At 29.5% G+C, this 58621-nt stretch overlaps 2 protein-coding genes across 3 annotated transcripts; both read right to left on the bottom strand.

Moving 5' to 3' along the window:
• Positions 1–9063: 9063 nt before the first annotated feature.
• On the bottom strand, positions 9064–10927 carry LOC113514236 (dynein intermediate chain 3, ciliary-like). Its single transcript, XM_026898265.2, has one exon. The coding sequence runs from the start codon at positions 10864–10866 to the stop codon at positions 9130–9132; it is 1737 nt and encodes a 578-aa protein (XP_026754066.1). The 5' UTR covers positions 10867–10927; the 3' UTR covers positions 9064–9129.
• A 15171-nt stretch (positions 10928–26098) lies between these two features.
• Positions 26099–43692, bottom strand: LOC113513602 (uncharacterized). Of its 2 annotated transcripts, none has more exons than XM_052903520.1 (4): positions 43332–43692; positions 32077–32143; positions 30397–30477; positions 26099–28548 (listed from the first exon to the last, which is right to left on the bottom strand). In XM_052903520.1, the coding sequence occupies exons 2-4, from the start codon at positions 32129–32131 to the stop codon at positions 28025–28027; spliced, it is 660 nt and encodes a 219-aa protein (XP_052759480.1). In that variant the 5' UTR covers positions 32132–32143; positions 43332–43692; the 3' UTR covers positions 26099–28024. The 2 variants fall into 2 exon arrangements, with proteins under 2 accessions (XP_052759480.1, XP_026753398.1); XM_026897597.3 differs by lacking the exon at positions 43332–43692 and adding an exon at positions 37806–38458 and having other exon boundaries at positions 26100–28548.
• Between the last annotated feature and the right edge of the window lie 14929 nt (positions 43693–58621).

The following is a 58621-nucleotide window of genomic DNA, read 5'->3' as shown; positions in this document are numbered from 1 at the left end:
TCCAATATAGAGTAGTTTGTTCATAAGATATGTATCGAACTTAAGTTTGACACTTCTCAATGTACCTATCACTAAATACGTATACATTGTTTAGCAAGGATACTTGCTAAAGTACCCAACTATTGAGGCTTCGACATGAGACGAACTTAGCAGCCTCTAATTAAATAGAAACCATATTAAAGCATATTCAGGTCACATCAGGAATAAGATTATTCATATTATTTTGTTTAATTTAATGTTGGTCACGCATTTAAGTATTTTAGTTTAATGTTATTATTACGTTAAGCAAATTAGAACACGAAATACGACTTGCAGTGAATAACAAATGAATGATGATAAATAATTATAGAATGATCGTGATTCATCTTTATATACGTTATTAAATCAATCTGACCTATTTTAAGCGTGATGGAATATCAAATATTCAAATATTTTTATAAACTCTCACCTTAGTACAGTTATGTTCAAGTAGTACCATAATTTATTAGATAACGTTATCTCTAAAAATATTATGTAATATACTTCTCAAAGAAACATTCTTAATACAAATGAGAATAAAGATGTCTAACTCCAGTCGTTGTCGCCTAAAGCGTGCTAAGTCAAAAAATAAACGGCAGACGGGAAAAAATACGTCATAACTTTCTTACCTACCTCAAAACGGAAATTGCAATCTTTTAATTAAACTTAAGAGGAGAAACAGTTGGTCCTTCTGAAAGTTTTCTTATTACAAAGAAAGAATGAAGTAGTTAAATCCCCTGGGCAGTACCTACGGAAAGGGTAGCTTTGAGATGACGAGCTTTGATTAGAAGTAGTCTACTATCACTATATGATAGAAACGGGATAATGAGGCCTCAGATCCGTAATGAAACACGCTAAGAGCGAACTACGTTCCTATTGATATTTTCCTTTTGTTGGACTTGTAAGACTAATGGGAATTCATTCATTCACATCAGTTCCATAGGCCTGGAAATTCAAATGAATTTATTACTTATGTTATTAATTTGCTTTTTTGCAGAGCAAAATATTAAATTAATAGAAGTTTTAATGGATGTTATGGAATATTGAAGCTGTGTTTAACAAAGACAGAAATAATCTTAAAATTCTCCCTAAGCCGGAAGTTGTGGAAGTGACACAGTTTAATCTTGCTGGTAGTACGATTTTTATTAATTTTTTACACAAAGTCATTTGACAGTGAGAACAAAGACTTCCTTGTTCTTAGCTAATTCTTAGTTTGCGTTGAAAATATTTTCATTTTTGTCATCCTGTCACCATATTATCTGTAGTATACAACAAAGCTAATTTTTCTATGGTAATGACTACAGTTTATAAAAATATATATATATAGTGTAAAAAATCAAAATAAATGTTAGCATCATTTTATTGGAGTATTTTACCGGTAAAACTGGATATTGTTTTAAAAAAAAATATGAATTGAGCCTTTCACGTTATTACGGAATTAATTTCACATTATTTTTTGTCGTTTTTTAATTAATATTTTTTGATTATAATGTAAACCTTGTATAGTCCTTGTCTACAATAAAAATACCTAATCTTATACATTAACTAATCAGTAATAATATCTATTGTAATCTAAATATATACATATATTTTATTTCACTAATCCGTTCCAATTAGTTATCGGCCATATTAGCATGACAGGACAAAAACATTTATTAGGAAATTCCTTTATTGGATATTACGATAAACGTGGTTTTGGTGTACCGCAACTGTAACACGTAATCCAATTTAAGGCATTTTTGTTTGTTATATGTGACCGTATTGTAAATATTAAGCTTTGGTAGAATTCTATAATGAATAAATATTATGTATGTGAAGTATTGATATTATTATCCCTATAAGTTCATACTAAATATTATTATAAATAGGAAAGTGAGATGCTTTTCTACCTATTACTATTCTATTCTAAATTAATATACATTTTAGTACTTCTGACATTTCAACAAAATAATACTAGATATAATATAGAGTCGTTATTGTAACTTTAATTAAAGAATCGACAAAATTATGTTTATTATTTGTAACTACTATATTGTGAAAACAGAATATTCGCGCTGCGCTATATAGCTATTAAAAAGTGTAAAAAAATATTTTCCTACCTATATTTACGTTATGAATACAGTTAAGAATAACTAGCTATGAAATCCATAAAAACCTACGGCAGATTACGCTGTTTGGGCTTTATTTTCTTTGTCTATCCCGCAAAAGGATGAAAATAAAAAAGAATATATTAGAACGAAAATCGAATATATAAATATGATAGAAAAAAATCGCCTGTATACAATTAGTAAACTAACTGCAGATCAATGTACTTTATTATATTAGTTAGAATAAATTTGAATGTAAATCATTTATTACCCATAAAATAATTTCACATTAAAAGTACAAAAATCATAGAATAAAGATTTTGTTTTATTCTACGATTTTTATAATTTTCTATTTATTTTTGTACTGTATTATATATAGTTCAAAATACAGGGAAACATTAAGTCAGCAATTACTATTAATTGTATCCTTCTGTAAAACGAAGTCTCAAACCCACTTCTGGGACGTTAATGCCTCATTTCGGTATGATGCAAAATTTAAAGTTAAAATTTACATCATAAATTCTTATACCCAGTTTATGATGTAAATTTAGTTAGTAGCGTTTCGGAAAACACCTGGGTACTGGAACAATGTGGTTATCGTACTGACAAATTGCTGTTTCCTTTGTATAATAATATCTGTGTTGGGTTGTTTTGCTTTTATTAACTCTCACCAACTGATATTGTTTTAACTTTAGTCAGTATAGGAGACGATATAAATAATATCTCATGGACAAAATTTTACTTTTAATCTAAATTTAATAAACAGTTATTTATTTAATTCTTTATTTAAAGTTATTGTAACGAAAAATATTAACTTTTAAAATACTGTCTTCCTCTACATTATTTAATATAAGAAATAGAGGTAACATTATTTTACATCGATTTTAAATTAAAATCTCGAAATGTGGGTTGTATTGAGCGACGGCAGAAAAATTAAAAAAAAATAGCACTAATCCAGTATCCACTCTAATAATCTATTTAGTATTTCATACTGTCTTCAATATTATTTAATATGAGAAATAAATAGAGGTAAAATTAATGTTACCTTGACTTTAAATCATTAAATGTAGAAGTTGTTTATACACTTAATGGTGGCAGAATTAACAGAAACAACACTAATTCAGTATGCAGTATAATAACTTTGAAAGGTTATCTTACTCTAACATTATTTAATATGAAAAATAAATAGAAGTAACGTATATTTTACAACGACTTTAAATTTAAACCCCAAAGTGCAGAAGCTGCATGCTCCTAGTATACAAACGATAAGTGGTTACAGTACTTTTTGTGAAGTATGAGCGCCTAGCCTGTGGTACAAGAATACAATATCTGCATTTCACATTAAATGTATGCGATTTTATGAAAGTATTTAAGGAGATGCTATTTGTATAACAAGGTTAGTATTATCGATCTACAGAAGAATAATATAAAATAGTATATGATTATTAGTCGAAACAATGCGTTACATATATGAAAAAAAATATTAAAGGATATTTTTTATAACACAGAAGGCAAATGAGCATGCGGCTTACCTGATGTTAAGTAACTACTGCCGCCTATGATCACCTGCAACACCAGAGATATTGCAAGTGTGTAAAACAAACGGTTAAGGGCAATCGTAATTCTAACATGATGCGTAGACTACTCTTTGGTACAACCAAGGAATCACATGATTTATTTCACGGATTTTGAGAATACAAACTGAAGGAGGCCAACCGTGATTATAGTAACAGGTCGACCTCTACATGGTTCTCTCTGAAGACCATCATGATTAATTCTTGTTAGATTCATTATGATAGATTAACTGAACTGCATTCATCCTTAATTAACATTTCTCATTGGTGTCCCGCCAGCATATACCGATAACGCCGGTGGGGTTACTGTTGCATTATCAGCTATTAAAAAATGTGAACCTCGCTTATACGTAAAACATTTCGATTTTCCGGCTTCATCATTAGACTGTAGTTTCATTGCTCTGAATACTATTTTAAATTATTTCGTTATATCATACATTATCACAGATATATACAGGACAAACATTTGCTCATTTGCGATTTTTCATTTTAGATTGAAAAATTAATAAAAATGACATTGATTTTTAATACTAGCCTATTTGTCTTAAAAGATTAATATTGTAAGATTCTAGATGAAAATAAAAATAAAATCATTTATTTTTATTAAAATTAGAGGGAATTTGCGTTATTTTAACTAGTTAATGATGATACGATGTTAAACTTTCATATTGTGTATGATAACAGTGATCTTTGTAGGTTTTAAATTATAGATAATAATATAAAAACAGCCCAAATAAAAAAGGGCTAATATGTCAAGAATTCAACACTGGAGAGCGTTTCCGACCCAAGCTCCGTTGACTTATTGCAAATATGAAAATAAGTATTCCCAGGACCCCGAGCATCGTTTATTTTTATACTTATTAAGGTAAAACACGCAAAGTATTTCAGGAAATGAAAAATATGATGACTTCATAAAAATCGTTGCCCAAAAATGTCAAATCCATACGTAAACGATTTACGTTGCCACTAGTGAAATGGAACCTCAAAGAAAATTTCCTATCTCAATATCAAACCAATAATACATTATAAAAACCGGAAGTACTACAAGAACGTTTTTGACGCTAAAATAAGGAAAGAAAATACAATTTTTAAAAATTAAAACTGTCAACTCCCTACCTACTAACCGGATATGGGAGAAACAAACTATATGTCCACCGACATAAGGTAATGAATTCTCCAAATTACAACTGTAATAATGAAATGAAACTCCTTAAACAATATTTCACCTCATTACAAAGTGCTCTAGATTTGCCTTCAAAAGACTTAATTACGAATTTCTTATTCACATCCTCATCACAAAGGAAAGTCGGCAATACTTTAATCACGACAAAGGTAGATTGAAAATAATAGTCGAACGAGTCTGGAATAATAATAAATGGTTATATGACTATGTTCTGCATAATGAGTTCTTAATTAGAAAAAAATAAAAAACATGGATAATTAATATATAGGTTGGTACAAAATAACAAATGACACTGCAAATCGTAACAACCATAACAAAAAAATTACTATAATAATATCATTGCTGGTTATTATTTTTAGATTAGGTCAGTGCTTATGCAAATATAGTGAAGTTCAGTTTAAGTAGCGAGTTAAGCGAGTAGCCATTGAAGTACGTAATTTTAAGATATATCACATAATACAGATTTAGTGACATTATTAAAAGTCTGGTATTACTAACGACTGCTAGAGTTTATATCTATATTATGCTTATTTGCAGTTTTTTCCACACATGTTAATATATTTATATGAAATAGTAAAATATTAATTTTATAATCTAACAAACCTGATAAATTATGTAAATAAAAGTAAGACTAAAATACAAAGCCGCGTTTAAAAGCCAATGGACAGCATTAATTGCGCAAATTAACCGAAATACGATAGTTTGTAATTCAGTTAATTAAAATTAATCAAAGAAAATAATAGACTGTAACAAGAGAGCCTCTTATATTGATTTGATCCTAGCGATTTAACTAATTCTCGAACTCATAAACTGAAAGTTCACTTTATAAACTTGTTGCTTTATGTCCTCTCAGTGTAAGGTTCAAAATAGTCTACCTTAAAACCCTATTGAATATGCCTAACTGAAGTCACTGCAGAAGCTTGAAAGGGTTGGTGAAATAGTAGCATTTGTCTGGTATCGCGCCAAAAGGGTGGGTCTACAAAGGAGATTAACAGTGGCGCCCTTCAAAATAATGATGAAGTAGTCCGTATAAAGTTATTAATTCTCTACAAACATCCCAATTGTTTACTCACGTATAAAAGTGTTCTCAATTTTGTTTTATTTTAGTTGTTTGGATATTTTTTTTTTTTAATTTTTAATACATTCTTTTTAGAGTTTATTGAAAGAGATTTCATCTGTATTTATTTTACAAGATTAAATTATTTTTTTCTTAATTATCATTTATTATAAATTTGAACATTGTGCTAAAATGTATAAGGTCTAACGAAAAAAATTGATGACAATGAAAAACTTTGTAGCATATATTTTTTAACAATAATGTATTATAATTAATGAAAATACTTACTACTTACTACTTACTAATCTCCAATAATACAGCGATTAGTTTCTATCACAAAAAAGTATGTAATTATTTTAACAAAATAATGTAACTATTAGTGTTAACAATTACTAATTATATACTCGTACATGAATATAAATGTGCGTATGCATATTATTAAATTAATTGTGGATAGTATTTAATAAGGTTTTAGAACTGTAAACTATATAAAACTCTAAATTAATTGTTATTCTATCTTTTAGACTTTAAATAGAAATAAAAATTTATTATATTGATAATTTTCTATTTTCATGATACGTAGCTAAGATATAATTGAATAAATTAACGCTAGCCCGTGATCGAAGAGGCCAAATGGAAGTACGGAATATTACTTGTCCTATGACAGTCAAAGCAATAGCTACTGAGTAATAATTGCATTGATACCAAGACATTAACCTAAATAAAACGACTGTAACACAAAACCGTAGCTTCCGCTTTTCCTAAGCGGTTTTTTCATTGTCTTCTCGACATTAATGATGACTGTTTTCAGGCCCAAAGCTGCGAGTTTAAATTGATGAATTGAGATTTATCACCACACATTTTTTTATTATATTTTAAAAGAAATGGAGCGATTGCATTGTTTTTTTTTGATAAAGAAACAAAACCATTTATAAGACAATAAAACAAGTAATCTGTTAAATTTCGTAATCCTTTATATTTTATAATTGCAATATGATTATTTTTTTTAATACTATGATTAATGTTTATTTGTTATATCTACTCGCCTTAACAGTTTATATTCTACTGTCTATTTTTATCCTATTTAAACAATATACATCTGTCACGAGGATAAAGTCGCGAAAAAAAAAGCTAATTACAATGGTAAAATAGTTTTATATAATATTTAAGTATGCAGTAACGTTGCATATGGATTATTTTATTCATGTAGAATCAGAATTAAGGTCAGATCCTAATTAAATTATAACCATTTTCATGGACCATCTTTTGCAACTCATGGAATTGCAATTTATTTTTTCGCTGACATGGACCCCTTGGAGATCATAGTTGACCCCTAACAGTCTATATAAATCCCTTTGTGTATTATCTTTTTAGTTACTGAGCAGTTTTCTTGAACAATTTTATATGTTGTCTCCAATATTTTTATAGTTTTAACCAACTAGTTGTGTTCTAGCACTTTTGCTGTATTCTAGCTTACTAGTTTTGTGATATTTTTTTATAATAGGCCAAAATTAAACGAAGAAAATAAATTATTTGTGTTGTTGTTATTTGTATTATAAGTTTATTATTGTAATCTTTTGGAAAAAATAATAAAGAGTAGCTATCTATCTACCTACTTAACCTATAATACTATAAAGAACAATAGATACTACATAATAATGTTAATGGCAGGTACACCACATTTATATCGATGCCTGTAATATTCTAAAGCCAGAACCCTCGTAACATTAACTTTTTTTTACAAAAGCATAAAATTTTACTGGCTTAATTTAAATCGTGTAATTTTTGGCTAGCTCTTAATAATAATGGGTACATTAATCAACCACAAATAAAGGATGTAAAAGCATGCGTCCCAAAAAAGGTACAACCGCAAGGGTTACGAAAGGAGTAATAATCTAAACGTGCTGGAAGACTGATAACAAACATGGAATGTTTTTTGAATTACAGAACCGTGAAATGAAGTATCTACCTGGGACAAGGAGGCACAATGTGAAAAATTCCTACAATTTTGCTCGAGATAAATCTGGATTTACGTGAGAATTGAATCCTTAAATCATGTAGTAAACTTATAAGGTACATTTTCACTTTACTAACATTAATATTGCTGCTAATTGAGTAAGAGCGGGAACTCTCTTTCTCTAGTATCAAGATATATATTCGTAACACCTATACTTAACTAGGTACATATATTATTATCATCATATTCAACAACTCACCTAGTGCCTTATGTCTTATTCAGATTGGTTTTATTGATATAGTATTTATTTATTCTTTACTAACCACATTATAAAAAATGTTTGGTACAACAAGCGAACTTAATGCCATATATATATATTATATATATATATATATATATATATATATATATATATATATATTATCAATCTTACCCAATTTTTATTTTTAATTAATATTATTAATAATCAATATTTAGAAAAAGAGAAATATAATTATACGGTTAAAAATATTGAAAACTGTTGTAGGTAAATAGTTATAGATTATTAGTATTTGACTATTTCCAAGTTTTTGATACTTTATGACCACCGTAATAGTATATTTTAAGCAATTTTAAACAAAAAAAGGTTCTCAATTCGCCTGCTGTTATATTTGTTACACATATGTTTTCTCTAAAAGCTAAACAAATTTCCATAATTTTTTACAATTATTCACTTCCAGGTTAGTCTCTTTTTTATTGTGTTATTATCGACTTCGCTGTTTTTTACAAATTGTAAACTTTAATATAATATATTATAATATGCCAAAGAAATTATAGTGTATGGCAACATATTGATCATGAAAATGCCTACGAATGACATCATGGGTACCTTAGACGGCACAGTGTATTCTGTGATATCCATAGTGCTCCTATCAATCAGCAACGATTTTTATTTTCTGTTAGGTGAATCATCAATTTATTTGCTATTCTACGTAATATACGGTCAATGTTCTATTATATACATAATACGGCTAAAACCTTTAAATGGGATAATTGTTTATACTGGATTGGTTTTTTATTTTTGATAATTATATATATCAGCATTACACACATGATCCTTATAATAATTTAAATAATAAAAAAATTGTAAAATAGTTTTTAGTTTTATGTAATAACAAAATAATGTAACTTAAAAACCAACCAGACACACATACAAAACAATACAAAGACACAAAGGATAGTTATTATTAAAAACTTTCACGAAGGTGACTCATTTAACGTTTCCTCATTTTGGAATCTTTAGTACCTGATAAAAAAACAATACCCGTTCGTCGCATTTCTTCCTGTACAATTCTTCTATATTCATCTTCAGTCGTCTTAATAAAAGCATCTTCATCGACAACTCCTAAAGGTGCAGAACCTGCTTCATCTTCCGTTTTTAATTTCAAACGGATTTCTTTCACTCGTGTCTCCAATATATGTTCACGTCGAGTCTCTCTGTCAAACATCTGCAACATTAACTGCTTATCCCTATCACCAGATAAAATCAAATTATCCGAAAATGATAGTAGTGATGTGGATCCCTTTGTATCTCCTATTGCAACTAATCGTCCATCTTCTTGTGGTTTTATTTTCAACAAAGGATATTTTGATATTGGCAATGTAATAATAGGATCATGGTGTCTGCGTAAAAGATCCCAATATCGAAATTTCCCGTCTGCGCTTACAGACATATAACTTGAAACTCTTTGCGGAGCCCATACTACATCTAATATTTGATAGCGATGACTTTTCCCAAATATTATAGGGGAAATATGAATATCATCACTCCAAATATGAGCAGTCCAATCACCGCAAGTTATAAATATTTTTGAAGTACAAGGACTTCGATGTATGGCTTTTACAGGTCCATTATGCGCGTGGTATATAGCACTCATTTTTTCTTGATGAGATTTTCCCTTGCGGTTAACGTTTATAACCATTCCAGTATCAGTTCCACATAGAAATTTCGTTGGGAAACTTCTTTCGTATTGTAAGCAACTTACACCTTCAGCATTCGCTAAGCTTATTTTTTCTCCTGGAGGGATACAAACAGACATTATTAATGAATCTATTGGCGTTGATATATTTCTAATATCCCACCACATACACTTTCCGTCAGACGAACCACTAAAGAATTCGGTATTCAGTCGTGATTGAATATATAAAACTGAAGATACTGGGTCTCGATGTGCTAAATGTGTAGGGCTTATTATATTTGGTACACATTTAACACGAATATCAAAAACACATACCGTACCATCTTCTAAACCTCCAACTATAATAGAAGGATGAATAGGAGAACATACTGCTTGCCAACATGCAACTGGGGGTAAGAATTCAGCCATTGGATAAAGAGGATTCTCTATATTCCATATGTAACATTGCAGATTGTTATTCAAAGGTACCTTCACAGGATACTTTTTGTTGCAGTAAGCTATAACTAATTTTGAATCTTCTTCGTGTGTCCAACTGATAGAAGCAATTCGACGGCTACTGGGGTCTTTATATATGTTATTAGTACGAATATATGATCTTTCCACTGGTAGTTCTGGTACCATTTCTTTAAAGAATAGATCATACATTTCTATTGCGTTGTTTTGATTTATATAATGCTCAAATGTAGGGTATAGATTCATTACAGCATCTACGTAAGTATCATCACGTTCTATACGTCGACGATATCGAGAAGTAAGTTCTTCGTCTGCAAAATTAATATCTTTAGGCCAACCTCCTTCAGCATGATTAACGCCTTCATTGTGAAGAATAATTCTTTTTGTATTAATATACACCTCAGACTGACAAACAGAAGCCTGAGTCTCGTGATTAACCGGATTTCTTAAAATATATTGTTTTTGTTCCCTTTTATTTGGATTAATAGAATCTATCATATGACTGGGAACTTCACTAAACATGGGTTGTTTCCCAAAATTTTTACGTATTTTGATATATGAGTATACGATGTTATCCATGTTCAATTTATGACTATTTCAAATTTGAAGTTAAAGGAATGTTTTAATACGAATTCTTATAGTTCAGAACAATTAGCTTAGGGAGCAATTATATAACTGACATTCTACGTCATGACTTTTTTATAATGAAAAATCAGATAAAAAGGTAAAAAGAGTCTAAAGAAAGAGTATACCATAAAACTACTATGAGCAAATTAACTAATAATAAATATACCTTCTTATTTACGAGGAATATCAATAACATATCTGTTTAATTTGAACGGTTAACGTAAACTTAGTACTAAGTGCCTCAAAACACAAATTTTATTAACTACTGTTTAAAATTTATAGAGATATCATTATTTAAAAAAATATATCGATGGCTAACATAGTAATTGTAATGTTAAATCTTACTTATTTGTGAAAAGTCAAGTTCTCTTGTAGATCAGGTCAATCGCGGTAAACAAAATTATAATAATGTAATTTGTTTTAATTTATATATATATATATATATATATATATATATATATATATATATATATATATATATATATATATATATATATTAATATATATATATATATATATATATATATATATATATATATATATATATATATATATATATATATATATATATATATATGTATGAATTAGTTTTAATCAAATATTACTAAACTGATAAACAAGACGCAAGAAATATTTCCAATCTTGCTCACACTTCCATGTTTTTCTTATAATGATGTCTCGTTTTAACTTTTAACGTCATTGGATGTCATATCTATTAAGACCGCAGGTACTATGCTTGATCTATGGATGAAAATAGTAAATTATATCTTTGTGAAAAACTGTATGTAGATTTCATAAAATACCTAATTATGACGTACGACTTACTGATTAACGACGTGATAGGTTTTTTGTGTCATCCTATATTGCCGGTATGCAGAAAAGTATTTTTGAATAATCTTAGGGTAAAGAAATAGAATGGGTCGTGCAAAAATCTGTTTATTATGATATGACAAAGTTATCTTGTGTGATAAAAATATTATTTACTACATATAAAATACCTTTGTCATATATAAAAATGTTGTCTTAGAAGCTTAGTATAAAATTAGATAATATTGTATAATAAGCAAGAATATAATATGAAACCTTACCGATAAAGTTTTGAGAAGTATGATTAGATACTTCTTATATATAAAAAGGTAACAAGAATTTTATGACTTTATACTAATATTGATAGAAAAACGAATTGTATACTTCTAAAAATAGTTATAATAAATACATGAACGTACTGGTTCCGTTTCAAATACTTTTATTTCAAACCCTTCACGGCTCTGGATGGCGCTCCTTGATACCATTAAGAGACTCCAGACTAAAACATCTTTAAAAAAAATGTTTATGCTCACTTTTATGCTTTATCTAAACAGTAAGTATTATCTATTATTCTGATATTTGTGTATAATATAGTACATTTTATATATGTGTAACTGTATTTTTTATTTATGTTTATTTATTTGTTTATATATGTAAATTCTATTATTTATGTATATCAATTATTAACAGAAACTCATTTGAGAATATTAACAATTCCCTAAGGTTGACTGGGAGAGAATGCTTTTAGCATTAAGTCCACCTTGTACACATACATGTACTAATGAATAAATAAATAAATGATCAGTTTCGTCGTTCGAAGCATTTTCAAAAGTTTTTTTTTTACATTACAAATGTAAATGATCATATCATTCATTAATATTTATCAAAAACGAAATGGAATCTGAGATACATCAATTTTTATCTTAATGTATAATATGACAATGTTCATTCATACTAATCATAAAAATCCATCAACGTATTTTAAGGAAATTTTGTAAATATGTATTGTTTGCTTCAACTTGTAAGATAGAATAGTATTTATCTCGATAAGAAAATAAGGATCCGGTAGGTGGCAGCAAAGGGGCGAAACGACGTCTGCTAAATCTGCTACTATACATATTAAACGAAAACCGAACAACAGTATAACACTGCTTATTGAAAGTTCCATTTTATAAACACGTTTCATTATAAATAGACGTGACACAATATCTGCGAGTAAGATACGTTTAATTTATAGGTTTCCTAACCCTCTACAAATATTATTGTCAGTGTTGTGGAGACAAACAATATTGAGTCAGCAATTTAGCAATAATATGAGTTCAGTGGGGCGTCATGTTGTCTGCCAAATAAATTTCGGTACAGTATATAGTTTGTTGCGTAAACTTATGTCGACTTATACAGGCGCTGGTGCCCATCTACCGAAATTGAGTCACACTGTCACACTGCGCGTACAATGTATGTAAACGTTCTAAGTAAATTGAATTACCAATGTAAAGTGAACTCCAAGCCTTCAAGGGGTAAAACATTGTTTGAGACTATATAATTTGGTTTAATGGTCCTTCGGATCGTAAAGGGAACATGGGTGTTTTTTCAAAGAAATTTTCCTGACAGTGTAGTTTTATCTGAATTAATTCTAGATTTTGTTGCAGCAGGTAATATAATTGAGGAAGGTAATATTAATGATGTAATGTAATATTGATACAGAAAGAGTACGAGTATAATATGTCACCATTACGTTTTATACATAGGATATCCTAAATAAAAACAATATATATTATTATAACAATATATCAATACAATAGGAGAAAAGAATACTCTATACTAAATTATATAGTCATCGTTTTAGGCTATATCCTATTCTCATCTTACAAGCAGAGATTTGTGATTGAAATAGACATTTGGTATTCTTTTCCTTTCTAAAGATTATAGCACTAAACTTCATAAAACTATTCGTATAAAAAATATCTTTTCTTTTTTTTATACAACTTAGAATGGCAAACAAGCTAATGCAAGGCTCACCTGATGGAAAGTGGTAACCGTCGCCTATAGACATGAGCAGTACCATGGACATAATAGAGTATACTGTTTCGCCCATAATACCCCCCATGCGTTGCTATTCCTGAGGACTCAGGTGTTATTCCTCTGTACCCTGTAAATTCACGCCATATCCCATCCTTCAAACTGAAACACAGCTATGTAAACACGACTGCTTCACGGTTGAAACACGAATGGGACAGAGGTACCCAAGCGATCGACTTTTGTACAAACTCTCCCTCTGGTAAATCTCTTAATAAGTCGTTGGAATTATTACAAATCCAGGCAATTACCTTATTTTTATAGATGAATTATAAATCAATCAAAGTATTTATATATTATTAATTATTAAAAACTATGTGGAGAAATTTTTTAAGAGTTCTTTAATAATATAAAATACTTTAGTTTATTTTTTTTCTCTTCCTGTTTTATATCTGCCGTGCTATTGAGCTAATAAGCTGTCTACATACTCTCCATATTTGCACACTTGGCGCCGTTTGCACAGGTCTAATGAAAATATTTCATTATCTCACACACGGTATTTGTCGAGCTGTTTCCTTGACAGTGTAATTCTCTTTGTTGCCCAGCTTCCCTTACATATGCATTGTCCTCATTGAATTTTCAACATATGACGTATTATTATTTAATATTAGTGGTCGGTAGTGATAAAGTCAAAATACAATATGTCGCCATTTGTTATCTCCTCCAGAATATTATAAGAAGAAGAATTAAAGTAACAAAATACAAAAAAGGAAAATCATAATAATATAAAAAAGTTTTAACTAGAATGATATCTGTATAAGATACATATTTAAAAAAATCATATTCCATAAAAAAATTTACTACGATGTTGGCAAAACCAGTTGTTTTGATTTAAAAACTAAATCACTGAACCAATTTTTATAAAATTTCTATGGAATCTGTAACCATATTCTTTCAGATAAAAAAGAATATTCCAAATCGGTTTATAACTGACACAGCCATGAGGTAAAAAACGTAAAAAAAATATGACCGAATTGAGAATCTCCTTCTTATTGCATTAATATATTAGATATCTTAATAAAACCAATCGATGCTAAATCAACATCTTTTAGAAATTTTGTTTGTCTGTCTGTATATTTGTTTCATATTCCATGACTGTTATCACTTTCTATCAGATGGGTCGTTAGTTTGTTTGCCATTCTAAGTTCTAATATTGATAGTCTTTAGGGAAAACCACCACAGGGAGCTCATTCCATAGCCTTGGCGTTCGCGGCAGAAAATTCCTTTGAAACCACACCGTGCCTCACTATTTAGATTCCAGCGTGTGAGGATTAATTTTCTGTCGATAGTGAGTGGTGCGATGATGAAAAGAGGCTGTCGGCATTATTTTAAACAATTCCTCAGAATCCGTTAAATAAGCGGTAGAACATACAAAGAGAGGCAAATTCTCGTCTAAGATTTAAGGGCTCGATAACGCCTGTGTGTTTAGGATCATCGACTATTCTCATAGCACGTCTTTGAACCGAGACAAGAGAACCAAGCTGATAATAGGGAACTCTAGCCACACAGATGAGAATAGTACTCCATAAGGAGCTGACTTACGATTTGTACAATAATCGTTTTTTTCTCAGGATGAACTACCGTTTTACTCTATTGAGCACCCCGAGCGTTTTGGACGCCAGTTTGACCCTATCTATAAGATGACGCCGGAACTCTACAGTGCTAGAAATATTGTCACTGAGTATCCCTATACTTTTGGAGATAGTGACTTATGTGTTTTGAATGTTTATAAATGTATATATAATAAAATATATAATACACATAAATGTTTATATAACATCAAGGCTTCCTGCATGCAATATTATGTGAGAATATTAATGGTGAATGTTCGAGAAAAGGTATTGGCTCCATAAATGTTTAACGAAACCGATAGATACAAAGTAAGAATCCCGTAGAGGGTTATCTTCTGACTGCTAAGAGTGTTGTAGGTTTCCGTTTTCTTATAATGCTTTAGCGCTCGATTTTATTTTCACATAAAATTTTGTTTCAACTAGAAAAATAAAAATGAGTAACCCTGCAGCCCGTGGGTCTACCATGAAATCTACGAATTATATCAAAATTTCGACCCTAAACTTCGTGCATACAATGGAATGTATTTATATATAAATCGCATCTGTGGATAAAGAGTAGTGTTTTTTTCTAATAATCAAAATTATAGCATTTTAACAGTATTATTTTCAGGTATCTTCTCCAAAATTTTGAAATAATTTTCTTGGTTAGGTAAGGCAATTAATGAAACGAAACTACTAGGTCATCCAAAAAAAAAAATTGGAACGATGCCGATTTTAAAATTGCTTAATTGATATATAGTCTAAACGATATTTAAAGGTGCATATTAAATTCAAGTACTTTTACTAGATTTCCTAGTATGGTATTAGGAATATCTACTAAAATAATATTAATAATTTAAAATAGAAAATTTTAGATTTCACAATAATACATATCAACAGAGAACAAAACTTTTTAAAAAATACAACTTAGGAACAATTCTCAATTCACAAGATAGTTAAGAAGTAATACGTGAACACAAAATTGAGCAATCAGCTTCAATGATTTATGAGGTGACAAACAAGTATTCAAACAAAGCTAACTTCACATTTATAATATTAATATAGTAATAATATGAATAAAGTGCTATTTTTAAATTATTTATTTAATATACTTATTCTATTTACAAAGTAATTATGTGTCATACTTAAAAACCTCGCATGGTTTATCTAGATATCAGCGAATCGTTGATATTGATATATAATAGTTAATGCATTGATAAATATAATTTATGTCGGTTAGATTAGATTTAAATAGAAAGTTATTAAATGAATTACATATTTAATTTATACCCTCGAGTAAAAATGTATATGAGGGATGTAGTTAAAATTATATTCGACGCACGTACTGGTTTTGTTACTAGAACGAAGGTCTTCATATTCCTTTTGTTATTCTTTTTTGTATGTAATCTTTATTTTTTTACACTCGTAACATATGGGCTTGATAAATTGCTGGAACTCTGGTAGAAAAAACGTGTTTATGAAAAATTTATTTGTGTATTCTGTCTTGAATTTCTCAACGTTTTACCTACTGATTTGTTTACTTGTAGATTGATGTTGTCTTCGAACTATGGATCTTAAACATATACCCATATACCAATCGTTTTAACCAATTTCACTCAAGCTTAATTATTCCCTTCAATTTTATAACAATTTTTGAGAAACTTTAAGGCATCTAGCTTACTTTTTAATATTTTTATATTCAAAATTCAATGTTTGGTTTGTCTTAATAGATCAGTCAGTTAGGACAAATAGACTTTTTAAATGACTTGAAAAATTAAGAGATTCTCAATTTCTGTGTCAATATATATTAGTAAAGGTATATTGTTTTAGAATGATGACTGAGCTTTATAACCTTATTAAATATTATAAATCTATGTACAGCTTACATTAAGCCTTCCTTCTTTTGTTACAGTAACGTGACTTTGTGATCTATTATTTCTGAGTTTACTCAAGGAAATTGGATAAGGATTTTAAAAATACATATCATGTAATAATAAGTTGAATGTTGACTGAGGAGGACAAGGTAATAGCCTATTAGTAGTCTGTGTATATCTTAAACTATTTTTTGTTGTTTAATCTAAATAATATTGTCATGTTATTTAACGAAAATACCTACGTTAGTAACATTATAATATTATTTCCATAATAAATTAGTTTCCAATAGTCTTAAGTACTTATTATAAAAACGTGAGAATTATTGTAAAATCTATTTTTTACTACGACATTTTCGATAAGAATACAGGATTTTTTTTTGTCTGTTTATATTTTCTAAAATTCTTTCATTAATAATACAAGATACTTAATAAACAGTTAATTAATCTTCTGTCGTATTAAATTTATAAATAATTAACCTCATTAGAACACTGTTTTCTCTAAAAATAAACCTTCGAATTAATTAAAGCAATCAAATATTTAAGATGTTGCCCCATCTGACCTGCTTTCTACTTCACTCGTGACTTACGTACATTGCCAAGTTGGTTACCTACCTAACTAACAGTCATGTCTTACAAGTATCCCATCTCAAAGCGATGAGGATATTGCTGTTGACACAGGTCTCAGTGGACGAGGAAACGTAAATAACGCTGTTTGTCGAAGGCTTAGAGGGGTTTGTAGAAGATCAGAGCTGCTAACATTGAGTGTCAGAAGGCTTCTCTTAGAAAAATACGTGATATTTATTCAAGGTAATCACACTTTTACTAACACTATTTATCTTACAACTCAGACGTACGAATGAGTAAGCCTAAGGCTCAGCTTTTCTTTGACTTTTTCATACACGTGCCACATATTGTTCATATAGAGTAACATTATTGTTATCGTTAGTCAGTAAACGTTTTTACTTTATAAAGTAAAAGGCCTTTGGAATTATTAACTAAGTGAGGTAGAGGCTATACCCACAACCGCTCAAATGCGGGCCTGAGTTTTAAATATTATATTGAGTTATAGATACATATATATAACATCCATTTTGCTGAAAGCATTCGAGATTTTCATACTCGCACATTAAAACCATCAACGTAATTATGACACTCTGTCGTGTTATTAATATTTCAAGCTATGTGAATATTATGAAGGTGATTTTTTTTGCGCAAGCAAACTTTAAAAAATTATTATTTTCATGTTAAAATATTTCTTAAAATATATAAATTAATATTTTACATATTCCAATAATTATTAAGTGACTGAAAAATTTTGAAGCGAACTTGCAATTATACTTTCATATCGCACTATGATATATTTATGTTCAGTTTTATAAGTAATAATACGTTTGATTAATTTTTCGACTACATATATAGTACATTACTGCAGCGGCCAGCAGCTGAGGTATTGATGGACGAACGTGCAAATGTGGGCCGAGGCGCAGCCGAGGCACACATACGTGAGTCCATCAATGCCTAGTTGTGGCCAAGGCTTTCCGCGCATTGTTTGAGAAAAGTACTATACGTACTTTTCTCAAACAATGCGCGGAAATCAAAAACACAATATTACTTTTTAAGTTCAGTGACGAATACTGAACAATAATATTTTTTTACGCGCCATAATGTTCCTTTGTTTTTTTTTTAATAAACAGCTTTCTATTTGCAAGCCAGTTCGAAATTTAAATAAAACCTTTTACTAGTTACCTCCTTGCTAGCCATGTTTCGAAATAAAAGGTCGTTCCATTTTCAAATTACAGGACAGATATAAGTTCACATACAACTGTATACATACAGATATGAATTTTCATACAACTTTTGCCGGCCGCTGCCCGCATGTATTTGGCCAGTACAGCAATTTTGATTTATCTCGAAGAAGATTGTCAAAATAATTTCACTCACATTTCCAAGCATGTTTGAGAAAAAGATGATATTGTTTCGCAAAAAAAGCTACTTACATGGTGACAAAATAAGTATTGGACAAATAAATTCTATAGGTTTCAATAAGAATTATCATAATTGGTGCCGGACTTACAGAGATAGTAACATAACATAGGTATACATTAAAGGTCTTTCAAATTGAGTAATGACGCCGCTCATTGTTTTTCCTGTGAGATTTATTTCTTGTAATTTTTCTTGCTGGTAAATACACAATTGTGATCTTTGAAGGGAATAATAAAAAAGTATCTATTTATATTAACTTTTTTGAAGCTACTTTGAAAAAAACGTCATAAATAAGTATTTAATTCTGTATATATTTAAAATCTTGTATTATTATAATTTGCTCTCAAATACTCTTTAATTTGTTTACGTTTATTACTTTCCATAGTTGTAACGTAAACAAATTAAACTTCAGTCTTTAGGAATGGTTTTAGACGATTAGCTTTATAATACTGGAATTTGGACGCTGCCGTCAAATTTTAGATTGTTATTAATTATACTTGTTTCGTAATATTTCAGATGATATTATCACTGGAGATCATTTCGCCAAATTTAATTATGTATTACTAGCTATATCTCATGGCTCCGCTCGCGTGAATCATATATATGTACATAAAGTATTCTATGTGCTATCTTAGTATATAACCTGTGTACTAAATATAATCAAATTCATTTATCCACCTGTCATTACAAACTTTTGCATTTATTATATTAATAGGATTGATATTTTATAAAATTATTCATTAAATATTCAAACTTTGCGTGGAAGTTAAGTTTAAATATCAATAGAACTAAATCTTATTGTATTTGACATGACTGTCAAGGACTTAAAAATACTTATGTAAATCCACTATTTGAATGTAACTAGATATTCAGTAACAAGTTCATTGTTAATTTATTTTATATTCCGTTTTATGCGTAATTTACGACTCGTGCCTTGACTATTAAAATTAAAATATACAATCCTTTGTCAGAGTCCAAGATATAAATTAATAATGTTATAAACTAAGTATATTTGTAACATCACGTCTGCCAAAGTGGAGAGTTTTAATTAATTTTAATCCATTCGTTTTTATTTCCTGAACGTTTTTTGAATACCAATATTTGTCGAAAGATTTTCATTCTTAATTTTTGGATGGATTACATAATAGAGATGTTACAAGAAGCAGAATACCTCGGAATTCTATCAGGACTGACTTAACGACCATATCGATCACTCCCTCAGTTAGGTATAATAATAATTTATCATCTAAGAGCACACTTTGCGAAATAGCACCGCCAGTGACATAAAGTTAAGTACCAACCACTTTAATATGAATTTCTAATTTAAGATTGCGGGGAATTATCTAAACGACGCCCTGGAATGGAGTGTATTTACTGTGTAAACGTTTATATTTGTCCGCCATGAAATAATTTGTCTATCCCCTTTCAGATCTCTCACGAGGTAGGCAGAAAGAATCTAATGTTGTGAGTCTGTACCGTTACAAAATTTTGCTGCTTTGAGCACTTATAAAACTCCTTACATTAATTATTTCTCTTAAAAAATAGTAATTAGGATAAATTGTTGACGATCGGCGTCTTACTGTCCGGCTCGACCCACTGAAAATGCATAGAGATGTTGCATCTCTGTGCATCTTCTACCGAATTTATCATGGGGAGTACTCTGAAGAATTGTTCGGATTGACACCTGTGGCTGATTTTCACCATCGTACAATCCGCCATAAACTAAAATTACATCCTAACCATCTGGACGAGTGGCAGTCCTCCACCATGCGTTTTTCAAGACTCTCCCACACACAACCACTCTTTGGAATCAATTTCCAGCAGCAGTATTTCCGAACCGATACGACAACATAACCTTCAAGAAAAGAGCATATTCCTTTTTAAAAGGCCGGCAGCAGCAGTGGGTGACCATGGGCGGCGGTATTCACTTACCATCAGGTGAGCCGCATGCTCGTTTCCCCCCTGTGTTGTAAAAAAAAAAAGTGGTCATAAATAGAATAATATTTTATTTCCTTAATTAATTAATATAATTTTTACATTGCTTTATAATTTTTATATACTATAGCTATCCATTACTATAGCTGCTGTTGAAGTATTTTTTTCGTGTCGTATTTACTATATACTTATTCACTATTTAAAACTCATCGAATACGACATCATACTACATTAACTTCTTATATTCAATAGTCTACTGAAAACCAACGATGCGGCCTATTCGTGACACATGCTGAAATGGGTCCCTTACTTTAGTCGCCGCAAAAAATAATTGTAGCTAGTGTCATATTACACAGGCAGGGTTTGCGTGTACATATAATATTTGGTACTTTTGTTTCTTTGTTATTTTTGTATATATAATATATTATATTTTTTGTTTAATTGTCTGTTAGATTGCGTTCAAATAAATCAAAATTAAATCTTCTCCATACAATGTATGTGTTGAAGTATGCATGAGTACTTTTCTTCTACTTGTATTTCTGCCGTGAAATATTGTAGTGAAATTACAGCGCACATAGGCATAACATCATTGATTCTAAGGAATAGCAACGCATGACTTACAATACAATCTGTGACGTCGATGATACTGTTCATGTTTATAATCGATGGTAACTACTTTTCATCTGGTGGAGTGTCAACTTGTTTAGACATTTTAATTTGCGTAAAAGAATATGATGCATAGCATGGCTATTATAAAATATTCTGTACAATCCATGAAATATCATGAAAATATGCTGACAGTCATGAAAATAATATATATGAATATATAGGCGATAATCATCTTTTTTCATTAAGTAGGCCATCAGCTTGTTTGCCATACAATTGTTTGCCAAGTACATAGATACCATAAAAAACTACCATTTATGATCTGTATCTACTGTTACTCTGGGTGGCTTCAATCTGGATAGGCGACACAATGTACCTATATTATATATGGTATATCCATTATATGTATTACAACATTATTGACAGTCAGTCAGCTGGTCGTTTGGAAAATTTCAAACGCTTACCCAAATCGTTCTACAAACAAAACATAAGAAACAAGATCGATATGGGAAATTAGCAGATTTCCGGCTTCGATGATGTTTGGTTTACGATTAAGAGTCAATGGAAGAGGTTGCTTAAATATAGTAGACTTTAGGTATATTTAAGTCCTTCATAAATTATTTTTATTATCTTATATTTTTGTCTATTACTACTAACTTCTACAACGAATTTTGCAAGAATGATTACTATTTCCAAAATTCATATATACATATAATTGAAAATTTTGTCACGTAAAATAAAAATAAATAAATAATAAAATAGGACACTTCTAGACAACGCATCAAAATCAAACACACACCAGATTTTAAGTTCAATCTTTTGGAGTACAAATGTGAAAACGTAATACAAGAGCGATCTTACATGTCGATAGATAGTAAAAAAAAAAAACTAAAAAATGTTGTTTTTACTTCTATTGCTCTTTTTAAAACCCTTCGTATCCATTTTTTTTTTTTGTAATATTTCCTATATGCAGACATCGTCTAGTTTGTTACAATTTTGTTGTATGTATACAGATGACTACCGATATAGATATAGAAAACTATTTATTTATTAGAAGGAAATTTATGTAAGAGTCATCTGAATGAATTAAATTGTTACTACGTAACATAGCTGCCCTTGCTGCCTATAATTTAGGTTGGATGGGCGGCATATGACAATGAAATTTCAGGTTAAAAAGGCTTAATTATAGGGTTCTATGGATAATATAGTTATATTGTTATATCTATGTGGTAGTTCATGTATATAGACAATAAAAAGCGATAAAAAATGTTGGGCCTCCCATACTAACAACGAATTTAGCTGTTAAGTTAGCATGAAAAACATAAAATAACACAATTTTTCGTTTATAATTTTTTATTCACAAAACAAACAAACATAATTGCAGTCGAAGAGATAAGTTGGCTCCGGTTCTTACGCGTCTTTTTCGGCTCAGCTACTCATCGGGCATAGTACCAAAGTTTTGGAAGACTGCTCTGGTGCATCCGATCCCTAAAAAGGGAGATCGCTCAGATCCAGCTAACTATAGGCCCATAGCTATCACTTCCTTATTCTCGAAGGTTATGGAATCCATCATTAACCGTCAACTGCTCCGGTACCTAGAAGAGCACCGGCTGATCTGTGGTCGCCAGTACGGCTTTCGACAGGGACGTTCAGCCGGTGATCTTTTAGCTTACTTAACACACCGATGGGCAGTGGCAATCGAGAGTAAGGGAGAGGCCTTAGCAGTTAGTCTGGATATTGCGAAGGCCTTTGATCGGGTGTGGCATAGAGCGCTGCTTTCAAAGCTACCTTCATTTGGGTTGCCTGCGAGACTGTGCATTTGGGTCGCCAGTTTTCTCAAGGAACGTAGCATTAAGGTCGTAGTCGACGGAGCATGCTCTGATTTAAAACTTTTGAATGCTGGTGTCCCGCAAGGCTGTGTACTATCTCCGACTCTGTTTCTTCTGCATATCAATGATATATTACAGATAAGTAATATTCATTGCTATACAGACGACAGTACAGGAGATACATTATATATCGGTCATGCAAAGATCTCGCGGGCACATACCGATGAGTGCCGGAATAGACTTTTGTCTGAAATCGAAACTTCACTCCATTAAGTTTCGATCTGGGGTGAACAAAATCTTGTCCAATTTAACCCCAAAAAGACACAAGTCTGCGCGTTTACCGCAAAAAAGACGCCGTTTGTCGTATCTCCTCACTTTCAGGGCACTTCCCTTGATAAAAAGTCGAGTTTAGGAATTCTGGGCGTTGATATATCTTGCGACGTCCAGTTTTGCGGTCATCTGGAGGAGAAGGCTAAGATAGCTTCCAAAAAGTTAGGAGTGCTCAATAGGGTGAGACGATATTTCATGCCAGAACACCGCCTGAAATTATACGAGTATAAAGCCCAAGTCAGGCCGCATATGGAATACTGTTCTCACCTGTGGGCAGGAGCGCCACAGTACCAACTCCTTCCGTTAGACCGCATTCAAAGTCGGGCGGCTCGAATTATCGATAGTCAACGCCTTACTGTCCGATTTGACCCACTGAAACTGCGCAGAGATGTTGCATCTCTGTGCATCTTCTACCGAATTTATCATGGGGAGTGTTCTGAGGAATTGTTCGGATTGATACCTGCTGCTGATTTTCACCACCGTACAACCCGCCACAAACTAAAGTTTCATCCCAATCATCTGGACGAGTGGCGGTCTTCCACCGTGCGTTTTTCAAGGCACTTTCTTCCACGCACAACCATTCTTTGGAATCAACTTCCAGCAGCAGTATTTCCGAACCGATACGACAACATAACCTTCAAGAAAAGAGTATATTCCTTTTTAAAAGGCCGGCAGCACACCTGCAATGCCGCTGGTGTTGTGGGTGATCATGGGCGGCGGTAGTCACTTACCATCAGGTGAGCCGCATGCTCGTTTGCCCCCTGTGTTGTAAAAAAAAAAAAGTTTTTTTTTTCTTTTGTTTTTAATAATTCATAATCATCAAAGAACGTATTCTTTTATACGACGTCTAACCCAAAAATATTAAGTATATTTTTGGGTTAGACGTCGGTGTCAAAAAAAAAAATATATATATATATATACTAAAATAATCTACTTTTGTTTTAATGGTGACAACTATCGGAAACTACTAAAAGTCTTAAAGATGTCAAAAATTCGAAATAGAATAACGTCTGAATGTCTCTTAAAAAATATTAATGAAGGTTACCTTTGCCTGTTTTTGTATAGTACAGACTTGAGAAATACGAACAACAAAATTACTTGAAAGCCGGTTTATAGTGTTTTTAAACAGACATTCTCGTAACAACTGGGAAAATTGCTGGATTCCTTACTTTATGATCGGACTTATAGTTGGAAATTTAATTTAATGTAAAAACTAGTTCAGTCACTATGAACTTACGTGAATTTTCTAAATAAGTACGCGTGTTCTAAAAACTTGTATCTTAACCTTCACAAAATATATCAATAAACACATATCTGATATTCAAAACGTAAAAATAAAAAAGTAAAATTTTTGTTCATACATCCGCCAAATCCTTTTCGAGCTTATATTGCATATATGAACTTCGCTATTCGTCTATTTTTTTAACATACTTGTTGCTAAGTTTTTTCTCTTTTACATAACCAATTTATATACTTTTAACTTAGTTATGTTTCGCGGCTTTGTCCGCATGAATATTTTGAAATATACTTTCACATTTGCAATATTGGTAGAATCTAAGGCTACGCTCGTCGAAAAACAAACATATATAAAAATAAACATATATAATAATGAAATAACTTCATACTATTGAAATTAACCGCTCCATGCAACCTTACCATTATTTGATAAAAGGATTCATGCGAATAATAATATGGTTTAAATTAGTAAAGACCCGTTCCATTAAATTTCTATGAACAGCCGCTTCCCATTTCACTTATTAACACACCATGGACTTGCCCACGCCTCGTGTGTTCTATTCATTAAAACAAAGGATGCTTTTAACTTCAAAAATATGTTGATATGAATATGTAATGTAATACCATCGTTAATAATTATGAAACCTACTTTACAAATCTTAGATTATAAAGTAAGATAGATTGATAATATAAAAAAGAGAAAACATAATCACATATATATTAGAGCGAGATAGAAATCTAAGATACCTTCAAAATGTAAGTTCTAATTGAATTCGTACTTCCGTACAATGAATAACTAAAAACACAAAATAACAGATACACTTTTTACAAGTTTCTTACGTACCTCCCTAAAAGAGTACCGAATTATAAAAAAAAGTATATTTTGATTGTATAGGTAAATAAAAAACAAAATTTATACATATCATTTTTATTCACAGTATTTTTATTTAATTTTGAATATTGAAATGGAAATATGTGCTCCAGATTTATTTAAAAACAAAACTTATTCCATATAGTGACAGTACATTATAAAATCAATATTTTCAGTAGGTATATATGTTTGCTGTTTACAATAATGTTGTAAGTATATGATAATATAAGATATAAGAATGATCATAAGTATATAACTTAATTTTCTAATTTTTGCATCAAAAAATTGTATAAAACTGTCAACTTTAACGAACACACTAGATAATAATAAAATAAACTCAATGATATAAATGGTGATACAGAATAATAAAGAAAAAATCAGTTTTTCATAACTTAATTAATTTTCTAATTTTAAAATTCGGATTAATTCAAGACTGTAGTTTATTTCGTTCAAATGTTAAAGACGCGTGATATGCCTACGGGCGGACAGAGAGCCTCGTAACTGTAATATCAGTAACGCCTTCAGTATTGTATACCCTAAAGTAACTTAACATTTAAATTTATATACCAACAATGAATACGCTAAATTAACTGCTGATAATTGTAATAAAATTACCTTTATACTACTGACAAATATGCATATAAATTCAGGTAATTAAATAACATGACATATGATTAATACTTACTTTAATATTTTATTTAATAAAAAATACTGACTTGAAACTTAACAAAATTAGAACTGAAAGAATATTCACAATTATCGGAATTATGGTCTTTAGCTTTTTTTATTCATGTTGATGAACCTATAAATAAAGTAATACGAAAGTAATATAAGATTTTCAAGTGTAAATTGATGTTTGTTTTTGAATATGTCTGTGACTTAAATAACATATCTATAAGGTGTTAATAGATAAAGACTCCTAGAATTTCCATAAACTAAATTGTCCAGAGTTTTAAAGTACTTATTCATAATTTCTTATATTCCAGAAAAAAATATATGACCTCAATTATTTAACTCCACTCAACCACAATAATTTTGATATATTGTACTCAAAGATTAAAATTAAATAAGATGTATTTAAAATCAAGATTTTTGTACTTAAGCAATTAAATCATTAGGTACTTAAAACACTTGATGCTACTATTACATTTTAAAATTGTCTTTGATAACTGTTTACATTAAAACCCAGAACAATTATTATGTTTTACACATCATATTGTTTTGGGTTACACATATCATTGTTTACAGCTATTTGAACACTTAATATTGAAATTTAAAATTTAATAATTACTTACCTAAACTTGTGAAACGTACTAATCATGAGAAAACTATAAATAAACATCAGGATAAAAAATTTGTTTCAACAAAAAAAGAAATATAATGTTTATTATTATATTTAAGTATTCCGAAATCAATATTTGTAATAAAAAAAAGTATAACTATCAATCTATAATACGAAGGTATAAAAATGTTAAATATAAAAATAACTTTATACATAATACATGGAAATAAGTATATTAAAGCCTTTATATTACATTACACTCAATTATATTGACAAACTTTAAAATAAATATGTTATTATACAGATTTATTTATAAAAGTATTCTTTATAATGAGTACTTAATTGTTTAATGGCTAACTAACAATTATAGAATTATATCGAAGTTAAATCACAGTCTTTGCTAAATTGATGAGTTTCTATTCATAAAATCATTATAAATAATTACACGATGAACTTTTTCTATTTAAGTAATTTATATGCTGCAATTTGTTTTGTAATTAAATATTCATAAATCTCATATAATTAAAATATTTTGTAAAAACAAAATTAGGCCCGAATTTTGGGGTACAAAAATTTAGCTATAAAGCAATCCTTGTTATATATATGTATATATATATTGCTGTAAACATAATGATTACTTCACTTTCTATAGATCGGTTTCACTTTTTGGTCCCGAAGTCTACCAAAATTACACTATTAGTTTTACCATAACACAATTAACATCACTTTGTCTATCTCACTGCTGAAACTGCAACGACAATGTTTCTTCTACTCTTATTTCTATTCAGTTTTACTATCCTATAATTGAACTTATGTTTTTCATGAAAGTCTACATCTTTTTTCGATTTCTTCATGCGAGATTCTTTTAATTTTTCTTTCACTTTTATCCATCGATCGTTTTTCCAATCATATTTTTTCCCCATATTCATTAAAATATCTTCGAATTTTGGCCAATTATAGTCTGTTGATTTCGGTTCGGTGCGCACAAAGTCAATATCATTTGTGAAAATTACATGTCTATTCACTTCTGACTCGTTCGCAATACGTTGTTTAAGGAAACGTGGAAAAGGTACCTCACTGGTGGCAGATTGTATATCCAGTTTTATTCTCTCTTGTTTGTTCCTGTTCTTTGTCACTAAATTGCGACTCCATGTGTTTTGTTCATATTTGTAGTGTATTCTATCAACATTATCCCCCTTAAGCCTCTCGTCTGGGTACTCGTCGTAAAAAGCTTCTATCTCTCCCTCGATTTTATCTGCAAGAAAATTGAAATATGTTGGAAATATTTCTTGCCTTTGTTCAAAAAGACTACTAAAGGAATTAACAGGGTGTGTAACAGTATCGACTTATTTAAGAAACTTTTTCGATAACATACATTTATATGTTCAATATTATTATAAATCATATGTTTGTTTTATAACTCCTCAAAAGAACTAAAAATTTACGATTTTATAAAAAATACAAGTATTTTTAGTACGATACTTATTATGATGAATATAATTTTGATTCGATTTATTGTAATTTGTAGTATATGTTAGTAAAAAGCCTTGATCTACGTTAAGTTTAAATTTATACAAAGTTATATTTTTTTTATACAACTTAGAATGGCAAACAAGCTGACGGTCCACCTAATGGAAAGTGGTAACCATCACCTATAAACATGAGTACTACCATGGACATAACAGAGTAGACTATTTCGCCCACGATACCCCCCATGCGTTGCCATTCCTGAGGACTCAAATGTTATTCCTCTGTACCCTGTAAATTCACGCCATATCGCACCCTTCAAACCGAAACACAGCTATGCAAACACAACTGCTTCACGGTAGAAACACAAATGAGACAGAGGTACCCAAGCAATCGACTTTTGTACAAATATCATCATTATCCCAGCTTAACTATCCACTGCTGAATATAGGCCTCCTCTTTCAACTTGGTTTCGCCAATAGTTGCCACGCTTGGCAGGCTGGTTGGCAACCGCAGTTAGCCTTTGGTGACATATTAAGAGAAACCGTTGTCCATCCCTCAATCATTAAGTTTCTTTAGTCCCCTCTTACGATATCCACGGGAAAATTATGGGTAACCCATTCTATACCGAAATCACACGGCTAATATTAGAATATGTCAAGAGTAAACTAGCTATTTTATGAGTGTGATTGTCTGATATTATTAAAAAATCAACTAGTTGAAGTATATAAGAAGAAACTATACATGCTCATCATCATACTACATCATATTATGCAGATTCATAAATAAAAGAGACAAATTTTTCATGATCACGATCTTAAGATGTGAGAAATGATGTAAGAATTTAACAATATTATTTTATATTAAAAGTATTAATGTTTTTATTTCTTTGATTTTACACATGAAGGAAAAAATAAAAGACAAGAATACTTTTAAATAATTTTTAAACCCTTTTTTTTTTGTTATTTACCTCATAACTTAGTTAGTTCAAAACCGATTTAAAAATTATTTATTTTATCTGATAGGATATACTTATAGATTAATCCTGTAAAAACTTTATAAAAATCGATACAGTGGTTTATTTTTTAAATCAAAATAAATAATAAAAAAAGTTTACAATTGAAGTCGGTTTTTTTAGGACACAATCCTTAATTATTCAGTATACAATTTAGATATTTTGTTTTATTGAACTTATTATTTGAATATCTGAATTTCAATAATACGTTTATCCAAATCAAGATTTAATAACTACCTACATCTAATGAAATAAATTTTTATAAACATAATTATATTTATACAAAATGTTTAATCTTGCTTAATTTAAAATGAATATATAGTCTTTATTTATTATTAAAATATTATATAATATTTGTAAAATATAGATTATGAATGCTTATATTAGGGAGACCTAAACTGATCCACTATGAATCTGATCATACTATGTACTATTTGAGATAGTTATGAAAGTGATATGTAAATATTATATCAAAATTGTTTAGGTACCAAATAAGACAAATAAGGAACACGTAACAGTATCATTTATACACATCTTGCTCGTATCCTTTATCAATACTACGTATATACTTAATGGTATTGGAGGAAAATTGTATCTACAGTTATCATAAATCAAACATACCAGCCATCCTTCTGAATGCTTCAATATCGTGCTGAAGATTTTCTTTCCTTTCTTTTTTCTTCCAATGCCCATCTCCTTGGCCTTAAGAAATAAAGATTTATTTTTAACCCTCAAATAAATTACCGAACAAAGATTTGTTGGTTATGCTGTTTTCGTTTCTAAAAAATATTTATTGTTAGACGAAAATACTTGCCTCTAATATTGTAGGTATGTGATGGTAGATCGTAATGGAGTTTCATAACAATTACATACATATCAACTATTTATGGAGCTATAATTATACACTATTTAATAATCCTATTAAGTATGTATTATTACGTATTAGGTGTAGATGTGGTTAATTATAAAGGTAGCACGAAACCTAAAAAGAGATGGACTGTGTGAAAGATGATACTTTTTTAATGGGTAAAAATGGAATGGTAACTCCGCCTGCACTATTTGTATACGATGGCAGTGACATAATAGGTAAGGAAAAAGTTAGGTCAGTTAACCTGTTGCGAGGAATTTAATAAAAATTAACTATGATGATTTCCAGGGGGAACTGCGTAGAGGTAGACCTGACAGAGTTTATTGTTGGCAAAAGGGCTATTAGATACCATTATTAATAATCTCTTTTTCCTCGAAATATGATACTTTCAGAAGGGCAGTGAATATTGATTGCAAATAGAAATGAGTGGAAGAGAAAAACACATTACACCGACCTCAATGACATAAGATAAAAGCAGAAAGATGATGTTGATCTACCAATCTTGCACACAATATTTTTGAGTTAATTAATTATGAAACCATAACAATATAATTACCTTCATTTTTCGAAAATAAATGTCGCCAAATATATTTAATGCAACGTGTATTTTAATGTAAATGGTTACCGTAACTTCTACATTACTTAAAAAATGTGTTACATGTATCACAATAATGTGATACATGTAACACATTTTTTAACTATGTAAGCATAGTGTGAATACTCCACATACCAGTTTTAATCTTGCATAAGAAACAATGTAGGAGCAAACACTGTTAGAGACAAATATTTTCTTCTAGTAATAAAATAGTATACAGTTCGATGTGATAAGCCCGGATACCAAAGTGCCACAGTTTTACAATACTCAAGTACAACGTTGGTCTTTGGATGTTTCACGACATATGTGGTTTGAGCCATAGACTTTTTATACAAGGTCTAATTTCCAACCCGTCTTTCCACTCGTCTGTACAAAAAATGTGAAACAAAACACGAACGACGCAGTTTGCGTGACTTTTTGTTATATTTTATATAAAAGCTGTATTTTTCTTTCGAGTGAAACATAAAAACATAACTAAATAAAAAAACTATCACCATCAATCACATCATTACAACCTATTCATCATCCGTTCGTGAACATAGATCTCGCTGATAATTCACCAGAAAACACTAATGTAAATAATCATCATCTGAAATACCACTTGGTTATTAAACTGGTCGATTGAATTATTATATGGTTTTATTTGAATAAAAACAAAGTCCTATACTAAGCTATATTACAAACGAAATTATAAAATTTCCTAGTAGTTAAATGTACCTTGTCAGTAAGTATATAACAGGTAACATGTAGTGATGACTCTTGTTTTACAATTTATTATAATAACAGCTCCATTGTTATTTTAGCTAGGAAAAACATTAAATGAAATATTCATACTCACCTATACAAATAGTGAAGAGAATCAAATAACATGTATAAGGCAAGCCACCCGCCATTTTCTACGTAACCTGTAACAATAATAAGAATTTCATTTTTTAGCTCTGTTTATCCCAAAGGGAAGGGCAAAGGACTCTGCCCTAATATCGTAAGGCTTACATATTATATATCAAAAATAATTCTGACAATATTAAAACCTTAGATTATATAGAATATGCCCATACAAATGCTTCGAGAAAAGCGGGTCAACTTTTTTGTACATTTTTGCGTGATGAATAGTATGAGTGTTTCCTTTAGAACTTAAATATTTAATACATTGTGTGCGTAAATATATAGAACATTGATAAAAAAAAAGGTTAGCTGATTTGACATTTAGCTGACAAAAAGTTGACCCGTTTTTGGGACTCGATGCTCTATCTATATAATCTAAGATTAAAACCTACTTCTAACTTGAATAAACCTGCATAATACAAGTTTCTGTAATATATAATGTAATATATGATGATAATAAAATATAAATATATAAATACTACCGGACACAGTACATAGCGCCATCTAGTCCTAAACTAAGCAAAGCTCGTACTATGAATAGTAGACAATAGATAAAAAATTTTGAATACTTTTTGTTTGTAAATACATATACGTTGTATATAGAAAACACCCAGACTATTATAAAGAAATATACTCATGAATTTATATTGTGCAAAAATCGGACCCGCGACACCGGAAGATGAAGCGGTATGTTGAACTGCTACATCAGCATGGTCGCCATGCGTAATATGAATAATGTAATATAATTAAGAAAACAAAAGGATGACGAAGGATTCAGCAAATCTCGCGTTTTGAATATAATATGTAGGAACATTACGCAAATCCAACAGCCGGATACTTAATTAAAATAAACTTAAATGTTTAAGCTACAAGGATTGAATTAAACATTATACAAATTTAGCAATTAAATTTGAAATTTAATAGCCTATAATAATAAATACTTAACATTCAAATTTCATAATTTTAAGACAGAAAAATTATCTGTTTGGTTTAAAATTGACAAAGATTAACAGAACTTAAAAATTCTGTTCAGTTATGTACTCGTATTAAAAAAAACATGTAACACACACACAAAAGAAATGCTACATATACAAAAGAATATTTCCTTTTTTAAATCTTTTGTATAGATATGCTTGTTTATTTACTTCCGTATATATAGGTATAGGATCAAAAGAGTTTCTTATTATTTATTATTTTTGTCCGCGAATCTGTATAAGTAGATCTCTATTACCTCCTACAAAAGGGATCTTCTCAGAATTATGCTATTAATGTACGCAGGTCCACATAGCTCCGATTTATTAAGGACTCTCCCATTTCTCAATATTAGGTAGAGTCAGTCCCAGTGTTTAACAACCAGGCACTATAATTTTTTTATGCAACTTAGAATGGCCAACAAACTGACGGCCCATCTGCTTGAAAGTTGTAACCGTCGCCTATTAACATGAACAGTACCAAGGACAACAGAGCACACTTTGTCCCTTATGATAATTTTCATGCGTTGCCATTCCGGAGGGCTAAAGAGTAAGGGCTATGCCTTTGTACACTACAATTTGAAACCGACAATTTACCGTCAAAACTCTTTAAGCAACCCTTACTATATAATATAAAAGTTTGTTACTTCTTGGCGCCTTAATGGCTTGACCAATTATCAGAAAAAGACACAGTTTATTTTTTGTTTCACTTCATTAATATTACCTTAATCACGCAGATGAAGTTGTGAGAGAAATTTAGTAAATAATAATTATATATTGCTAACTTTTACTAACGACTTCATCTACGTGACCAGGATATGTTCACTGGAAATGTAGCTTATATTTTCTCCATCTCATATATATAGATATAGATATATATATATATATATATATATATATATATATATATATATATATATATATATATATATATATATATATATATATATATATATATATATATATATATATATATATATATGACACCGACGTCTAACCCAAAAATATACTTATTCTGAATAAAGATAAATATAATAAACAAACTTACTTTCACATTTTCATATAATATTATTAAGAATTAAAAAAATATTTTTATTTTCGTTCATCAATTGGTCGTTAGGTTGTTAATTATATTAATTTATAATTATTAACTTTGTGGAAATCAAAACTTTTGAAACCAAGCAGTCACAGTTTATTATATAAGAAAAACAACCCTACCTATTAAGGTACCTATGCCCTTTGTCTAACTTTACCCTTTACAGCTATAAGGTTTCGCAGTCAAATATGCCATAATTAATTTGTTGAAAGAATATTAGAATCATATGAAAATTAACACTAGAGTTAACACTAGAGTTACGAATAGGTACAATTATACAAAAAAAAATAATGGATAAAAATAAACATTCATTTACTTAAAAGATTCTCCAATAAATTAAGGATACCTTTAAGAATAAAAAAAAGGAAAATTGGGATACAATACGAGTATAGTTAATTCATATTAAAGAGCTTCTTTATTAATTTCCTTCATGGAGCGTAAAAAAATAATGACAATTTCAATATTCAGTGTTTTATATTTACATTGTTTAAATTTTATTTTTTTATAATACAATAAAAAAATATTATTTATTTTTCAATAGCTAACAAGTAGTAGCTGATGGCAGTCATCAGCTAATAAATAGAATGAATATCATGGGTAATCGATACAGGGTAATGCCCATGGAACTTATATATCATGTGAAATCATTTCTGAGCAGTGAGATCTTCATTAATTAAAAATTATAAATTCAATTTGGAAACTCTCTATTCTCAAAGTAATAAAACTGGATGATCTAATTAGCATTATTTTATTTTTTGATGACTGATCATTTACCAATAGGTATAGATTTATTTTAGCCATAGATTTTAATAGAACGTTTATGATGACTTGGGTGTCTATGTCATCTGAATAATCTGACAAAAGACAATGTCTTAAAATTCATTGCGAATAACAACCCTCAGAAATAAATAGTTTATGAAATTGATACATGTTTTAATATCTAATTTAGTAATAATATGACCGACAATAATTATTAATCTGAAATCTTTCTACAATATTAATAACTTTCGTGATATATTTTTATTTATACATACAGATATCAAAGAAAAGTTGATAGAGATCAAAAAGTAACATAAAACCTACGTACTTAACTTAAATTGTAATCTAGTATAAGTGCGTATCATGGAGTATACATTTTGCGTACAAAGGCTTTATACCGTCGTTCTCCGGTTTGCCAAATAACCTAACGAGATTTAGAGAAGGTGCTAGCTTTTATGTAAACAGCTTCCGTTAAGATAAACCCTTGCCGTATTTAAGTTACATTATATATTAGATACATTATTTTGTAGTTATGGCGTTTTAAAAAACCAACGATAATTGTTATGCTTAACTAAATTATTACTCATATTTTTACAGATTTTTTTTCTAAACAGATCTTAGATTATAAGTGAAACATAACTAAGATCATAACAGTTGATGATGTCAAGACCTAGGTAGGTAGGGGGAAAAATTAATGTGTTTAAATGATAATCTTTGAAAAAAGGCCGGAAGGAAGCTGTTATGTTTTTATAATTAGTGAGACATTCGAATTTGACAAATGAAGAGGTAACTATTTACCTACCACTGACGGAGAATAAAATAATATTTTACGACTTCAAGCAATTCATATTTTATGGAGTCATTATTGTGGTTTGTTAAAATTAGATTTATTTTGCCCCTCAATATCGCACCGGCTGAAAGTGAACGGTGGTGACTTTTTAATTTGATTCGATTTCTATGGCCCCTTTCTAATATTAAAAAATCTAATTATAGCAGTTTAATTACACCTTTTTCTATAATTATATTTGCAAATTTTTATTCGAAATATCTATTACATCATTTGATAAAAGTATATTTGAAATAAAAATGTTAATTAGAATAAAATAAAAAGAAAAGAAACCTAACCGTGTACCTAATTTTATTCGAAAACGCTTAGTAGTTTTTGTATGAAAGAGTGACAAACATCCATTCACTCATCGGTCGTTACAAAATTTCGTTTTTGTTATATTATTATTAGATTTATCAATATCTTGTTAGTAGTAGTAGTAATTATTCTCATAGAGACTTGGGAAGGTTAAAAAACGTAAAAAACTTTTAAAATAAATTAATTTAAATTTATTTTAAAATTAAATATTTTTTTATAATTATGTTATAGGGAAGATATTTTCTTTATTCAGTTTCTCAATTTCCCTTTTGAAATTCATAAAATTAGTATTAAAGATTTTTTTATGTAAATAGACTATTAAAAAATTTCAAATACAATTTATCGTCACAATTTTTTTCAACAAACACAGTATTATAATTTATTTTATTTGCATTTAATCGTAATTCAAAGTTTGAAATAACAAGTAGCTATAATATGTAGATACATATTATACTTAACTATAAATAACAATTATTTAAAAATATTATGTAATTCATAATAACTTGTATTAACACAATATAAACACGTTTTTACTTCATTTAAAAAGGATTTTAACAATTTATCAAAAACTCTTTAACTCTACCTAAACATTTTAAGGTATGTTAAACCTATTTTGTAAATGAAGCAAATAACTTATGGTATTTAGTATATTATATATATATATATATATATATATATATATATATATATATATATATATATATATTCTTTATTGCACTTGTAAGTTAGATATAAAATAATGTATTTATAAATGTTGTGAGCAAGAGTGGACTTATCTCTGACAGACCTCTTCCAGTAAACCCAGCACAGTAAGAAAGCATTTCGTTAGCGTGCAACTGAAGTGCTACAAATATTAATACATAAACAAATATACAATTAAATAAAATATTAAAATATATAATAAAATATTACATAAATACATACACTATAAATACATATAATACCTACCTACTTTTAATTATTATTATTTGAATTAATAATGCTTAAAAAGTCGTTATAAAGAAATATAATTATATTTATATCATATATATACAAGAAATTCACAGTAAGTCTTACAATGTTTAGGGTCTGCACAGGTAATTAAGCCAAATGAAAGCTTTTGTGCTACTACTACATTCAATAAAGGTGGCGTCTCTTTGATGCTATAATAGTCTATAGGCTTAGAAATTCTGTCTTTGCTTCTATACTACAAACACTTATTAAATACCTATTCTATTAACGACATCCATTTCATTCAATGTAATTATGTCTTTTTTTATACAGATACATTATTAATCTATTTTTGGATTGGTACAAAAATACTGTATATTTAATATGCCTATTAAAATAACATATATAATATAATATTAAAAACGAAAATATAGTATTTTGAAGGGCTTTAAAAGGATAGATTTAGATACACGCCAGTCTATTTATAAAATATATAGTATACTAGATTGATCTTTCTTTATTTTTAGATATATATTTTTTTTTTTACAAGTATAACAATTTTTGAAAAATATCAAATCTTTCATTACATACTCTTAAATTGTAAAACTGTGCCCTGCCGCTACTCTACGTTTCCAAGGCTCTGTAGTCTGCTTAAGATATCCTTATAACAATAAAATTTATAATTTTATTTGTTTACAGTCATAGTAAGTATATTTATGTATTCTGTAAGCAAATATTATGAAAAATGCAAGGACAAGAATAATATCGATAAAATAAATTACCTTTAAATGTTGTAGCAGACACTCCTCAAAGCTTGAGATCTTTAATAAAATACTGTCTTTGATTCCTTAGCAATTCTCAGCATAAACGCAACTTCGAATGTAGTCACAAAACTTTTTCTCTTCCGTTACGAATTTGTTTTTACTCGATAGTCCGAAAGTACGTACTCTCCTATCCGACTATCCTGCGAGACTGATGTGCTCGAGCCGCCAGTTGGCGGACTCCATTTTCCCTACCCTTTCCCTCAATCGGCTCAACTTTTCCATTTCCACATACCTACAACATTACTCGTTCTGTTTGTTAGTACCAGATATATTTCCAGTAGGAACGAGCAATGAACGCGCTATTTATTCATGTTAACGAGCGATGTTTTTCTATACTGATGTGTAGTAAATGTTTCGGCCTGGTTTTTCCTACCATTCTACGTTAGTCCTCTTTATTCCGGCATGCTGAAATTTGTATTGCATGTCTGCAAGGTGAGCTTTTCAATCAAACAACCTTTCGAGATTCTATAGAAATAGCTTGAGCGCCATTAATATCAGACAGTTAATTAACTCTTGAGCTAGCCAACTATTCATTTACCATTAATAGCTTGGAATCAAAATAACTGTTTACCTACAGTTACTATAGGTATTTGGTAATAAAGGCAGTTAATTTAGATAGTAGGTATATGTATGTTATTTATATTAGACCTTGAATTAACTAAGAGAATAATAATGACGACAGATAGTTAACTCATAACTTTAAATTTACTAGGTACTTTTTGAAATATTTAATTAAATTATATAATAACAAATTTCTTAAAAAATATTTGTATATTTGTATTTCAATTATAATTTTAAACAATAAAAACAGTTGTAAAATTCATTTTAAGCCCACTTTTCCTTTAATTTTTTTAATATTAAATTAATTTTATTAAAATTCATTTTTCCCGTATATTTTAAATAAAATATACGGGGGAAACACATACATACAGAATCCACTTGAAACGTAAATTATTAAAGAACTATTTTAATTCTCTGATTAAGAATAATTAAAAGTAATATTTATTAAATTCCATAAATTTTTATTTCATAAAAAAATATTCCTTAACAATGTAATTCTCTTAGTTGTTCTTGTCTATATACAAGACAGTTTTATTAGATACATACTCGTATGTTCGACGTAACGGGTTGAATAAAACGAAGTCATTAAAGCGGTTGTCGTTTACAAAAATGTCCATTAATGTAACCCTCCTCAAATTCTATCTAAGCTAGAGGATCAAGGCTTTGTCTTTGGCGATATTTTTTCAAGGCTTTTTTAGGCCTGTCGACTTCTGTTACTCGCCTCTTTTATAAAGCCACGCATGGAAATACGTACACATTTTGTGAACCCACCTACGAGTAGATACGTGTTTGATTTTGTAAAGTCATCTACAAGAATTGGGATAACACTAAGTCAACCGTCGTATTTTATTTTTACGGCACATTAATGGATTAATTTAGTCGCTAGTGATTCCGGATCAATTAGGAATAAAAGATGAGATGGAAGTCAAGTCTATTGGCGCATCCTTTCTCATTCTCATTTTATTGTCCTTTTAAGGGAATGTTTCATTAGGGAAACTGGGCATTTTCACAAAAAAATATATAGGTCTTGAAAAACGATAAAAAAATTTAATCCCCTTTATGGAATTGATAATTGAAAATGCCATGTTTGTATAGAAAGATCAAGGTTATTGTCGTTTTTGACACATATTACTTTGAGAAAAATATTCAGTTTTATTGGTAATTTGTCCCTTAAAACGTATAGGTATATGTATAGACTCGATTCACTATTTGAATTGGCTGTAGGATTAACGCTATAATTGATTCATCAAACCATTAATTCACGCTGTCACATTCAATGTAGATAATCCGTACATGTTTTGTTACAGTCAAATATCTGAGTCATACTGTATTGTTAAAAATAATTACTATATATACTTACATTTCATATAAAATGTGACATAACTCAATCAAAGTTTTAGACTTTTACTCTCTTTTAAAACTGATCAATTTGTTGGACAATTTTTGAAAACTACTAACTAGTATATAACTAGAACCTATAATGTTTAATCTATGTTCAGTCTATGTTCTAATAATACTTAGAATAACAAACAGCTAGGAGCTAATGGAAATTGGATGCTGACAAAACTGACATTTAGAACACCATCGAATATACATCATGCGTTGCCATCCTGAGTCCTCAAGAATGGCAATGCATGGGGGATATCATGGGCGAAACAGTATACTCTGTTATGTCCATGGTACTGTTCATATATATAGGCGATGGCTATCACTTTCCATCAGGTGGGCCGTCAGTTTGTTTACCATTTTAAGTTGCATAAAAAAAATATCTTGTGTCAATGGCCCTAAAAATATTCTTCATATAATATTCACTTCTGAGAACCTGAAATAAAATTCTATTCAAATGTTTATAACAATAATTTTGAAATTTCATAATAAACTATAGTAGCATTTCGCAGTTTCACTTATGTGAGTTAGTATATAAAGTATCCTATATGCTTAGGTTATAGGTTATTAGGTAACCTACCCGTGAACCAAATTTCATTGAAGTCCGTTTATTAGTTTTTGAATGAAAGAGTAACCAACATCTACCCATTCACCCATCGTTAGACACTTTCATATTTATAATATTAATAGATATGCATAAATTGTTCATATGCAGGTTAAAGAAATCTATATCGGTACAAAGTGAATAATTAGCATCCTTTTAAGGGAATAGTGGTAGAAATATTAATAACATTTTAGATTTACATAAAAAAAAAACAAAAGACGTAATATGACAAAATAAAGTGAAGACTCCTATACTAAACAGGATTTATTTTTTCTGAATGCTTATTTGATCGTATGGATAATTTTTCTAATATATTCAATGGATAATTTTTTGTTAGTATTCTCAATAAATCTTATTTACTATTTTATTATTTTTGAATTTATTAAAATATGAACTAATTAATAAATATGTTTATGACTATAATCCATGATGGGATAGTCAAATATATTAGTTGACTATTACCGTTACGATTAATGTAGCATTAATCTTGCTTATTTTATTATAATAATTATACACTAACGACCTGCCCTGACTTCGCACGGGCACAATGAAGAAACAATATAGTGTCAGTATTGAGTGATTAATAATAATAATGTTATTTTCATCAAAATAGCTTTCAAAATCCACATAATTTGTATAAATTTTTTTAAACATTCAAATGAAAACAGAAAGGTATATGAGTAATATAAGATGCCATCACTGACTTTTTTATAATTCTAATAAAGAGGGACAATTTCATCATACATTAGGTATATTGTATTATTTATATTTAGTATTTTCGATTAAAGCTCTCAGTCGATTTGATTTCTTACGGCACCTTACCTTACCTACCTTTACCTTATTTCTTACATACAAAATATGTCTATGTAATTGTCTTATTTGTTAGAACATTACCCAATTACATTTGCTACCTGCATATCCTAGCGAAAAATAATTAATAACTAGTAACAGTAAACCAATATTTATGGCAAGTAAACCAATCAGTATCTTGTTCCTCGTATTATTAATAATTTAAATCCATATTTTATATTAAGTAACCCACAGTCCTATATAAAACATAAATTTTAAAAGTATTTTTAAGCAACCTATAATATATCATTTCATGTAATTATATAAACAATAATTTGTATCCGAATGTTATGGCAAGTACAAAATAAGCAAAATGTATAGCGTACCAGATAAGCTTCTGTGATTTTTGGTATGCATATTTGTTATTGTGGTTTTATAGCGATAATAAATAAATTAATAAATATAAAAAAGGTATTTTTGTATATCGTCATCAAATCAAATTCTAATTATAAAATGTATTACAAGCGATTGATATTCAAGGATTATATTGTAATTTTCGAAGGGATCTCTAATTTTTTTTTAAATAAAATATAGCCTTTATTAATCTGATAATGTAGCTTTTTACATTAGATATTATATTTGAATACAGTTAATTACTTATTGAATTTTTCAACTACAATACTTTTTAAATAAAACATCAAATCTTTTCTCTTCATAATATTAATTTAGATTAATAAAATAGGAATAAATGCGAAGTTATCTCTAAAAGAAGTCTCTTCCATTCAACTTAATACACTAGCGACAGAAATAGTGAATAGGAAACGGTAGTGAAAGAGTTGAAAATTCTAATTGTCAATACCAATAAATTTGACCAAAGTCATATATGTATATCGTTAAATAAGTATCTTACTAATATAATAAAATGGTGACTAGACACTGTCTATACATTGGGGATATTTAAAAAAAATTTATGTACTAAGGATTCTCAGTAGCAATGGAAGTCAAAATGATATTTTTTATTATTCTGTCATTACGCAAGAACTAATGCACCAAACTAGGGGGGAAGGGATTGTTAGTAATGGAAATTAAAGGCTCTATTGCTAGCAATATAGCCAAGCAGGTCGACCTCCACGTGGTTCTCCCTGGAAACCATCGTGTTAAATTCCAAGTGTATTCATCACGATGGGCTAACTGACCTGCCTTTTCATTCTCACCTATCATCCCTCACTGGTGCCCCGCCAGCGTATACCGTTAGCGTAGGCGGTGTTTACCATTCCATTATCATCCATTAAAAAAAAATGCACCAAACTTAATGCAGTTTTCAAAGTTATGTTTCTGACTGTCTAACTTAACATCTGGTTTACGTTTTATCTTAATATGCTATTACATGCTACAAGTGGTATATTTCAATGACTTTCCTGCTATTGAAATTCATGCATACGAAATAGCGGTTAAAAGCTAGCTTTTAATAAACTTATACTTCATTCATTTAATACACTTAATTGTGACTTTAAAATTTAAGTGGATAAAAGTAATAATAATAAGTATTATCATAAAATTGAAAAAAAAAACAAATGAATATAAATAATTACTTATCGCTAATTATTGAAAACGTTAGAGGGCCGTGTCTACGTAATTTAAGTGAAAACGAATTTTTAACTTTTAACGTCGATGCAGGATTTCGCCACATCACTCGTCCGGTTCGAAAATATTGTCTGATAGCCGTACCCAAAAAGCTATTTTCGTAAATCGTTAATCAGTCGTCGGGGCGGAAAACTGATAAGGTAGACCTTTCGCCAATTAACTTAATGGTGATTCTTTTTCGGCCTTCGCGTAAATGGCCAGTTTATTTGGTGGTCGATGTAACCGATCGGCATATGTCACTGAGGTTTATATTTACGAGTATATCCGTAATGGAATTGATTTCAGGTTCAAAACAATATTATCCTTTTAATATTTTATTATTAAAATTTTTATTGATATTTGAAATAGAACAGCTTATGGATATTCCATTATCGAATTGATTTTAGGTTAAAATTGAATATTTGCTTATAATATTTTCTCATTAAATTCTGAACGGTGTGGACTGCCGTTCGTTGAGCGTGGACTGTAGGGGCGTTGGTTCAGGCTGGAGTGAAACGCACTGATTACTTTTCTGAAGCCTCCGGTACCGTCTGAAGAGAGTATTTTTCTTCTTGTCCTATTTCTTCTCGAGAGTGTAGTGCGTCGCTGCTCGGATGCGAATGCCGCTCGACGGAAGGCGGCCTATCTTTATACCCGCCCGGTCGCACGATAACATTTTCTAACTCGCGTTAGCGAGTCTGTGCGAGCGGGACGGGGCGAGAGTGAAAGAGACGCGTATCTCTTTAGAACGGTACCATAGGGCATCTATTTATTTATTACAATTTGCTTATTTCTATTTATTTTTACAATTTCTATTCCTTATTCTACTTTCAGGTAATGATAACAACACACAAAAGAATGTTTTATTTAACTTACGCTATAGGTACAATGTAAAATCTATGTAAAAGTAGCAGTATACAAAAACGATTAAAACTACGGACTTAACAACTATAAATTATCTCTATGATTACATATATACAAATAATGTCGCGAACAAATTCTTTATTAAATACAATAGTTAGTAGTATCATTCATCAATTATTAGTAATAATGTAATTAGTTCTCATTTACATTTAAAATAACACGATCCAGGTGACATCGTTTATTTTGTTACTAAGCGATTTCGCAAAGTAAAAAGTATTTCTTTTCATATTTTTGTATACGTAAGTACGTATTACGATACCATATATATTTTTTGCTCCCTTACTTTCCCGTGACTGTACTAAGAGGCGACTAAGGGAACTTAATAGTCGAGGGAGGGCTAACAGCATCCCTCTTAAAACATCACCAAAATGTAACTTTGGTTATCAACTCGACTATCATGCATAGCAACTGGCAAAATTCCCTTTTCTGGCCTATGTTTAGCAACGGACAGTTTTTTTTTTTGGTAGTTGTATATCGTGTAAATAACAGAACGCCCGGCCTTGCAAAAATAAAAATTAGATATTCCATCTTTTCAATCAATTGGATATATTTTTCTATTCCATTTACCTGCTAGATGAACTGTTGCATCATTGTTTATTGTATAGGTAACTGATAATTTTATTTTATAGTTACCATATTTACTTTTGACCCCAACATAATATCAGCGTTTTACTGTTTTGAGGGCAAACTGAGTTGTGACCATTTTTTGTTGTTATAGCACACGCATGAAAATAATAAATTATGTTTCTTCTTTTGTGTTTTTTTTTATATGTATTCTTTTATCTCGCTTTTTGTGTATATCTGTCTGTTGTGATTTGTGTACTGTAAGTAGTGCAAATAAATTATATATCTATATATCGATCTATTTATTATGTGAATATGGACAGTTAATAGTTAACGGCTAATGATGATGGTGATGATAATGATGGTGATATATCTTTACTAATTCTGCGCTGATTTTTAAGATTCTTCCTGCAAGTAATAGGCTATAATTCCGTATTTCTATACTAATCTTATTATGTGTGAAATAGATTTGTTCTACAACAAATTTATAAAATAGGTAATTTTTGTTACGTTTTATTATATATTTTTTTAAATAAGTATATATATCTCCAATAAAGTTAACTGCCTATATATTATTTAATTGAGTATTTTTACCACTATACTTTTAAAAAGGACAATAAAAAATATCTACTATCTATATTACTTGCCTCATTGCGATCTTTTAAAAATGTTTATCATAACCATTATTTCAATAAATACACTAACATATGCTATAATAATATGTAAAAAATGTAAATACACAGCAAAATTAGATACATAAATCCTTAAAATGCAAAAATAAACTAGAAGATAAACTTGACAATGAAGGTTTTAATATGAGATCTATTGAAGTATATAGTAAAAATTAAAAAAAAAAAACACATTAAGGTCAATTTTACAAAAAAAAAAAACAAGATTTAAGTGACTGCCATTCTTATTTCTATTTAGGTTTATCAAAGTTGAGCTCACGAATTTGTTGCGGAAGGCAAATATAAATTTTCACAAAATTAGATTGTTTTGCTCGAGAGTTTTTAAGCTACAAACCACTTTAAAAATAATTGGTAATTTCATTTTCATTATGGCTAATACAGTAGCAATTGTAAAGTTAAAAAGAGTTTTTGCTCGGTAATTATCGTTTGAGAAATAAAAGTAAAAGCGTTACTAAAATTAATCTAATGAGATTTTTATTAGATACTTGAAATACCCTTAGCATTGTTTTCCTTAACTTGGATTTTCTTTAATACATTTATGTATTTGTATTTATACAGCATCTTTAGAAAATATATAATAATAAATAATAATCATCATTGTCATATTAGCCGTTAACTATCCACTGCTGAACATAGACACTCCCTTAATGGAAGGTTTTGCTAGTAGTTGACATGCTTGGCAAGCAGATTAGCAACCGCAATTGAACTTTAGTGATGTTTTAAGAGAGATGCTGCTGCCCATCCCTCAATCATTAAATTTAAATTAAATTCCCGTAGTCGCTTCTTACGATACCCGCGAGAAAGGAAGGAATGATATTTACCTATATCAAAAGATATGAAAAATGATAGGGAATTATTCCTTAATGGAGTATTGTTGACGTTGCGATGAACGTAACATTGATCACATTTCACTGAGCGTATTAAAATTCCTGGGTGCAAGCCAATATCTAGATTCTTTTAAGCAGAGCGGGTGAAAGTATTCAACCATTCCACCATTCCGTATCCAACCATTGAATTATACTCTATGAATGTTCTCTTAGTTGACAAACTGTCTCTCTCTTCTTTCTCATGTGAGAAATATTATCTTCCTGTAAAAAATACTATAATAAAATTACTTCAGTTCGTTGTTACAAGATTTTCCAAAAAGATATATAATAATTTTATATCCATGTGTGTGTATGTGTGTTTCCTTATTTCACGATAACTTCTACATGCCTGAATACACTTTCCTTATATCATCTTAAATAATACTGGCTATATTATATTTGAAAATAGTTCGGCTTGACATCGTGATTTTTTTTTTTATTTTCTGAACAAAATGTCCTGTTTTTTCCATCATTGTGATTTGATTTGAATAGACCTTCTGCCATTCATATGAAATATTAAAACTCTACATAGAATAAATTGAAAGAAGATTAAGTTTTCAGAAGTATGCCTCGTTTTCGTACAATTAATCACGTGACAAACTCAGTTGAATAGTTGGAGTCGTGTTGTTCAGATGTTTTCAGCACAATTGAAGTGCGTTGAAAATATTTTTATTGTAATTATAGATTATTACAAAACAAATAAAATACTCTGTAGACTCTTAAGTAATATACTGATTATAAAAATGATTGAATAATAATAATCCTGTTTGTGACCTATTCACATGAACGTGGTCTATTGATTGGCAAGAATAAAATAATTTAGACTAGTAGCTTTTATCCGGAATTTCGTCCGCGTGACAGGCATATGTTTACTGTCTGTACTAGTATACCTTTCATAGTGTCATTATTTAAGCTCTTAAGGTGCTATAAGGTAACAAACAAATAAACAAGCTCACTTTCATATTTTTCTTTATAGTAAGGATACCGTTCTCTGTCCAAATTCTATATTCATACGACGGTTATAACGATTAGTAGAGTTGTTAAAATGCCTTGAGATAAAAAACATCAAGCTTCTCAAACAATCAAACATTTTTACAAACTTTAGTACTTATAATATTAGTATTAAAAAAATCATAGTAATTTAAGTAACACTAACAGACTTTATCAAGTGTAAAAATGCAAAACATATATACTTAAAATAAACTTTATATTGATCAAGCCAAATATATAAATCTAGACTTCATGTTCGCGCCATAAATATCCACAAACTAAGCTGGATTTAAAACAGTAGATAAAATATTCTTTATATCCAACAGTTTTAGTAGTTTAAGCACTAGTTTTATTGTCTAGGTAAGTAGTGTCGACAGCTTTATGACTCTGAAAGGAATATATATAATATTTCCGATGTCATTGTGGCCAAATGTGAATATAAAATATAATGAATATGAATGAATAAATGCTCCGTTTACGCTCTTTACGAAGATTTGCGGTTTGAACTTGCTCATAAATTGTATCAATTTAGTGGAAAAGCTGTCAGTGAAATTCTTAAATGCGGTCCGGGGATCCTAAAATTGAATTCCTAATTATATCTATGTAGTTTTCTTGAATTTTTATTTGGATCCTTTAAAAAGTGATTACTCTTTTCTTATCAACTTCCGCTTGGCTAATGCACTCTCCCGTACAGTTGCTGTATAAGCCCTTTAAAACCCCATCACCTACTGGATTTAAAATTTTCACGTGTACTTATCTCATATTTCAAGAAGATCCTGATTCAGGATCCTTTCAAGAAAAGATCCTGAAGATATATGTACATTCCTAACTTGAATAATGGTCATTAATAAAAGATTTTTTACGCAAGAGAAAAAAATAATATGAAATTTTTTCTCTTGTGAAAAGAAAATCAAGTAATTGTCTGTTATTCAAGTTTAAATCATGTCAAAGAACTTCTTTTAGTATTGTATTATTCTTCTAAAGGTGCCATTTCCTACCGGAGGGTGGTGATCATCATAGCAATCTTGACCTTATCTACCGCCATCTTGAAAAGGGATCTGGTTGTCATTCCGAACCACTGCTTTAAATTATTTAACCAAAAATTTCGGCGTCTTTCCGGTCTTCGGCAACCATAGTATTGTATACATCTATGTTATAAAGAGTAAAGTAATAAATATGTAATATTTAGAAAGAAAGAAATTACGATAAAATATAAAGATGAAGAGTGACACTCATGTGAATTAAAGAGGTTCAGGGACTTTCCTATAAAAACTTCATTGACTCGAATAGCGGATGGAGTTAAAATAACACAATACCTGAATACAAAGTAAGTAGATATAAGCTTACCTCAAAAATCTTATGTAGTTAATATATTATTTACTATACTATATATTTGTTGAGTTTTGTTAACTATCATTAGTTGGAACTAAAAACAGCTATTTTTGTGAAATGGGTTAAAAGATTGCTATTAATATCGGACTCAAATTAAAAACGGCGATTTCATAGGGACCCATGAAGGTCGACTTGACAGGGTATATTGCTTGCAATGGGCTCACTAGTCCCCATTATTAACAATGCCCTCCCCCAATATATCACAAGAGTTAGGTATAAATTCAACCCTCTCAAATATTTCATGGTACATTTATGTTATTATATAGTAATGCCTTATGCGATATAAAAGTAAAAAACAATGTAAACTGCGTCGGTATATTATTTAGAGTTAATTTATTTACATTCCCTTATGAGATTTAGTTTTAAATATTTTATCTGTTATAACTTACATATTTTTGTGAATAAACATTATTTATTATTATGTCTAGAGGACGATTTTTTTTTCGTATTTGCTATTGTAATTTAGTTTAAAATCATAAGCTATTATTAAGTTTATAACTTACTAAATGGCGCGCCTATGTCAGACTTAATGACATTAAGAGATTGAGAATTCGCAAACTGACAGTAAGCCTTTAGTGACGCAATTAGATACTTACTAGTCATGAATAATTAAATAATATAGCTTCAAGTCTTATCGAAAGTTGCAAGCTAATTATATATCTATTACAATAATATTAAGTGCCATTTTGAAGGAGCATTCTTGAATAAGTAACAGGAAGTCGATAAATACAAACAATTATTAGCCTAAACTTAAACGTTCTAACTTGTAACTACCTATAAAAGGGGTTTATGCTTAGTATTAGTTCATCCATACCATAAACAAGGTACTGATTACAATAAATATATTTTTAACAACTTAAATACCTAACTGTTGAAATCAGTTTTAAAGGTACAGGTTATATGACATTTCGTGTCGTTAGGTTATAACTTCTTTACCTGACACTTACATTGGGTTTAGCGATAATAAAATAGATAGTGATACTCGTATTTCCAGTCACTATAGAATTTCTACCGCAATACAATGAAAGAAGTGTTTAAAAATTGATTAAAATATTACTAATCAATGACAGTATTCCTTTTGTAGTAGGCAGGAAAATTACTAGACATCTTTTCGTGAAAATGTATTTAATGATATACTAGTTCCTCAATTTATCTAATTTCTTAGTGTATTCCGTTGAAGTAGATGAAGAAAGCTATCAGATTCGACGTAGATTGATGAGGGATAAAAATGTCAGAATGTTAAAAGTTTTAGTTTAATATTTCTAGCCCGAGTTGGGTCTGATATATCCTATATGTAATTGCAAAGATCTGATGAAATAACAGCATTTTACCGCTTGCGTAAAATATTGCTACGAGGGGTGGTACATATTTATTATTTTCTAAAGGTGTTCGATACATTTTTATTTTTAATAGACAATTTATTATGAGTGATAGTATATATATTAAAGTGTCAGATATCATCAACCAGTATTAAATAAAAAAGAAAGTTCAATTTATAAACTAGTTAAGAAATCTGCAGAATCCAAAAAGTCTGGCTAAAAATTATATTCTTTTTTTTTATACCACTGAGGTGGCAAACAAGCATACAGCCCACCTGATGGTAAGCGGTTACCGTAGCCGTAACGGTTGTAACCACACATAATATCTTTTAGTAGTAAGGTGCTTACATTATTGTCATTTCATATAAAGATAAATAATTAAATACCCTTGGGCATACTAAACAATGTTATTTGTTGATACTAAACAATAAATGAAAGCACTTAGTGAAATACTTTTTTTTCTATAATACCGAATATGTGAAGACAAATACACAAGAAGAGCATTTATACGCTACATTTAAAAATTTGCTCCGTAATAAAAACAGTATCTTCAATTACAACAAATTTAATACGGGAATAATATGGAAATAACCTTAGCTATTATTTAATGAAATCAAGAATTAGGTGGTATTAGAATTAGTGAAGATATGAAGTATACATATATATAGAACTATGAGCGAATTTAAATTTGTCCCTTTTAAAGTTACTTAATTATACATCATTATTATCGTCATCATCATCGTGATATTAATTATATATTATCAATTATACATACAAAATATAAATCACGTAGAATATGTTCAATTACCTTATTAATTATATACGTTTTTTTTAATTATATGATATAAATATATTGTTGTTCTATAAAGTGTGATGTTCCCTTGTGAAGATGTCGTTCCTATTAAAATATACATGAGATAAAAACAACATGTTTTCTAACATGTATGGTGATGGAAACGAGAGGCAGGCGTGGGGGGAGAGCGTAAGATATTTAATGTTTGTAGTATATACACATATACACGAGCAATAATTTGTATAATCGCCTCTTCCACATTGATCTTGATACCCACCAATTTTGTATTATAATTTCGGCAGTAAATTATATTCGATGCCATTCCTAACAAGAACGCCTGACACGGCAATAAAAGTGTCAATTATTAGTACCCTCGTCAAACTGCCCATAAACTTTAATACTTTATTACCTAGTACTTTAGAATTTAATGAACTCCTTTACCGAATATATATTGTCTCTACCCAAATAATGCAGCATTACACAAAAGAGTCGAAGTTTGTGTACATTTCCTTTTTCGTTTGCTTGATGATTCTTACTCAATGGATGTAAAATATTGGAGGTGGATATTTTGACGTTTCATTGTTTATTTTTGAACGATAATGTCAAACTGCGTAAATTGTGTGCGTATTATGAAACATAAACGATAATATTATAATGTAATAGCTTAAATGAAAGCAGAAAAACTTAAAAATAAACCAAATAAATATACCGAAAATATACCATTATACCAGTATTCAGTTAACAAAGAGTAATCTTTTTTGGCGAGCATTTAGACAAAAAAATATATAAAGCAATATCTATCGTAAAATTTTTTCTTCATCGATTAAACTATTCAAAAAGAGTTAACACTTCTAGATAAAATAAAAACATGTAAATGGGAAACAACAAACATAGTTCATAAAATTCCTGTTACACACACTTATCTACATATATATAATATTAAGAGATATAGATACGAGTGAAATTAAATATCTTGAAAATACGGTAATAAAATTCATTAATTACAAATAATAATATTGTAAAACCGTAAATTAATATATAGGTACATTTAATAAAAGATCCTGTACACCATCAATTCAGGACATAAGATTTAGAAAGTTTTCAATTTAGAGCTTTAAAAAAATATATGTGTGTACTTATATATTTAGGTACACAAACACGAATTTTGCCTACCTTTCTTAACTGAATTGCACGATATTTTTAAATTTTCAATTAAAAACAAAGTTTACTTGTATGATGAGTAAATATAATTTAATATACAGATATACTATATCTTAAATTAATATACAAAATACTTACTTTTTATCAGAATAAAAAATATGTTTTCTGTTAATGCCATTACTATAAATTAGAATTCGCGCGAGATAAACTATGTATTACAATAAGTTTTATAAATGAAAGTTATGTATAATGAAAGGACACAAATACAACCTGAAAAGAATAAAAATATAAGTCTATATTTCCTATAGAATTAATCTATTATCGAAAAAATCTAATTAAAGGATTTCCTCTTAATCTTGGCTGCAAGTAAAAAATACCGCGTCCGAAATAAATGGGACTTGTTTGATTCTGTACAGTGCGCTAACCGCAACCGTTTTACTAAGTTAAAACAAAATAAAGGCTCAACTGCAAAATCAGTAGCCTTGCGGTCTAACTTCGCCGTTTGTCTACTTCAGTTCGAATGAACGTGGTGGTTTTTAATTAAAACCGAGTCGCAATGGAAAAGTCAGTCGGAGTTCTTGCTATGCCGTCATTAGAGGTCAGGGACTTACCGAGGGCATGATGTGTTCTTCTACCGAAAGTGTTGGATAGACCTATTTTCGTTAGTGAACATTTATATAGTAACCTCCAAAGCAATCATTCGTCCATACTTTTTGTGGCCATGTTACGCAATAACTTTGGTACCTCTGAACCAATTTAAAAACAAAAAATTTAAAGTGACTTTTTTTTTAAAAGTCACTTTAAATTTTTTGCTTTTTTTTTTTGTCTGTCGGTTCCTTTTTTTACAATATTTGGCTGTTCCTGTATTAGTTCCACATTAATTTAGTGACAATCGAAACTATTATTATTCTCTTATTAATTTTTATTATATAAATTAAAAATTATATTTCACTATTGAACTAATAACTATTGAAGAAATTGGTGTGTGTGTATATATATATATATATATATATATATATATATATATATATATATATATATATATATATATATATATATATATATATATATATATATATATATATATATATATCTTCAAGAGTTTAGTTATAAAACAAACAAAAAAAATCTTTTTTATAACATCAGTTAAACTATATCTATAATATATACCTTAGTTAAACCAGCGACATTAGCGTAATTTGCATATATTTTTAAAATAATCTATAAATTGATTAAAATATGTACTTACATATTTTTACTTTTAAGTCCATCTCTGTCGCTTTCCAATCAGAATTCGATAGCAACTCCAGATACAAGAAACTTAAAACAAGTACAATTCATTAAGTTTGCAATAAAAGATATCGTCAAATCGTCTGTTAAGCACCAAAGTTTATGGGCTCTATACCCAATAACTGTTAATGTACTTGTATAATAAAATAAAAGGGTGCCAATTTTGTGAAAATATTCAAAGATGATAATGTAAGGGTTTCAGTAAATATCCTAATTTAAATTAGAACGAGTCCCTATTGGATTAAACGGCGAAGTATCGAATTTACTTATGTAAATCTTACGTGACTCGGAGGACAATTCTATTTCGGTACTAATTAACTTTCGATTAAGATCTTGTTTTATTTACTTTTTATACAGTATAATATACATATATCGACTCTTTATTTTTATAGCTTTTTTATTTTTATAATGAAATAGTACCTTTTTTTTATACAACAGAATGGCAAACAAGCTAACGGCTCACCTGATGGAAAGTGGTAACCATCGCCTATAGACATGAGCAGACCAGACCATGGACAAAACAGAGTATACTGTTTCGCCCATGATACCCCCCATTTGTTGCCATTCCTTAGGACTCAGGTGTTATTCCTCTGAACCCAGTAAATTCACGCCATATCCCACCCTTCAAACCGAAACACAGCCATGAAAACACAACTGCTTCACGGTAGAAACACGAATGGGACAGAGGTACCCAAGCAATCGACTTTTGTACAAAGTCTCCGTCTGGTTTTCTTATAATCAATCAATAGATAAAATCATAACTGGTCGCTGTCTACACATGGACGATATATAATAAAAACTATTATAGGGAGGGATATATTAATTTTCTTAAACATCTTGTGTCAAAATGTGTACCTACATGTATTAATAAAGATCAAAGTAACTACTTTAAATATAATAAAGTATTAAAATTGTTAATATACCGAATTTGGTAATAGATTGTTTTTGTAATGTATATAGAACACTAATTTATATTTTAATTGGTTCTATAATTATTTATTATCATGATACTAAATAAAAAGTAATGAAATTGTATGAACACGTGGTCTCACTGACTTGTTTACTCGAATTCGGTCGATATAAAAGATTGTCATTTGGGTGGGGAGACACTTCTTGTCCAACCGTTGAACGGAGTGGAGCTCCCTGCCGTATCAAGAGTGAACAAGTATAGTACACCACGTGGTCATTATATAAAATATATCACAATTATTGTTGATGGAATTCCTAAAGAAGCTATAGTTAAATATGTGTGAATGGATTAACAGAAGTTGGGTATTTATGTTATATTATTTGTTATATATCAAATACAAAATAAAATAAGTAAATATGTGATTTAATAGTGTGATATCTAAATTAAATAAACTAAGTAAACTTGTGCTTCATTTCTATTTATTACTAAGAGGCTTACAGCTTTTATATTGCTGAAGGTTATATCATATACATGTAAAGTTACAATTACGTAATTAAATTATTATATAAATCTATTACCCTACAGTTATAATTAATAAAAGATAATTTTTTGAGAACCCAAAATAATGATTTTTATAATTTTGTCTGTACGTTTCTGCACACTAATCTCAGAAACAGCTTAATCGATTTAAATGTGGTTTTAAATGTATGGTTGTAGTTTACTCATCTTAATATTTAGTGTTTATTTCAATCGGTTCATAAATAAACAAGTTATATCAATCTAAAGAATCACTTTAAAAATGCTATAAAATAGCCAATTAGTTAAATTGACTAGAACTTTTTTTTATTATATGTATTACTTTTTAAAAAATTCTGTCTACTCGTACGAAGCCAGGTCGGATCGCTAAATAAATAAGTGTACCTATATTTATTACAGAATAGAATTCATTCTAAAACAACTCTATCTCCGAAAATAAATTTATCGTACCATTATTATACCAATTGATAAATTATATAAACCTGTCATTTGCCTTCAATACGATGTTTATTTTGGACTAAACATGTTTGTCAAGAATGCATTAGTTCCACAAACACGAAGATATCAATTTTGTGCGCCCAAAAGGATATCAATTACGCATGTAACGTATCCCACAAATATCATGCCACAGTGTTATTTATAATACAAACATTTTATCCAAACATTATTTCTATGTTTATACGTTAACTTTGTTATGTACCTTTAAAAGCATCATAATTTACTTATTATGAACTTTAAATAATGCAAAGATATAGAATAGAATATGACCATAATAGTCTATGAATGTGCCACTAATGAGCACTGATTTCTCTATAAGACGTATAACCATAAGCCTGTGTGTATTTTTTTTATAGATGATAATGGAATGGTAGCCTATCTAACGATATTTGCTGGCGGAGCACTAGGGATGATAAGTGAGAATGAAACGGCAGGTCAGTTAGCCCATCGTGATGAATACACCTGGAATTCAGCACAATGGTTTCCAGGGGGGTCCACGTGGAGGTCGACCTGACAGAGTATATTGCTAGCAATGGAAATGGTTGGCCACATTACTAACAATCTCTTCTCCCCATCCTATGTCTATTATTACTACTAAGTGCACCAGGGGGTTTGTCATATATTCTGCTAGTCATCCTTCTTTTGCACTAATACTATATTTTGATAAGATTCTATACTCAATGTTATATTAATAACTAATAGATTAATATATTAACATATAACAGTGCAACGACAAGCTATGAGAATTGTCGATGATCCCAGGCTTGCAAGCGGTATCGAACCCTTAAATCTTAGGAGAGATTTTGCCTCACTCTGCGTGTTCTACCGCTTATACAACGGATTGTGCTCAGAGGAATTATTCAATATGATGCCTACGGCCACTTTCTATCATCGTACGGCTCGCCATCGACAGGGAGTTCACCCTCATACCTTGCAGCCTAAATGGTCGCGTACAACGTGGTTTCAGAGATGTTTTCTCCCACGAACACTCAGGTTATAGGATGAGCTCCCTGCCGAGGTTTTCCCAAGAGACTACAGCATGGGGTTCTTCAAAAGGGGGGTAAAGAGGTTTCTTCAGGGTCAGCAACGCGCACGTAATGCCTCTGGTATTGCAGGCGTTCATAGGCTACGGTAACCGCTTACCATCAGGTGGGCCGTATGCTTGTTTGCCACCTCAGTGGTATAAAAAAAAATAACATATTACTGGTTTAATAAACTAAAATATGCAAGTATTAAGATGCAGTCATAAACAAAATTAATACAGTCTAGGCAGAATATAAACAACACTATGAACATTAAGCTTTATGAAGCCGACGGCACCTCGACTTCTTCTACAGTGTTACGTCACTTTTTTACCGTTTTTATGAACAATGAATAGTGTCTTGCTTCAGAATTAAATTTTAGGAGAAACAAAGTTATGTATCCCTACAATAAAATATAAATAATTAAAACTAAATTAATTATATTAATATAGATAGATAGATTATTGTTTCCTCCAAAAACCTACAGTTGTAAACTAACTTTTTATCTTATTACAACATATTATTCTATTTTATTGTTATTACACAGCAATTTGAATCGTACTATATTAATTTTTACAGAATAAGGATATTGTGATATAAAATTATACAAAAAAGAAAAAAATATATTACTCGGTTCTAAGAAATTGCTAAAGAATAGCATAAAACTGTGAAAACAACCCGAACAAAAAGTGAAAGATGACGCCACCTTATCTCTGTAAACCTCATTTGTTCGAACAGATGTTCCTAATCCATCAAAATGCCATTTTCGAGGCGTATCGTGCTTAGTTTAAAAAATACATTCCGCCACAGTTGGCTAGCGTGATTTCATATTTTTATGTTATGCATTACAATATTCAGGGGGCATAGAAATATAAAAAATGTTAAAGAATTGGATTGATTTGTATGGAATATTTTTGTTGCCTTTCAAGAATTTTCTACCTTTCTGGTCATTCGACTCGTTATTCTTTTTAAAAATATTTATTAAGACGACTAAATGATCAAAAAATTCTTATTTAGTAGCCTGTTTAACCCAATCCTTTACTATGAGATAGTTCATTTTAGACGCAATGGCCTCTGATAAATGTTAATAAAATATCTTAGAAAGACGAGTAGATATAGAAAGCAGCAGTTGTATACAATCGGCTTTGACATTTTGCAATATTTAGTTTTAATAAACTAGTATTTTAAATACAGAAACGTTACTTTAAACATTCTATCGTGGCATAGCGTAATAATTGAATATATTTTACACAAGTATGAACCAATGTTCACGCTCTGAAGTAGGTGTAATCGACCTGTGCTAACCATGCTCTATAATTTTATTACCGTTATACACAGTTCAATTAATTTTCTCTTCTCCTTATATAACGAATATTTGGTGAAATTTTATACAGTGAGAGTGCTATTCTATGTTTCGTCATACGATGCATTAACAAAATAATTTGTATCTATTTTCATTACTAACGTTTACAACAAATAGCAAAAGATATGAGCTGTTCGTATTTTCAAATTAGTTAAAATTTATTTACGTCTTGTGATATAAATATCCATTCAAATAGATCAACTCGCTGAATACATTTTTAATTGCATTTAAAATGGAGTTTTGAGGTATTAAAATAAGGTTAATTGTTAATATTTTTACATTTGTATAATAAAATAGTCCAGGAATTTTCAATAGATAAATAAATCATATTTAAAAGTCTATAATACTCAATTTAGTCTCATATTTTTAGGCAAAGTAGGTATAATTTTTATTATTTTCTACCAATTTATACCAATCCATTCAATTAGGCTTTTATTTTCTTAATTTTTCAGTATATTATCGCGAATTATTATTAGATTTTAAACCTCTTTTTTTATTATTAGAAATGACTTTAGAAACCATCCCATGCTATTATTTTATTGAATGGATTCAATTGATTATTTAAATAATAATTGTTCTTAACTAATTTATGGAATGAGCTCCCTGTCGAAGTTTTTCCAAAAGACAACAGCATGGGGTTCTTCAAAAAAGAGGTAAACAGGGTCGGCAACGTGCGCGTAATACCTCTGATATTGCAAGCGTTTATAGGCTACGGTAACCACTTACCATCAGATGAGCCGTATGCTTGTTTGCCAACTTAATTGTATAAAAAATAATATTCTTTTCCTAATTAAACATGTTATAATTATCTTATAAAAAACTAGCAATTCGGCCGGGCATATACCTGATATGCAATTTTCGAAAATAATATATAGAATATATTATTAGCTTATAGTAACTTTTAACAGGTGAAATTACTTTTAAAATCGGTTGAGTAGTTTTTCAGTTTTATCTATTTATTACAAACAAACAATCAAATCTTTTTTTGTTTATGTCTATAAATAACTATAGCTATTTGATTATAAATTTATATATATATATATATATATATATATATATATATAGATAGATAGATAGATAGATAGACAATTTATTTGCATTACTTACAGCACACAAATTACAATAAAAAAAAACATACACGTAATACACAGCAAAAGAGACAAAAGAATAAAAATAAAAAAAAAGCACAAATAAAAAAACAAAAATACAAAAACAAAAATACAAAAACAAAATACATAATCTAACAATCTCCTTTGTTAACATATATGTATATCCTTTTAAGGACCCCCATCGTAATAAAATAGATATGCTGTTGTCTTATAAGTATTGTATGCTAAGAGTATCTTAATAATATATGTCTTTGTACGAAAATAAAATTATTAAATTTATCCGTAGACACTTGAATGTAAAAACTCTTTACAAAACAAAGATACCACAAGCTTATAACATTCAAGCAATTTCTTTCATTATCTGTTCTTATAGTTGCAAAGTTA

The sequence above is a fragment of the Galleria mellonella genome, unplaced genomic scaffold, assembly GCF_026898425.1.
Source record: "Galleria mellonella isolate WM207_F2 unplaced genomic scaffold, CSIRO_AGI_GalMel_v1 utg139, whole genome shotgun sequence".
Classification (NCBI taxonomy): domain Eukaryota; kingdom Metazoa; phylum Arthropoda; class Insecta; order Lepidoptera; family Pyralidae; genus Galleria; species Galleria mellonella.
The sequence above is the reverse complement of the archived record's forward strand: the minus strand, read 5'-3'. Positions and strand labels throughout refer to the sequence as shown.

What these genes read in the sequence shown, in the direction of transcription:
- LOC113514236 (XM_026898265.2), bottom strand. Translation starts at nt 10,866, where the DNA reads ATGGATAACATCGTATACTCATATATCAAAATACGTAAAAATTTTGGG.
- LOC113513602 (XM_052903520.1), bottom strand. Translation starts at nt 32,131, where the DNA reads ATGGCGGGTGGCTTGCCTTATACATGTTATTTGATTCTCTTCACTATT. An exon ending in TCTCTTCACTATTTGTATAG is followed by an intron (nt 30,478 to 32,076) that starts GTGAGTATGAAT and finishes TTATTTCTTAAG; the next exon opens with GCCAAGGAGATGGGCATTGG. An exon ending in AGCATTCAGAAGGATGGCTG is followed by an intron (nt 28,549 to 30,396) that starts GTATGTTTGATT and finishes ATTTTCTTGCAG; the next exon opens with ATAAAATCGAGGGAGAGATA.